Source organism: Trachurus japonicus, chromosome 8 (assembly GCF_045865225.1).
Source record: "Trachurus japonicus isolate A0001 chromosome 8, Traja_1.0".
Classification (NCBI taxonomy): Eukaryota; Metazoa; Chordata; class Actinopteri; order Carangiformes; family Carangidae; genus Trachurus; species Trachurus japonicus.
In genome coordinates this window covers 29,176,891-29,248,979 of record NC_140914.1, presented here as the reverse complement: position 1 = coordinate 29,248,979, position 72,089 = coordinate 29,176,891, and the positions used below count along the sequence as shown (strand labels likewise).

The following is a 72,089-nucleotide window of genomic DNA, read 5'->3' as shown; positions in this document are numbered from 1 at the left end:
TATGGCTTTTAAGACGTATCCTACGCTATCGTAAATATTAAACATGTTCAATATTTATGATGGTCGGCCCCGACGATCCTGGCCGTTTCAATCAAAAGTCATGTGTGAGATGGGAGATGTGAGAGAGAGAGAATGTATTACTGTATATTAACTCACCACTTTTAAATAAAATAAAAAAATGACAACAACAAAAAAATCATGTAGGCTACAGTAATTTTTTTTTTTTTTTTTTCATCAGAGAATCACCTTTCAAGTGTTGATATGTTCTTCATACTGGTTGTAACAGCATCATTGCTGCTTTCGAAAGCACCATGTAAAAAGGGTTAAGTACTTCTGCAGGCTGGTTGGCTTTACCAACAGTTTGAAATACATTTATTTTTCAATAATGACAAATAGACTATAATTCTTCTGTTTATTCTGTTTGGTCTCGGTCTTGGACTTGGTCTCGCCCCTCCACGGTCTTGATCTTGTCTTGGTCTCGCCCCCTCAAAGTCTTGGTCTTGTCTTGGTCTCGGTATACTCTGGTCTCGGCCTTGTCTTGGTCTCGGGTTAGGAGGTCTTGACTACAACACTACATCACGCATCAATCCACGTAGACTAGATCACTCAGGAAACAGGAAATGAAACGCACCGAGCATCCGGCAAATTTTCAGAATAGCGGACCGTCGGAATGGCGGTCCTTCGGAATGGGGGTCGCCCCCCTTGCTATCCAAGAAGGACGATCTGGCTTGTTTGCCGACTGTCTACGGCAAAAGTTTTATCTATCAAGCTTGGCCCATAGTCTAAAGTGAGCTAGTGAGGCTGATCTGGTAATATTCTGTAAGTGCACCATTGCTGTGGCACTGCCCGCAACGATTGTGATTGGTTGAAAGAAATCCAAACACAGCACAGCACACAACATTAAAAAGGTTACACCCCGCCTTTCGGAAAATACACTTCCATTCATTGTAATAGCGGGGTTTTCTATTAGACCTCGCTATTCTGAAAAGGCTATTGGGGAAAACCCTCCATTCCGAACCCCCCCCACTCCGAACGGACAGACGGACGCAATCAGAAAGGAAACTGAGGCTGCACATTGATCCTTTTTTTCCTTTTTGGGATCATGTGCATAATTAACAGCAAAACAAGCACTTCATATTATGACATATAACACTCATTATGCTTCTGGCCTTCGGATCAGCGGTGTTTCGGGGGGACGTTCGGAACAGTGGGGTTTCGGAGTGGGGGGGTTTTGGAACAGCGGTGTGTCGGAATGGAGGTGTTTCGGAATGGAGAGCCGTCCCCCATAAAAAAAAAAATTATGCGTAATGGGGATGAAATCCCGAAGCAGCTATGCGTAAAGGACGCATCGCCAAGCTCCGTGGCCTGGCCTTTGTCGGCGAGCATCTTTCTTTTTCTCTTTTCTTATGAGTTTTCTGAGATGAGATATGCTGAATATATACTCATTATCTGATGCCTAGGCTGTTTGTGGTTGACTGAGAGAGATGTGAACTCCACTCGTCCAATATCGATCTGGCTACGCTGAAAGTAGACCAGGTTGGAGTTGGCGAGCTTTCAGCACTTTTCACTTTGCATGGTCTCAGCCACCGAAAATGAGCCAAGTGCAGACCCTATCTGCATACTGCAGTTGTGTAGTGGGTACCAAACTAAAACTGACACGGGGAATCTGTTGCACTCTCTGTCATACAACTCACATTCTATCCACTGACACTGAAGGAAAAAGACATAATTTCAAACTTATGTCTGTGGGGAAATAAACAAACCTGGAAGGGTTTCCATCTCAGTGAGGAAAAGGAGGAGGAAAAACGATGTCATCTGCCGTGTTGCTATGGTTTCATCTGTGAGTCTCAACAGGCTCATCCTCATCTATTTTTGTCTTTTGTCATCTCTTTTTCTTTTCTGCCTTCCTTGAACATTATCCTAAAGATGCTGAAAGCCATTCTAGTGAATCAGCTGAAAGTGTAGTATCTGTCTGAAAAATGATTCTCCATGCTGCCTCAGGGAAGAAGCATGAAGATGGATGTATGGAGCGACAGGAGAGGAGGGAGGGAGGAAGAAGAAATGAAATCTGTAGAGGACGAAAGCAAGGAGGGGAAATGGGGAACAGGATTCGAGAGGATGGGTGAGAGATGGAGATCATTACAAACAGAGGAGAGAAAGACTAAAAGGCACTGAAATTTGAGGGGTAAAAGAGAGAAACCTGGAATGAAGGGAGTAATGTAGAGAGTGAAAGGAGGCAAGAGAAAACAAAGCTGCCAATAGACACCTCAGTGGGGACGAGAAAACAAACACACACAGGAGGGAACAAGTGTTTCACGGAGCCCCCTGGTTGTTTTCTGCCCAGGTGGAAAGCGATGATAAGGGAGGAAGCCCCATACTCTGTGTGTGTGTGTGTGTGTGTGTGTGTGTGTGTGTGTGTGTGTGTGTGCGTGTGTCTGAAGGCTTGATAAGGAAGCTCATATTCATACACAACACCGCCTGGTGCATTACATTGGGAAAGCGCGCGCGCGCACACATAAACACACACACACATACACACACACTATGTCCCCCTTCACTCTTCTCACTACAAAATTTTAACTCACATTTGTGCTTCCCATAAATATAGTTAGAATATGTAACATTTTTGTTCTGTTAAGTTGTTGATTTACCTTCTGACATTCTCCCAAATGTTTTCATTAGATCTCAAACCTGAGAACTTTGTATGAATCTGGTCAGAGGTTGTTTCTTTTGCTACTGGAGATATCCGCAGCTGATTGGCCACTACAATCGAGTCTTGATGAAAACAGTAGTCGTGTGGTTATTTGATGGTCCATCGGGATGGACCTTTTCTTGATTACCTGTTCTCCTCCTTTTGCTTGTTAAGGTGCGTTCACACTGGTTACACCCCGCCTTTCCGAAGCCCCGCCTTTCCGACAATAGACTTCCATTCATCGTAATAGCGGGGTTTTCTATTTTTAAGACCCCGCTACTCCGAAAATGCTATTGGGGAAACCCCCAGTGCGCAGTGCGCATTGATCCTTTTTTCCTTTTTGGGATCAAACGGATCATGTGCATAATTAACTGCAAAACATGCAAATACTTCATATTAATGACATATAATGTTCATTATGCTTCTAGCCTGTCTAGCCTCTACCTGGTCTTTTTTACTAAACTTAACCAACTCCTTTCTTCATTGCCTAAGCCCAACCAAAGCATCTCCCTCAGTCAGCTGTCAGCATGAGCGGCGGCTGCAGCAGCCTCGCGCCCGTGTGAGCTCAAGCCGGGTTCAGCCGCGCTCGAGAGGAGCAGGGGGGGAGAAAAAAAAGTGTATTTCTATTACTGTGTGGGAGATCTCTAACAACGAAGTCGGGGAGAAAGCAAGTGGGACAGATCTGCCCAGTCTCGCCGCGCACGTTTCACAGACAAGCCACAAAGCAGAATGTAAACAACGTCACGCGGTTCAGCACCTTGGACATTGGACAGCTGCGGGGGAGGAGGGTGTCGGAACAGCGGTTTTTCGAAGTGGGGGTATTTCGGAACAGCGGGGTGTCGAAATGGAGGTGTGTCGGAATGGAGAGCTGTCCCCGTTCACACTGGACCTTTTATTTTTGTTGCTGGCGACAAGTTTACATATTAAAGAGATGCGCCAACATTTTTTTCATGTCTTGCCTCACTCCCGAGTCCATGACCAGCAGATAGACACCATCCTTTCGACGCGCAGTAACAAGGGAGAGCCCGTATCGCCCGTAATTAGCTTAGCTCAAACACTGGAAGTGTATAGGTAGTGTTAGCCTGCCTCCACCTAAAGTCATCAGAAGCTGGGTTTCCATCCAAGTCGTATCGAATTTAAAAGCGGATTTTGTGAAAATGCGCAAAAAGCAAATGCGAATTTATGACCGTTTCCATTCATTATTGTTTTGCGATTATTGGGAGAGGAGGAGTGCGCCGTGAGATTACGTCATAAGAGAGCGTGAATGTATCCAACAGTTGACACTCAGCTGACACTCAACATCATGGACAATTTACGTACTTTCCGGACTATAGACGCACCTGTATAAGCCGCACCAGCTACATTTTAAAAGAAAATACATATATAGGCCGCACTTGAATATAAGCTGCAGGTTTTCATGTTGTAACATGAGATATTTACACAGTAAGACAGTCGGGAACTAGGGGTGTAACGGTACACAAAAGTCACGGTTCGGTACGTACCTCGGTTCAGGGGTCACGGTTCGGTACGGTTTCGGTACAACAGACACTAATTGAATGTAAAACTAAAATCTGTCTTGTGTTATAAAAGTTAAAAGAAAAAAGAATACAAAATAAAACAAGTGCATTAGGAGTGTTATAATGCCATTCATTAATTCTAGAGGGAAAAAAACGTGCACTTGACAACTGGCAACTATTATTCGAATTATTAAATTATTATTATTAAAAACATATTATTAAAAAAACAAAACAATAAACTGACATCAATGTTGGTTTACACAGTTAAATTAGACTAGCAGTTACTTTGGTGATGTTTCTGGTCCTGCCTGTGTTCATAAAACATATTAGGCAGCTACACGCACAACAATCGCACATCCCCCCAAAAACTGAAGACTAGGTGCTGGATCACCAAGAAAGACACAGGTAAGGAAAAAAGGAGACCGCACACTAGTTAAAAGCTCCCGTGACAGTTTAATGTCACTCACACGTTTCGGGCGTCAGCCCTTCATCAGACAAAATGTGTCTGATTATATATAGTGTGCGGTCTCCTTTTCTCCTCACCTGTCTGTGTTCATGTCAAGAGGCTTAAAAGCTGCGGGATAAGTTGTTGCACACAACTTGTCTTTTTACTTGCACCAGTGATTGACATATCGGGTTGAACATGCGCTACGTGTTTGATGCGTTTCTAGCGACTCACCGCGCATCCGTGAAACATCGCCGACGGACTTTGTCCGGTGGACCAGTCGCGAGCATGGATGTATTATGGTCGCGAGCCGCCGCCGCCGCCGTTTGTTTCATTGAGAAGCCACAGTGACATGAATGAAGCAGACAGCTAACTTCACTCTCTCATCACTTCTCTTCTTCGTCTGCTATGACGGCTGCAGGCAGCTTCGAGGCTCATTACCGCCACCTGGATTCGAGTGAGGACTCGACTTTTTTTTTTTTTTTTAAATATTCATTCAGACGTATTCGTCGTGTGACTGTGTGCACCGAACCGTGACCCCCGTACCATGACGGAACGGGACGAATACATATACCGTTACACCCCTATCGGGAACTGTGACAGTCTGCTCGCTTTTCCGCTGTTTTGGTTATGCTCCTCTCCTCCATGTGCATCTGTTTACATGCGAAGCCGGTGAAAAATCAATAAGTTACATAACGATGTTACTGCGTGTGTTTGTGTAGTCTTAACCGTCATAAACAAAAGATTATGGGTTACGGAGCGCGTTTGTGTCACGGGGTGCAGAGACGAGAGCTGGGAGACCGGGGCGTCGTTCTCCATTTGTTTGAACGTGGCTGGGTGAAGTCCAGCAGCACTTCACCCACAAACTCTGCCTCAATTCGCATAATCTATTTCCATCACAAAAACTCGCATTTCCTTTAATCGATACGCTGACAAATCCACCCCCTCCAAGTGTATAAACTTTTATGCACATTTACTGCCTTTATTCGAATTTCTGGCGTTTCCATTCAAGTATTTATTCGCAATTTTTGAAAATGCGAATAAAAAAAGGTGGATGGAAACCAAGGGGGCAGTTGTCGGTCTGAGAAGTGAAGCTCACTTCCGCGTTCAAAAAACTGCAATCCCCTCGGATTCCTCTGGGGGTTGGTGTCAGAAGGGAGCATTCTCCATAGACCCCATGTTAAAATTGCCGATTTTACATCCTTAGTAAACATGTTAAAAGCCTGGTGTCAGAATGTTTTTTCGTCTCAATCGATAGTTTCTACCCCCGCACACACTCTGAGGGGGGTGAATTTTTTTTTAACTCTACCGTTTTACTGTTATTAGGTTAAAACTCTGGCCAATTAGGGCGCGGAAACGTTGAGTGACAGGTCCGAGCAGCTCCGTGGACAGCTGCTTCGAGGCCAGTGGGCGGGTTCTCGGCCGGCCAATCCAACATGGCGCTGTTCAGGCCGCCATATTTGAGTCACAAACACGACTCCCCAAAACCAATGGGTGACGTCACGGACGCTACGTCCATTCTTTTTACAGTCTATGATGGAAACGCAACTAGAGAAACTCTTCAGCAACTCTAAACGGAAACCGGCGGGCTGATCTTTGTCTCAGAGCTGACAAAACTCTCCGGTAAGGCATCTTGAGCGGTTTGTGAAAGTAACAGGAAGTGCGTTGGTCACAACGGCTAGCTTGAGTAACGCCAAATTTGTCCGAACAAAATTGTAAACAACTGGTATTTAGACAAATTAACGACACAAATGTCGACAAAGTGATATATTTACAGAGTTTAGAGCTAAAATGAAATCAGCTTCTGACTGCTGATTTCGGCTCGGGTAGGAGGCAGGCTAACACTACCTATACACTTCCAGTGTTTGAGCTAAGCTAATTACGGGCGATACGGCTCTATCTCCCTTGTTACTGCACGCACAGTCGAAAGGATGGTGTCTATCTGCTTGTCATGGACTCGGGAGTGAGGCAAGAGATGAAAAAAAATGTTGGCGTATCCCTTTAAGTCAATGCAAACAAGCGAATTGCTCAGGCGAAAAAATGCTGGAAGGGTGAGGACTCAAACTTTTTTTTTTTTAATATGCACTCAAACATATTCGTGTGACTGTGTGTACGAAACCATGACCCCGTACAATGATGGCACAGGACGAATACAAATACTGTTACACGTCAACTAATAATACATCTTACAATAAATAATGGAATGCTACAAGACAGAGTTGTGACAAGAGTCAGAACTCACTTTTTTTTTTTTTTTTTACAGTGGCCTCAATCCACTTCCATAGATATCTAAACCCAGAGTCTTGTCCAGTTTTCAGGACCGTTCACAGACTGAAGATAACTCAGCTCTACAGGTTGTTACACACTGTAAGTTAAATAGGTACAACACATCCCTAGTACCTCTGCTATCATGAACACATGGTTTTCTTATTTTTGGTGTTTTATTCAAACCAGCTGCAAGAATGAATAAATTGATATTCAGCACACAGCTTTATATTCAGCATGTGAGCGGAAAAAAAGGAATTAAATCATTAAGATCCTGTCACTCTGATGGTGCACTGTGGAGGAAGCACTCTCTCTTTCTAGTTACATTCAATGGAGGGACTGAGATGAAAACGTATGAAAGGAGGAGAAGGTGAATTACTGTCACACTGATGAGGATGATGATGATCATTGATTCAGCCATTTCAACAGCACAGTCAGTTTTAAAATCCATCAGCAACCTGAGAACAGACACTCTCTCTCTCTCTGGTCTGCACATTAATAAATAAATTCTAAGAAGGCTGATATTGAAATGTACAGGTCCTCGATGATAGTGTTTGTCTGCGTAGGTTCGGCTCCAGCACTGCTGCACATTCTCCGACTGACCTATGACCTCATAAATCCTCACAGACAGCACAGCTCCAGCTCGACACATCAGCCACATGATCGCAACTGCACATCAACCCGAGTCAACTCCAACATTCCCCTGATGAATTATGAACAGCTATTAGCTGCTCAGGCTCCATGCATGTTTGATAGCACTGCTGATCAAACAAACCACAGAGTCACAAACATCAACATCAAGAGCAGCTTTAAAATGCCTCTGAATTGAATGTGATGTTTTCACTTGCTGCTAACCTTAAACGCCTCCCTCCCCAGCTCAGCTCAGCTCAGACAAGAAGCACTGAACTGGAATAACTCAATGTCAAAACACATTGACGAGACAGAGGAGAGCTGAGGAGAGGAGAGGGGACAGGTGGGGACAGACGGGAGGAGAAGTTCAGGGAAGACAGGAAGGAGAAAGAAGAGGTTGTGCGTGTGTGCGTGTGTGCATGCACTGTGTAAGAGAGAGAATTACGCACGAGTTTTTAAAGGGGACATATTATGGAAATATCACTTTTTGAAGGCTCTTTAACATATTTAGGTGTTTGTTTGTTTGTCTTGCCTTCCGGCCCACAAAATGTGAGAATTGACAAATAAATTTGTAATTTTCAGGCTCCCTAGGTTGAAATCCATGTGGTTTTAGGAGCTGTTGCCTCTGTTGTCTTCCAGTGATGTAACTAGTTTTCTAATTTGCATAATCCCACCCCTACCTGGTAGCAGTAGAAGGGGCGGGGCAAGCAGTGGTTAATTTGCATTTAAAGGGACAGGCACTGAAACCAGCCGTTCTGAACAGGGCTGTTTTGAGAGGATGAACAGAGCTGTGATGTTTGATCCTTGGAGGATTTTGACCAAAGACATGTCTTTAAGACTGGGAACTATTTTAATTTGTGGAAAGGGGACATAATATGTCTCCTTTAAGTTCCTCTCTAGACATGTTTTAAATTTAAAATCCTCTTACTATACACCTACTATTACACCTACTATTATTTCTCTTACTTTGAGATTGAGAAATCTAGACCAGGCGGTAAGCCCCGCCCACCACCTGCTTGCCCCAGGTTGACAGGTGAAAGAGCAGAGAGCATCAAGGTGGCCAGAGGAGAGAGACTCAGCCACATGTTTGAGCCTCAGCTAGTGGGCACGGACGTGTTAACAAGGTTAAATACCTAGTTTTCATTGGAGTGACTCTTTAAAACATCATACAGCAGCAAGCAACTATTTTTATTGTAAAGTTGCAGTGCTGTCATGGCACAAGGATGTCACTCTGTTCTTTGTTTTTGCATGTGCATGTAAATGAGTGTGAGTATACTGTTTAACCATTGACTATATTGAGACAAAATGTGCTTGACCAGTGTATTTTCCTATTCAAACAATATGGGAACATGTGTTGGTGTCTGAAGCTGGCAAAGTCAGTAGATGTAAGAGAGTTCTCAGTGTGTCTCTGAACTAGAATAACCTCTGATGGCTCATTCCAGGGGTTAAGTAGGTTTTTGCAATGCAGCAGTTTAATTATCCACTACCCATTATCCATTATCCTTCTCTCCTCTTTATAATAAACACAGCAGGGGATTAAACCGGCAGAAAAATCCAAAAAGCAGTTTCACTTCAAAAAATCAGAGATTCACTGATGCTCTTCAGTGGACACAGGACAGGACGTATCCAACAGCTAGGAGCAGAGATTTAGAAATTCTTCATCTGGTCCAAATATAGTTGAAAACAAAGGTGTACAATGTGTCTGTGGCTTAAAACTTGTAGATCAAAATCAAAGTTGAGCTTTTGTCAGACAAATACACTGACATATGATCATAGAGGCTATAATGTCATGGACAGGCATTAGACATTTTAATGTGAAAAACTAAAATACACAACTTATTTGTGGGGTAATGTACATTTGAAGTTGAACTGGTGATTGTTAGCACTGACTGTTACTGTCATTTATCATTTCTGCTGGGACCCGAGTATGAAATGTATTCTCTTCATGTGAAAGCATGTTTAGAATTACACAGTGAACCTTACAATAAATCAGATAGTTGTGTAATATTAAATAGTATATAGTTTATAAAAAATAGTTTATTTGTTATGATAAAGCCACAAAAGTTCTGCAGTCCCCCCGAGCTCACCAGAGCATCTCAGCGTCTTTTTGCTCATGGTTTTGCAGTTGGTGTCAGATGGTTTATCTCTTATTTCCTGTTTGTCATGTTTTCTTGTGAAATTCCCTGTGCCTTGTCTTCCTGTGCTCTCCCTCCTGTGATTACCTCATGGGTCTCACCTATGTTTGTTTTTCCCACATGAATTGAACCTCCATGCACGTCTGTTTGGCCTCTTGGCCAACTTCCAGACTCTTTGTGCCCTTCTATGCAGCATGTTGGCCGGCCCCCAGAGTTATCGCGCGTCTGAGCCCAGCCTCACGGCCGGCCCCCAGGGCCTTGGTGCCTGTCAGCCCAGCCTCCTGGCCACTCTCCAGACTCCTGGGCTGTCTTTACACTGCAGGCCCTGATGCCCAATCCTGATGTGTTGCCTATATCTGATCTTTTTGACTGTCTATTTACATGAGAAGTGACCCATATCTGATATCTGCATTTGCTTTGCTTGCATGAAACAACTTGCTGGAAATAAACTAGTGATTTTTTTTTTTTAATGAGTCCATAATAATTATAAACGAAGATGAGTCTGGTGAGTTTATATCCAACACGTCAATTACAAAGTGAACGTCTGTCCTTACAAAATAAAGTTAGTGAAGTGCCTGCGTGAAGCCGACCTGTTGTGAGATGAGCAGCTGACAGTGACGGTTGTGCCACCGTCTCATCCTCTGTCACGTAGTGAGGACGGGACAAAGCCTCTTGGACACATTTGTGTACATTGTTTGTTTTTCCTCTCTTGATTTCTTATCGGCTCGGTTCAGTTTTTGCCGGTAGGAAAACGTGAAATCTGGTTTTTATCTTGCGCACTCTCTTTTTTCACACTCCCTTGCGTGCCCTCGATCTGCACAGAAATTAATGTTACTTGGGGCTGTGTTTAGCTGAGTTAGTAGAGCACCCGCCCCATGTGTTGAGGCTATAGTCCTCACTGCAGTTGACCCCGGTTGGAATGCCGCGCCGAGCGGCCCTATCCTGCATGTCATTCCCCCTCTGTGCCTCCCATTTCCTGTCACTCTCTCAACTGTCCCGTCAATTAAAGGCAAAAAATCCCCCAAAACTATATATGTATATATATTACTTACTTATCCCCATTACGCCGGGTGGCGCATAGGGCAGCAACAAAGTCCCTCCACTTCTGTCTGTCTTTGGCCATCTTCTCGATGGTTCCCCAGCTCTGGTGGTGCTGTTGTAGTTCCTTCTCTATATAGTCCTACGCCATGTCATTTTAGGCCTCCCTTTCTTTCTTTTGCCCTCTGGGGTCCAATGTAGAGTGACTCTTGGGATAGCGTTGGTGTCCATCCTGAGGACATGGCCAATCCAGGACCATCTTCGCCTTGTGATTATATTGTACATGTGGTCTTGTTGGGTAATGTTGAGAAGTTTATTGTTTGAGATGGTCTTGGGCCAGAATATATGTAGGACTTTGCGCAGGCATGATGTGTGAAAAGTGGATAGTTTGTGTATGTCACTTTCTGTAGTCTTCCAGCATTCCGCACCATACAGTAGTGTCGACAGTACGCAGCTTTGGTATATCCTTAGTTTTGTTTTTGTTTTGTATTGGCTTGATTTCCAGATTTGCTTAAGTTTTATGAAGGCTGTACGTGCTTTGTTGATCCGGTTTTTAATATCCTGGCTTGTTCCTCCATCGTGATGGATGATACTTCCAAGGTAAGTGAAGTGATCTGTATTTTCCAAGATCTGCTCCTCTATTTTTGTATGTGTTGGTGTATTAATGTTGATAGCCATGATTTTAGTTTTATTGATGTTTATGATTAATCCAACCTGTTGACCATAATGTTGCAGTCTGTCTGTCTTTTCCTGCAGATGCGTGTGCGTATGTGATAGAAGGGCTAGATCATCCGCAAAGTCAAGGTCTTCAATGTTAGAGTGGAGGGTCCATCGAATCCCTCTTGACTTGTCTTCTGTTGTTTTCCTCATGACCCAATCTATAGCAAGATTAAAGAGTAATGCTGACATCACACATCCTTGGCGGACTCCGGATTCTACCAGAAAGCTGGTGGTGTTAGTTCCTACTGTGCATGAGAAGCCGTTATAGAATTGTTGGATAATATTGACTATGTGGGAGGGGATGCCATAACTTCTCATGATCTTCCAGAGACTATCGCGATGGATGCTGTCAAAAGCCTTTTGGAAGTCAATGAAGTTGATGTAAAGCTGCCGTTGCCACTCACTGCACTGCTCAATGATGTTTCTGAGAGTGAAGATCTGGTCAACACATCCCTTTCCTTTCCTAAAACTTGAGAGGAAAAAATCGGAATTGGGCCACTGGAACCATGCAGTGTAAAGCCTTGATGACCATAAGCCTGGCAACCAACTTCCAGATTCTCCATGCCAATCTTTTGCTTTTGGTGTTTTCCCCTTTTTGGTTTAGATTTTTGTCCTATTTTTAGAATGTTCTTCTGGTGTTGTTTGGCCCTCGTGTCCCTCCTCCAGACCCCCACCACCCTCTTGAGGTGATGTCCTTGTTTGCTTCCTGTGACCTTGTGTCCTGCTCTTCCAGCTCCACCAAAACGTGACAGAAATGAGTTCACGTTCATGTTCATTCATTCATCTCTGCTGGTTGTTTAAATGGACTAACTGTTTGTTAATTGTTTCAGCATATGTCAGTGGGGTGTTCCTGCTTGGCCCACCATCTGAGTTTGTTCTTTAAAAAAGAATTTCAATGAAAGAAAAAGCAATCTCATTCTGTGATCAAAAATACTTTTGGTGCTGAAGCAGAAATTAAAAGCTTTAGTTCTGGGTAGAATATTTGCTCCAGACAAAAAGGAGGAGGAATTCTCATTACTACCAATAATTTCTGGTTTTTAGAGAAAGCTGGAGGAGGGATTCACATTTTAGTTTGAACTATTTAACTCAGCCATTTATCCAGAGTAGCTAAAACTGAGTAGGCTACAGGTTTAATTCATACGACCCCAAAGGTGTGAGGAGAAACACAGAGGAACTGGAACTGGAGTTAGAAAGAATAGAAGATGAAACAACTCAGAGGATGATGTGAGATCAATACATTTAACAGTTCATAGTTTGGAAAGGAGAAATGGAAGCTGCAGATGCTTTGCAACCTTTCATCTAACATCCTGTGTGTGTGTGTGTGTGTGTGTGTGTGTGTGTGTGTGTGTGTGTGTGTGTGTGTGTGTGCGTGTGTGCGTGTGTGCGTGTGTGTGTGTGTGTGTGTATCTTTGGTGTAAATACGCACATCACTGGTAACTAACCTATTCCACCTGCTTTATGATCACGTATGATGAAAGGCTCAAATTCACAAAGATATTTACTTTCACCACATTAAAAGCCAGTTAATGCAGCTTTCATTCTACCAAAGTGATAAAAGAGAAAGGATGAAACACATAATGACAGTAAGTTTAATTTTTAATCCTGTTCTTCCTCTGGGTTTAAAGAACTTCTGTAAATGTAAAAGCCATAAAACCTTTTTCAAACGATAAAGGTCACATTAGCATTTAGTCTGGGCAACTTACAGCAGTCTGATACAAAGTGATGAATCCTCCAGAAACAGCAGCTGTGAGGCTTCAATTATACATAAAACCTATTAGAAAGTGGACCAGTTTCACATTGAAACATGATGTCAGTTGCATGCATGTAGGCCTGTATAATAATACTGATCTTAAACTGAATAATGCTGCATTGCCTGTGATTTAATTTTTATTTGTCAAAGAACGGATATGTGTTATGTCTCCTCTTACTTTGCCACACATAATATGTATTCATGAACGGCTGTTTTAAAGGGATACGCCAACATTCTTTTTCTTTTCGTGTCTTGCCTCACTCCCAAGTCCATGACCAGCAGATAGACACCATCCTTTCGACAGTGCGTGCAGTAACAAGGGAGATAGAGCCGTATCGCCCGTAATTAGCTTAGCTCAAACACTGGAAGTGTATCGGTAGTGTTAGCCTGCCTCCACCTAAAGTCATCAGAGAAACTCTTCAGCAACTCTAAATGGAAACTGGCGGTCAAAACGGAGGGTTCAAGCAAAGACGGTTTATTTTGGTTCAAGCTAGCTACATCGAGGGTAGGTTAGCTTCCTATTTCAAAGTAAAAGCACAAATTCTATCGTCATGGTTTTCTGTATGTAAAGGGCAACGGGTGTTTTATTTTGTGAAAGTAATCGGAAGTGCCTTGGTCATAACGGCTAGCTTGAGTAGCACCAAATTCATCCAAACAAAATTGTAAACAGCTGGTATATAGCAGGGTTGCCAACTCTCACGCATCTGGCGTGTGTCACACGCTTTTAGGTCCTGTCTCACGCTCTCACGCCACTCAAACAATTCTCACGCCAAAATCAAGCGATTTGGCAAAAAAAAAAAAAAAATTTAAAGCAAGCTTTGGCACTCATCAATAGGCTCTCTGATTGGTGTGCGCGATGCTTATCCGCGTGTCGATTGGACGGCTGCTCAAGCCTGTGATCACAGCACAGTAGGACGGGGAGTTGTCGATCCGCGACCCACCCCCCCTCCACCAACAGCGGCACGGTGCTGAAGCCTGGACCCGACTTGGTCCGAATCCGATGGCCAAAAAAAAGAGGGAGAGAGCGAAGCCCGAGACACAACCTGACCTGACTGAGTTATGTTTTCAGACTGAACGCGGCTCGAACTGACGCCTGCGGTCGGGCTGGTTGGGCCAGTCCGTTGAAAACTATAAAATCAAGACGCAGACTGGGTAGCACAAAAGTACAGCCAGGCAGCTCAGTCCAGAGAGCAGAGGAGAGAGAGACAGCGCAGCAACAGGTGTGTGTGTGTGTGTGTGTGTGTGTGTGTGTGTGTGTGTGTGTGTGTGTGTGTGTACGTCTGTGTGTACGTGTGTGCGCAACTGCGCATGCATGCACGTGTGCCATACCTGCAAACTCTGAATGGGTATGTAGAATGTTTATTACAGAAGAGAAACACACATTTCAGGACCTGACTTGTATCATCAGGCTGTAGTAGAAGACTGAAAATCACTGGACATGTCTGTTCTGTCCTTTCATATATTAATAGGCTCAATAGGCTGGTCCAGGCCAAAAGCCACAGCTCCCCACTAGACCAGTTTCATACACTCCAGCCATACAATGATAGGAACCACAGATCTGCTTTTTTCCCTCTTATCTGAAGCAAATGTTGTGTTTTCCCTTTATTTTCTTCTCAGAGTACACCAGAATGCTTCAAATACATGTTAAAATCACAATTTTTTCCTGGGGGGGGTGCCCCCAGACCCCCCTAGAGGGATGTATTTTGTCACCTATTACACCTCTAGCCTACTCAGTTTGCAGGTATAATGTGTGTGTGTGTGTGTGTGTGTGTGTGTGTGTGTGTGTGTGTGTGTGTGTGTGTGTGTGTGTGTGTGTGTGTGTGTGTGTGCGTGTGTGTGTGTGTGTGTGTGTGAGTGTGAGAGAGAGACAGAGAGAGAGAAAAACTACAATAAACATAACTATTATTATTATTATTATTATTATAGACAACCCCCCCCCGCCAACAGAATCTCACTCCAGCCCAGGACCAAAAGTTGGCAACCCTGTATATAGACAAATTAACGACACACTGCTGATCTAAACAGCTACTTTAAACATGTCTGAAATGTTGATAAAGTGATATATTTACAGAGTTTAGAGCTAAAATGACATCAGCTTCTGACTGCTGATTTCGGCTCGGGTAGGAGAACAGGAGACAGGCTAACACTACCTATACACTTCCAGCGTTTGAGCTAAGCTAATTACGGGCGATACGGCTCTATCTCCCTTGTTACTGCTCACACAGTGGAAAGGATGGTGTCTATCTGCTTGTCATGGACTCGGGAGTGAGGCAAGACACACAAAAAATGTTGGCATATCCCTTTAATTAACAGCTACCGTGCTCTCTTTAGGAGGACAGTGTCTTTCAGGGAAATAGAAACTGAATCACAACATGTTTCCTGGCACATCATCTTAGCACCAAAACAATAATAAGGTCTTGTCCTGAAAATGAGTAAAGAGATGTGTGTGTGAGGCTCCAGTTACATATATGAAGGAGGGAGGGCATGAAGACAGTTCCCCTCAAACCTTCCCACCAATCCTCCTCTGAAGAAGAAAGGGCATGAAATTTAATTTGTTTTCTCTGAGTATAAAAATTCCAGCAGTTCCATTCTCACTGTCAGGGTAATGGCTTCCTTATCTGGGCTCTCTGTTGTCCAGAATGTATAAATAGTGAAATGCCTGCATGCAAAAACATACAACCTCTGGACATGTGCGCATAGCACACAGACACGCACACACATATCATTTGAATGAAAGCCCAGACAGATATCACAATGACAAACTCACACACAGAAAAACACCGTCCATAGCTACGGCACACAAACTGAATGTCCATTCCCCACTTCACATACACACACCACTGACGACAACAACAACAACAAGATAAAGCCCGTTAATGGGAGGCTAATTATTTGTGAAGCAGCAGTCGGGTGCCCTGCCATTCCAACCTGAGGCATTCTCCATCCAACAAGCCATGTCCAGACTTATTAACAAGACTTCCCTAGCTGCTGTGAACCATGTGATTATGTCTAAGTATTTGTCCTGCCAGACTGCACCACAATAAGTAATTAAAAAAGAAGTGCTTATTTACACATGGTGCACACAGGCTTCAACTAAAATAATAGCATTAAATGTGTGTCGTTACTCTCTTATTCCAGCACTCTAGTCAGTGGTAACCATATCCTCACCTGGCTGTCACTCAAAGAGGCCACACGGCATGCAGATCTTTAGAGGTGCCATACGGCATAAACGCAGATGTTCATCAGCTCTAGATTCTATAGTAACATTGTGAAGGTGTTAAAGCCTCAGCTGCTCACAGAGAAATGCACACAGCCTGTATTCACAGACTGAGCTTCAACATGAATGTCAGGCTCTCTGTATCTGTGATGTCACGGCAGAGCAGTCACCCATAGGCCCCATGCATCCACATCCATCCTTCAGGATATGGTTCCTCTGAGTGTTCTCATGAATTCTGTGAGAAATTAAACAACCTGCCTCTAATAAAAGTCTGTTGCTTTCTGGAGTGGAATTTAAAAAAAGAAAAGAGTTAAGAGCTAATTGAAATGTTATTTTTGAATTTGATGCCAACTTACTGTCAGAGTCAGACTTGGACCCACAGAGCAGATTGGAGGCAAACGGATCCAATACAAAGTATTTTACTTTTCATAATGCAGCAAACATTTTCAAGTGGGGACTAACGGCAGTACAGAGTCATGACCCTTTAATACTGCAAAAGGTGCTTTGGCATCGTCTTGCTAAAATAAAAACAATCCTCCCTGAAGAAGACATCTTCAACTTGGCAGCATAGGTTACGTATCCCATGTGCACTAATGCTGATAAGGCTTCTTCTTTACCAAAATAAGCTTTCCAATTAAAGCTTACAAACAGAGAACTGAGGCACTCGTGAACTTATTACAATCTGGTAAATTTGACATATATACATTTATTAATTGCAATACCTCTTATGTTGTTTACAGATTTGAGTGCCCATGTGGACATTTTCTACATTGGGAGAACAAAGCGAAAATTGAAGGCAAGATTGGCAGAGCATAAGCATGCAATTAGAACTGGTAATCCACAGTACCCCATGGCTGTCCATTATAAAGATGTAAATCACGGTAGTTGTGACTCTTTAAATATATCAGGCATAGAACATATTGAAAACTCAATCAGGGGTGGAGATAGACTCAAAAGACTCCTGCAAAGAGAGTCATTCTGGATATATACATTAAAGGCTACCTATTACCCAGGGTTGAATGGAGAACTGGATCTTTCTCCCTTTTTGTGAATGTACTCCAGTAAGCTACTACTGGTATGTTTTGTTGTCTTTTAGAGAAGAACTAAGCAGGATTTCTCTCATGGCTATCCTACATTTTTACCTTCATTAAAAAGCTCCGGAGTAATTGTGATCGTTATCTACATGACTTGTGACTTGTTACGAGTGAGAACAGAGGCTCTCTGCCTTCATCTGGCGTCTCATGGCTGAAAACCAACCTTGCAACATCAGTGTAAGTTACTCGGTCGCCGCCCCGGTTTCCCAGCTCTCCTCACTGCATACTGCGACACAAACACGCTCTGTAACTCGTAATCTTTTGTTTATGACGGTTAAGACCACACAAACACACGCGCCGTAACATCGTTTATGTTATGTAAAATTTCAATTTATTGATTTTTCGCCGGCTTTGTTGTAAACAAATGCACATGGCTGAGAGCAGCGTAACCAGAACAGCGGGAAAGCGAGCTGACTTGCATAGTTCCCCTTTAAGACTGATCTTTGGAGAGTGATGGTGGTTCCTCAGTCTCTTGTTAAGCTCAACATTCATATAGTATGTATATTTTTTGCTTTTATTTTTTATTTTTCTCTTTGATTATTTGTTGAATTAATTGTGTATTGCTGATTCTTCTCCTGTTGTACAGAGTCACTCACCCTGGTCCTGCTGATCAGGTCATGTGACCGCCTACCTGCTCATAGCTTTCCAATTAGTTCAAACTTGCCAAAAAAGAGAACAATTAATATGCCATTCAAATCATTCAATCCCATGGCCCATAATAGATGACTCTTAAACTGATCCGATCCTTAAATGTACTGTCACTGTCAAAGGAAAACTGTAAGGATGGATGAGATTTAAAGAGATTGACTGTGAAAAGACAGGAAGACAGACAAACACAAGGAAACAGGAGGGGATGATGTCATGCCAGCTTCTGTCAAATACTTTCAACATCACAACTAAAGAAAGACTGACTCACAGCAGATATGACAGAGGGAAAGAACGGAGAATCAGGAAAACAGGAGGAAAGTGTAAAACCCACCATAATGATGTTGAACAATAGACTAAAGAGACAAGCAGCGTCAGTCAAAGTGAGTAATGTGTCTGACTCTGTCTTAAACACCACCAGAGTGACTCACTGCTTTGTTATTTCCAAGTAATAACTGTCAACCATGACTGCTGGAGTTTGGGTCTCATAGCAGAACAATACCAAATGTATTTCAGCTCTTAATAGAAATAACATTTTTGTTAAGTTAAGCATGGGATAAAACATTTATATCTCATTCCCTATGAAGTTCATCATAGTCGTTGGTGCAAAGTGACTTGTGCTGTCCAGACTGTTGCAATCCAGCCATATTGATTCTTTATAAGTGAACCAGAAACAGCACTGAGACAATCAGACCTAAACATGAAGTGAATAGCACTTTGGACAACTTGACACAGACCTGCAATTTTAAAGTTTTGAATCTGGCTTAGTCAACGATGCCATCTTGGTTTTTTGGAGACAGAAGAGAAAAAAAATCCACTTTAACCTGTGTTGTGCTGCTGCATTTGTATTCATGGGGAGCTCAGGTTGAACTTGGAAGTGCCAGGCCAAATGATACCAGAAAGGTGGGAATCAATTTCCTTTATTTTCAAATCCTAGTGTTGACAGCGGATATTGTTACTGCAATCTTTACTTGTATTTATCAGTGTCATTGCTGCAAAGACTCCATTCATTTTGTTTAATAAACTATTTGTCAGTACAGAAATAAATGGTTAAAAAAAATGGTAAAGATATCTATCACAATAGACACATGAATGATCACTGTCAAAAGAAAATATGTTGGATAGAATGTTCGATTATTTCACTGAACTCTGTTAGAAAAAACAGGAAGAAAACCCTGATGGCATTCTGGAGGATCGAGGTCTCTCCCGGCCCAGCGAAGCAAGGGTGGTGGCATGAACAAACTCAATCGGGGACAGACTTCCACTCTGAAACACCGCTGTTCTGAACCCCCCCCCCCCTGTTCTGTTTAAAATAAAAGTATTTAAATTAATTTTTTTTATCCTTGTCCTCATGTGGGAGGTATTAGCCCATCCAGGCCCATTACTGGCCTGCTTTATCGTGATACATTTTTCAGGGTTACATGCCGTCATTCCGACATCCCACCATTCCGACATACCGCTATTCAGACATCCCATCGTCCCACCATTCCGACAAGGCTTTTAATATAAGGAAATGTGTGTTACTCAACAGGTGACTCCCTCCTACTTACAGTATCTGGACTCTCTCTATCTATCTGGCCTGCCTAGCCTCTACCTAGTCTTTTACTAAACTTAACCAACTCCTTTCATCATTGCCTAAGCCCAACCAGGGCAAAATCTTTTGGGGAAAAAATACGCTATTAAAGGAATTGTCAGAAAGGCTGGATGTTTAAAAAAAAAAAAGAAATACCGTCATTCCGACCATAGGAGGCAAGAATTGTTGGAATGATATAGCCATATTGCCCAGCCCTACTAGTAAAAGAATATTTTTTGAAAACCTATTAGCATCATATTAATTATATTGTGGATCGTGTTTACATATATTTACAGTGGAGGATATATGTTTATGCACGTTCTTTAAAGCCAGCCCTAGGTTTAAGCCAAGAGTTGGGACCCTCCATGAAAAAATAAACACAGAAAATTGCCCTTGGGGATAATAAAGATTGATTGAACACTAAAATTCCACTAATCTTTTTTATGCTACATATTGTAAAAGGCCATATAAGGAGGTCAATACAAGGAGTGCTTTCCAGTGTTGATTGGGACACACATTCCTGCAGAAGACAATTTATAAAACAGTGAGTAAATATGATTCATTATGACCTTCGACTAAATTATTTAATAATGAAATAATATTTATTTTTACACTCTGATCTGTATTACACCTGCACTTGGAAAAGAATGAAACTCAGAATTTAGATTTTTTATGAGACCATGCCTGCCTGTGTCCTTCTGTGTTTCTGTGTCTTGCCTTTTTCTCATTATGAACCCTCCCTGCTGCCAGGCTTTCAGAGGCTAGGGCAATTATTAATCTGTGTGTGTATGTGGCCCATACACTGTGTGAAGCAGTTATCAATCTGTCCATGTTCGAGTGAGTCCCTGAATGATATGAAAATGAATGCTCCTCCGCTAAATAGTCATTATTACCTTCTCGCTTCACCAGGCTCGGACTGGAGACATCACCAGAAACAAAGCTCTGCTACAGATAAATGAAAGATCAGCAGTGAGCTCCGCAGCCTAAGAAAGACAATTTCAAAAAACGTCCTTATCTCATCTTTCCTGGTGTTTCTAAAAATCCAAGCAGCCCCCCCTCCCATCCCAGAGAGGCGTTTTACAACTCACTGCATGGTGAGCATAATTTTGAAAAATGTCTCATATCTATGTGAGGGAGGAAAAATTTCATCGTGCAGCCTCTGTAAATCTGCGGAGGAAGAGGAGCTGTCATTGTCTCCGATCCTGACTGAAATCACCTGCAGGCCTTGAAAATAAACTAAGATGTCTTTACATTTTTTCATCAATCATTCTGTAAATGCAGATGTCAGATCTCATGATGGAAGGGTTTTTAATGAATTGTCGATTGATGTGATGATGAGTTTTAGAGCTCTACCTCTCCGTGGGTGCGGATCCTGACAATCCATTCTCCACCACTGCTTTGCATTTCCACACTTTATAAGCTCCTCTTTGGTGTCCCTCAGGCACTGCTTAGCTTATTCTGGGAGTAGTTTGTCTGGCGTGATAGTGTTAGCAGAGTCATAGATGGGGTCAGAGATGGATGGCCGTGAACTGGACTGACCACCTGCCCTGCTTTGGGAGTAAGGTCTCGCTGCAGCCTGTAGGACACGGCCAGAGGGCCAAACGGCCAGGTGCTGTCACGTGACAACGTAGCTGCCACGTGACGACATAAAGATGGCGGACACCGTAGATTTAGGTGATTTAGATGATAGAGAGAGTAAGTAATGAATGAATGAATTACTATTGAATATTTATTGAATGAACAATTATTGGAACTTCGGTAAACGTTCGGGTACATTTTGACGACGTAACTTGCCATCGTAATTCTTCGGTATTAAAAAAGGTGCCATACTGTTGGCTGTGAAACACAGGCTGTCAGTTGTGATAAGTGCCTATCTACCTGGACTCTCTCTACTTATCTGGCCTGTCTACACTCTACCTGGTCTTTTTACTAAACTTAACCAACTCCTTTCTTCATTGCCTAAACCTAACCAATGGCACAATTACACTTCTCATTCAAACTCAAAATGTAAACTTGGAATATAAATTAAAAAACTAAATTTTACGGAATATGAAACCAGCAGGGATTGAACTCGGATTCACCACACCGCAGGCGAAAATGCAAACCACTTTGCCATGGCGTCAGAACACAATAGCAATTTGAGCTTGTGGGTGTGGCAAGTGGAGGGATAAGGTCACATGACAGCACCTGGCCGTTTGGCCCTCTGGCCGTGTCCTACGGGCTGCAGCGAGACATTATAGTGCTGGAACCAAAGGGTTTGTGGAGCAGAGGGAAGGAGGAACTGCATCAACCTACATCAGGGTCATAAGACACAAGTACGGCTAGGTCATCTGTGTATTTGTGTAACGGAGGTCCGCGGGTATAGTCACAGTCACGAGGTACCAGTAAGTGACAGTTAGCAGCGGTTAGCGGTACTGAAGTTAAACTCGTGCTAATCCATTTGCCAAGTGGTCATTGACCTCTTGGCGAAACGGTTTGCATATTTATTTGTCAACAGGAATATGGAAAAACTACTGAACCCATTTGCACTGAACTTGGTGGAATGACGTGTCATCAGGCAGGGAAACCCCCTTTCAGTTCCTCTGTTACGTACTGTGTTTTTGTGTCTCTGTGTGGGCGCGTCACCTCATCGTGCACCTGTGCCCATTTTCCCAATCAGGAGCTGTAACCCCCCTGCAGCTGTCCATGGTGCTGAACCTGCGTTCTTGTAGCTTGTTTGCAAATCGCTGCTCAGGGACTGAGCAGATCTGTCCCACTTGCTTTCTTCCCCACTCTCCAACATGGCCATTTGCTTAGAGGATTCAGCTGAAGCATAATGAGCATCACATGTCATTAATATGAAGTATTTGCTTGTTTTGTGGTTAATTATGCATTATACGCATCGCCGGCGGTGTGAAAAATGGGAAACCCCGCTTTTACGAAGAATGGAAGTCTATTTTCGGAACAGTGGGGTTTCAGAATGGCGGGGTGTAACCCTCCTCGGGTCCATAATGGAAAAATGGGGAGAATATTTCAATTCTTTTTTTTAAATGTATTTTTATTTGGAAAGGCACATTTCTATTACATACAATAATTGTAGAATTGTAGAAGTATTTCTAACCTCAATGATTTTCCATTGTCTTTTGTCACTTCGTTCTGTCAGAGTTTGGGAAGCACTGGACCCGGATGCAGACATAGACACAAAAACTGGTGTGGTGAAACGAAAAATGTTTGATAACTGACAGGGGTGCAAAGGAACATGCAAGACAAGGAGCACTGAACACAGGAACACCTACAGTAAGTAGCAGAAACTCACAGGTGATCTCAGGATGAACCAAGGGGGCAGTTGTGGGTCTGAGAAGTGAAGCTCACTTCCGCGTTCAAAAAACTGCAATCCCCTCGGATTCCTCTGGGGGCTGGTGTCAGAAGGGAGCATTCCCCATAGACCCCCATGTTAAAATCGACGATTTTACATCCTCAATAAACATGTTAAAAGCCTGGTGTCAGAACGTTTTTTTGTCTCAACCGATAGTTTCTACCCCCGCACACACTCTGAGGGGGGTGAATTTTTTTTTAACTCTACCGTTTTACTGTTATTAGGTTAAAACTCTAGCCAATCAGGGCGCGGAAACGCTGAGTGACAGGTCCGAGCAGCTCCGTGGACAGCTGCTTCGAGGCCAGTGGGCGGGTTCTCGGCCGGCCAATCCAACATGGCGCTGTTCAGGCCGCCATATTTGAGTCACAAACACGACTCCCCAAAACCAATGGGTGACGTCACGGACGCTACGTCCATTCTTTTTACAGTCTATGGGATGAACACAGGGTATCTACACAGGTGAACCGACATGAGACAATTGGAAAACAGGTTAAATACACAAGGAAACCAAACACAGGACACACCACTCGGCGCCTAGCCTAAATAAAAGAGAAAACACAGTGTTCAGGGTTTGTCCTACCAGAATTTTTTGTTTCATATTTAATGTTTTTCCAAAAAGTAACAGCATTGAGTGTCTCAGTGCACTTGCAGTAAAACCTAAGCAGGGAAAACTAAAAAAAAAACAAAAAAATTCATTCACACCATTGTACTGGGTCAGGCCACTTCATCCACATCAGAGACTATTCTCCCCTGCCAGACGACAGGAGAAAAAAAACAGGTGTGCTGGGAGGACGCAGCACTTGGCAAGAAGGATTGCAGAGAAATAATATTCAACTGGGTTAAGGAATGGGGAGCATGAGTATGAGTATTCCCTCTTTCTCCTCTCAAACCTCCTGGCTCTGTTGGAAGTCTCTTCCTGTTAACGACCCCCTCCGATGAAAATCGTGTTTTTCGTGCTTTTCCCATGTTCCTGTGGCATTTTTCTGATGCTAGAGGATATATCAGCAGAAAAGTAAATGCAAAATTGCATTTCTGAGTATTTCTGCCTTCAAATTGCTGTGAACCAACATCTACGCAAACTGTGCATTGCTAAAGAGAAGGAGAGCCCTGAGAAATGGCACAGGTTTTGTGATTTTGGCTAAAAAAAATTTCATAATCACAATTTAAAGACCACAGCTTGCTTTAAAGGATTGTTGGAGGGGGACTTTAAAGGAGGTTTTTCCTCTTCTCTGTCGCCAAGTGCTGAACTATGTGGGAATAGTTGGTGATGATTTCACAGTCTTTACTTTTGGGTGATCATAAACTAATACGAACATGAAATTAAATACAGGAATTCTGTATTTAATTTCTAACCATCTTCCACGTTGGAATGAACAGCCAGAATAAACTGCTGTGCTGGTATCTATGATCACAGCTCAGGCAAGCTGTCAGCTCATCCTCCTCATTAACCAGGGAGTAGACATTCTCCACTACAACAGATGGTAGAACAGTCCTGTTGGTTTTTCTGACAGCAACAACGTTGAAATGTTACATCGCACTAGATAAGACTTAAAGGTGTTCAGAAATGGCAGTTTGTCCTGTTTGTCGCGGCTCTTTCTACGAGTTTCCACGAGTTGCCGCACGAGTTTACCCGAGTAAGGAAAACAAATTTAATTGGTCGTTATATTCAATGTTTGGGGCGAGACTGAGCTCGGTGTGTGTGTGTGTGTCTCAGATGTTTGATTGATGGATGACAGATCCAATATCATTGGCTGATTAATCGTGAGCAGCGTGACGCATAATTTGTGCGTCTGCATTATCCAATGTGAAAAAAAACTACCCCACTTTCATCCAGGATTTACTCTAAATAGAATTTTGCACAAAGTTTGCACATCGTCTGATGGATGAGTGATTACACTAATTTTATGACCCAGAGTGGAATCAAATTCATATTTCTTTTCTGTACAGCTTTAAGGCCCTTACACACCGGGGATGTGACAAGTAAACAACATGAAATTGCGAAATATTTTGCATCAAAACTATTCACACCGGCGGCGACACGAATATGCGACAGATAAGACAATTACAAACCAAAGTTTCGCTTTAACACAACTACTCGTTAATTATTCCTCACGTATTCAACACCTGCTGTGCCACTGTCGTCTTACCAACTTTACTATATCCAACACAGCAGCTCACTATCTGATCACTGTCTGATCAATATCTGATCACTGTCCTTCTTTTCCTTTTCTTTGTAAAGTTTGTATCCCTTGTCAAACAAGACAAGGAGGTGGTGATGGCAAAGATACTCTGTTGCTATTTCTAAACCGTCTTTGGTGAGAGACACAGGTTGTTGACATTGTTGTCATGGTGTTGTAACGTACATCCTTTTCATGCTACATGATTGGTTGATGTGTTTATTCGCTGGGCAAAAGCTCAGAAAAATTGACCTCAGAAAAAAAAAGGTTCCATTTTCGCCAAGTAACATTCGCAGTTTCAGTGTCTCCAGAACACAAATGTGGTCAGATGGTCTCTGGAAGGAGAACTGTAGAGAACTGCCATGAGGTAGAACATAGGTAGAACATAGCAAATTTCATTTCATTTCATTTCATAACCTTTATTTAAACTCAGAGATATATTGAGGAGTAACCTCATTTACAATATAGCCGAGATGAAACACAAAACATATAAGGACAGAAGACAAGACATTTGAAACATACAAAAACATAACAGAATACCAGAATTTAAAGGTGACTAGGGTAAATTGAAACATAGTTAAAAGCACGAGCAGTTAGAGGTAAAATAAGATGTAGCTATGGTTTTAAATTGTCCTATTGATAAAAGTGAGGTAAGTTTCAAATGATTTTGCAGAGTGTTCCAGGTTGTAGGTGCACAGTAAGAGAAGCTGGTCTTTCCAAGTTGGGTGTTAACAGAGGGAACCTGAAGTGTGAGCCAGTCTTTTGAGCGTGTATGATAGAGACCTGCATTGAAAGATACTAGTGAGTTAATATAAGATGGTAAGAGACCAGTAAGAGCTTTAAAAATAAATAAAATCCAGTGTTGATCACGCCTGTTAGATAGTGAGGGCCATCCAACTTTGGAATACAGGTCACAGTGATGAGTGTTGTAGCTGTCGCCAGGAATGAACCTCAGGGCTGAATGATAAACGGTGTCAAGTGGATGTAGAGTTGTAGCTGATGCATGCCTGTATACGATGTCAACAAAATAAATGTAGCTAGAGCCTAAAAGTAAGTAAGTGCATTTTTTTTATAGCACCCTAGAGTAGAGTACACAGAGTGGTACTGACCTGGTCTGATGATCTCAAGGACCGGCTGGGGGTGTGGTGGTGATTAAAGCAGAAGTAAGCGATCCGGTGGTTTTGGCTAACTTCCTGTCAGCAGATGGAGTTAGCAGTCCCCGCCCTCGTCCCTACGTCACCACATTCACGCGCATCCCTTGGCTGCACACACAGAGAGGACCGCCCCTTTATGCCATTCTCTCTCCTCATTGGATAAAGGTTGTAGGATACAAGGAAGTGACTGACAGACCCGTGTTTCAGACCAAACACTCTATATAAGTGATTGTTGTCGGAAGATAGAACTATTTAAGACTTATATTAACACAAACATTCTGCTTACTTCTGCTTTAAAGGGATAGTTCAACATTTTGGCAAATTGGCCCATTGCCATAATCGCTATAGTCATAGCAGTAGGTTCATTACCTTTAATTGTAGGTGTAAGCTATTTTCAGTACGGCGGAGCGCAGCAGCTGGCTGCTCAGAGCTACGCTATGGAGGCTAAGGGAATTTCTTGGTTTCCCTCATTAAACTCATCAAATTCAACATCCCAAAACTCCACAGCGCTTTTGTAGACAAGTTGTGACCTGCACAACCACCACGCTATGAGATAATGACGGAACGATACGAAACGGAGCCGTTTTCGAGGTAAATACAGGGTAAATACGGAGACTGCTTGCTGAAAAACTGTCCCTGAAAGCAACGCGCATCAGCGGTTTTGTATGAATTTACCTCGAAAACGGCTCCGTTTCGTATCGTTCCGTCATTATCTCATAGCGTGGTGGTTGTGCAGCTCACAACTTGTCTACAAAAGCGCTGTGGAGTTTTGGGATTTTGTATTTGATGAGTTTAATGAGGGAAACCAAGAAATTCCCTTAGCCTCCATAGCGTAGCTCTGAGCAGCCTGCTGCTGCGCTCCGCTGTACTAAAAATAGCTTACACCTACAATTAAAGGTAACGAACCTACTGCTATGACTATAGCAATTATGGCAATGGGCCAATTTGCCAAAATGTTGAACTATCCCTTTAAGGTTGCATATGTCACTGGGAGTTTAGCCGTGAAATGGTTTGTAAGTGAGCAGCAGCACCTTGTACTGAATTCTGAACGGGACGGGTAACCAGTGCAGAGTGGTGAGTATGGGTGTAATGGGGCAAGACTGTTGTGACCTTGTGAGTAGTCTGGAAGCTTCATTTTGTACAAGTTAGCGGTCGATGGATGATAAGACATGTGAAAAGTGAGTTACAATATAGTCCAGCCTGGATGATATGAAAGTATGTATTGAAATTTCTAGTTCTAAATGGGACACTATGGAATGACGCTGGATCTGTTTCTCAGATGGAAACATGTGGAAACAGTTTTGAGATAGGGTTTTCACATGTTTCTCTAGGTGCATAGATTTGTCGAATTGTACTCCAAGGTTCCTGATGTTTGTGTGGATGTGGTTTTTGAGTGGCCCAAGATGTTCTTGTACTGTGGCTGTGACACTGTCGGAAGCGTCTTTGCAGTGTTTAACTGCAGGAGGCTGTTTGCCATCCAACCCTCGGTAGCTGCCAGGCATCCAAGGAGAGTGCTGAGACTCTGCATTTTTTCCGGTTTAAATGAAAAATGAATACAGCCTAGTCCTGAAAAGTCAGCTGAATGTGAAGAATGATTCAGGCTATCAACTCGTACCTGTCGTCAGATACTCTGACTCATTTGCTTTTCCACAAGGGATAGGTATCTAGTAGTTTTTTTGTTAACACCTCGGCTGAGGCTGCGCAGATAAAGGATAAACTTCTTGGGTCACTACTCACTACAATGTAGCCTACTGTTGACACTTGATGATGTTTGACTGGTCCAGGGGAGACCTGAGAGGGGAGGTAGGGTGGGTGGTGAGTTGTACAGATGTTGCTGTATGTCTCACTCAATAAAAAACATTCTTCACAAAAAAAAGTAATGTAAACAAAATGCAGGTCAATCTCGTCCCTCATAGTTTCTGTTGAAAATATACATGTTCTAAAAAAAAACCCTAATTGTTTGTAGTAAGATTAAACACATTTTATTTGAACATTTAGTTTTCCCTCTGTGGTTGTACTGCTGCGTCAGTGTGCTGTGTTGCTTTTACTGTTGTAATAGCTTTGTGCTCTGCTTGTCTGTTTCAAAACTGTTACATTCTGTCCACATGTCTTTTTTTTTAACTGTCTCCTGCTGCTCTGTGATGTTCATTGTGATGTTTTTTTTTTTTAAGGAGGTCTTTTGCCTCCTACCAGGCTGTTCCCTTCAATAAGAATGTTTCCTCAGCAGTTTTGTCTAGTTAAATAAAGATTGAGGATGATGATGATGATGATGATGATGATGATGATGATGATGATGATGATGATGATGATGATGATGATGATGATGATGATAATGAAACACAGACACACCCTTCCAGGCGTGCAATCTAGGAACTGTCTCTATACAGTTCCTAGATCTAGGACTCACCTCCAGCTCAGATTACTAAAACACACAATATAGCAAGTTTCAAAAGACAAGTGAAACAACAAATAATATGACTGTAGTTATATGATGTAAAGATCCTCTTCTTTTATGTATAGGAAAATTATCAGCTGAAGAAATATGATGCAAGACTCAGGCCGTTGTGAATATTTGTTTGAAACAAGTGAAAATTATCTAAAAACAAGTACATTTTTAGATGATGAGTCTTATTTTATAGTTTTGACTAGAAATTAGACATTTTAACAAGAAAAAGGACAAATATTCTTGGAATGATTTTGAGTTTTTGCAGTGTAAGAAAAAGTGGAAAAGTCAGGGGGCAGGGGCCCACTTTAGCCCAGAATTCCTAGCAACGGCCCTGGCTATAATGCTCATGAACTTGACACATTAGCATGCATGTATGTACATACACATACTGTATGTGTTTGTATGTGCTTTTTTTTTACTCCTCTCTTCTTACTCCATCTAAATATTAGCCGACGAGGATCCACATGAAGAATAAAGACAGAATACAGAAAGAAAGAGACCTCAGAGCCACTATTCAGGATAAAAAACAACAAAGATCCACGAAGCTGGCCCCAACTGATGAGCTACTTAGTGAACACCTCAGGCAGGAGACGCCTGAAGAAGAAGAACGGACAGAACCATCATGGGAGGACAAACCCCTGCATGGGAGATAGAAGGAGAGGCTGATATCAGAAAACCTAGACCAGTGGCTAAAGGCTGCTCTTTAGGACACCACAGGAGCACTGGTGACAGCAGCACAGGGACAGGCTCAGAGTACAAGACCAGTAGAGGCTGAGGTTTACCACACCAGGTAGGACCCAAGATGCAGACTGTGCAGAAAGCCTCCTGAGATGAGGTGTAAGATGTAAGCAGGCAGGGCGTATACATGGAACGCCACAGGAACATCTGGGCTGAGTATAGGCTAGAAGTCCCAAGGTGGAAATGGCACACATCTCTGAAGGTGGTCAGAAATGACCGAGCCAAGATCCTGTGGGATTTCCTAAGCAACAGCAACATTAGTGGTCACTGTGGTAACCGGAACACTCAGGACTGGGAGAGGGGCTCCTGCAGACTTCTGTGTGTGTGTGTGTGTGTGTGTGTGTGTGTGTGTATACAGTACACATATATATTTGTGACCGATGGTGTTCTGACCTGCCCTGAGCGGGTGTCGAACCTGGGTCTCCCGCACCGTGGGCGACGATGCTAACGGTTTCGCCAAGAGGTCAATGACCACTTGGCAAGTGGGTTAGCATGTCTTCTATGGGTGAGTGAGTTTAACTTCAGTACCACTAACCACCACATGCTGTCACTCTCCTTACTGGTACCTCATTACTGTGACTATACCCGGGGACCTCTGTTACATATGATGTATGCAGTATCTCACAAAAGTGAGTACACCCCTCACATTTTTGTAAATATTGTATTATACCTTTTAATGGGACAACACTGAAGATGTGACTCTTTGATACAATGTAAAGTAGTCAGTCTACAGCTTGTATAACAGTGTAAATTTGCTGTCCCCTCAAAATGACTCAACACAGCCATTAATGTCTGAACCACTGGCAACAAAAGTGAGTACACCCCTAAGTGAAATTGTCCAAATTGTGCCCAAAGTGTCAATTTTTCGTGTGGCTACCATTTTTTTTTCCAGCACTGCCTTAACTGTCTTGGGCATGGAGTTCACTAGAGCTTCACAGGTTGCCACTGGAAACCTCTTCCACTCCTCCATGATGACATCACGGAGCTGGTGGATGTTAATCCATGTCCCCAGTCGGCTTAGAAAAAATAAAATAAAATAAAATTTCCCCTTTTTTGCTTGTCTTCAGCAAAGTTTGCGGCCTTTCTTGTGCATCATCTTTAGAAGAGGCTTCCTTCTGGGACGACAGCCATGTGGAGCATCCTCAAATGGAAAATGGAGGAGTACAAGGTGTCTAACCTCCACCAGCTCCATGATGTCATCATAGAGGAGTGGAAGAGGTTTAGAGAGAGAGAGAGAGAGAGAGAGAGAGAGAGATTGGATGAATTATGAACTATTTCAGTTCCACTTTACACATCCCCTGATGGTGTGTGTAATAGAACCACAAAGTTATCTACTTTTCTTTGGGCTTATCTCAGATTGTGTCCCATCACCTTTACACCCCCACATCAGACAGTTTCAGATGCACTGACAAATATTTTTATACATCACTAGAATCATTTTGCTGCTCCAGACCTTCCATGTGACCTCTTCAATTTTAAAGCTGAGCATCTAACAAACAGAGTTCACCACAACAAACACTAATGATGATAATAATAGCTGCATTTTTGTTAAGCCGACAGGACTCCTGACAGCGCCTCTTTAATTCTCTCTGCAGCCTGATGCAGCTTTGTGATGATAATTGGCCTGTGTTTCTTTTATTAGAAAAATAATCCACGCACTGACCTCCATCAGTATTTTTACTTCATTTTTCGGCTGGCCTTTTATTTCAGCTTAGTTTTCGTAAATTGAACAAGTGGTTAAGCAATTTTAGTATAGTTTTAATTTGAGGAATTGCCTAGTTTTGGTTCAGTTTTACTTAGTTTTAGTTTTTCAGATATGAGGAGGAAAGCCTTGATTTGTAGAAGCTGAGTCCCATATTGTCCTGTGGTGTTTTCTTCCTGCAACGTTAGCCATCTCTAGCACATCACAAAAGTACAGACAAAGATTTGCTTTTGACTCCACAAGCATGTCTACTCAAATTTCTTTTATTCTATTTGGAAAATGTGACATTGCACTGTGTTCATCACATAGTGACTTGGTGATTCTCCCACATCCCAATAGACAAAACACAAATTCAGTATCCAGCACACCCAATTCTGCACTGTGGTCTGATTATCTGCAGCACATGGATCATCAAATAAAGTCTACACAGTAAGACCTACAAAGAGTCAGACAATATAGACTATAATTCACTGTAATGCTGAAGTAACTATTACACAGCTGCACACTTATAACTTTCTACCTTCCTGCAGTTTCCATTTTCTCAAGTCACTCAGTCATATTTGTCTTTGCATGTTTAATGTGTGAACAAGGTTTTGATGGTTGTAGGGGTTTTTGGAACAGGTGAGTCAGCGTTCTGAGAGATGACAAATGTTCTGAGAGCTGCAATGAGAGTGACGTCTCTGATGTGTGAACTGCCTCAAAGCCACCGAGTAAAACTGCCAATGTGGAATGTGTCTGCTGGAGCCAGTGATTGGTCACAGAGACGCCACTCATCTTCACACATGCACGGTCCTGCCCTGTGACAAGTGTGCCACCCAGAGATGGAAAGCTGTAATACATTCAGTCGCATCATCACCAGTAGGTGGCTGTAGATTATTTTCTATGCAGCGACAGAGGAGAGAAGACAGACACCATGAGCTGGTGAAATGAGTTGACAGTACCAGATGGAAACTTCAAACTGTATGATAAACTGACCTTCATATATAACACATGTGACCATAGGAGCAGACCTGAGCGACCCTAGCTATCAAGCTTCCTTATCATTATAATCTGTACCATAAATTAATTTATAAATTTATCTAGCTGGATTTATTCTAATATATTATCACTAATCTTTATCTCTCTAATAAATAGGCATATATAAACACATATATAAATACATATACAAAGACAAACTGAAGGGTAACACCAACAGAGCAACAAATAGTGGGTAAATACCCAAATAAATAATAAGAAGAACCTTGTGGTTGTCAAACACCCTCATTCCTGTACATATTGAAAATAATTTCTTTGTACTTCTTTTTGAACTGGATTATGTTTGGACATTCTTTTAACCCACATTCATACTGTTCCATAGTTTAATTATAAAAAACACTTGTCATGTTATTGATTAGCTTGGAGAATGGAAATCAGAGCAGCCAGATGTCTGTAGGTCTGTAGCCTGTGAAAGCACATTCTTCTTTCAACATGTGACTGCATTGTGATTTCATGAGCCTGAAACAGATATTTTAACAAAATGTCCAACACTTTTCTTTGTAATGGATTGTAAATCATATCATTATTCAATGAAGTTTGTAGGAATAACAAAACTGACATTAAACTATACATTTTCAGACTGTAGAAACAATTAATCAAATGTTTCTGATATAATAAAGTAAGTATATTAGTACATATCATTATATAATATTTCTCAAAGGAAACCCTTTTCATTTTTACCCAGTGAAAGTCCGCTGTGCCTAAAAGGTTACAGGGGAGTTTTTCTATAGACGTGTTTTTTTTCTTTATTAATCTCTGTCCAATCCCTCTGCTATGATTCATATTTTGTTGGAATGGGTGTTCACACATGCAACTGGGTCTGAAGTTCACCTCCTCTGATTTACTGATTGAGAATTCAGACCTTATGCCCCACCTACTGCCTGCTTGTTCCAGACAGGTAAAAGAGCAGAGATCATCAGGATGGTTAGAGGAGGAAACATGGGAGACTCATGTTTGAGCCTCAGTCAGACCCAGACTCAGAGGAGGAGTCTGTCTGAGAGAGCCAGGGGCGGGTCCAGAGTATTCAAATTTTGTGTTATATAAAAACATGGACATGTTAACACTTCGGTTAAACACATCATGTTATTGGAGAGAGTCTTAAAACAATAATACAGCAGCAGCAAAATATATTTCCTATGTAAAGATAGTGTAGTCATGGCATCCTGAGCAGAGAACCAAGTCACACCCATGTTTCTCTGTTCTTTTGGTTTTCAATCAATTGATCAATAAGTCAAAATGCAATTCAAAGTGATTTACATGTAATTGTACTGTAAATACAAACTGAAATGGATTCAGAGATTAAAATGTAATGTCTGAAAGGCCATGAATAAAATGAAGTAAAGGGAGCTGAGGTCAAAACAAGAAGAGAAGAGGAAAATCTCAGAAAGCTTCAGATCAGTGTGCAGGTCTGCATGGGACTGCAGATGAGCTGCACAAGGTTTGACTGACAGGGATGATGGTGCTTCCAAACACTCTGTTTTGCAGTGTTGTACCTCCACAAGCATGCAACACTGATCAGAGGGAAAACTTAATCTCCTCACAATCCCTGAAGCCTCCAAAACAACACCAGGAACAGCCAGAGTCAGACTGAGAACAGGTGCTGTGGACCAAAGGTGTGTGATGAAAAAGAAGCAGTATTTTTTCTTTGTTTTGTCAGATTCTTATAATTATTTTGCACATTGTACTGTAGGTTGGAAAAAAAAACAGAAAAAAAAAACAGAAAAAGAAACATCTCTTGTGTGCCTCCATTATATTATATTTATGATTGGATTCAAATAACATCCCGTTCAAATTTCTTATCAGTGGCCTGTGAAGGTGTTTTGATTAACTCACCCTCACTTCTTCTCTCTGGATGCCACCAGGTGAAACAATCCAGAATAATAAATACATTATATATAAAACTCAACTGTGACTGTAAAGCAACATAAAACATGTCTTGAAGGTAAAATGAACACTGTATAGCTATACTCTCAGCCATTATTCCTTAATCTGCATTGTAAACCCTCCATTGAACTCTTTCCTCTGCCTTGGACAGGGTGTTTTATTTCTTTATCAAGCATTAGAATACTAATGATGTTTGATGGTCAGATAATCCATTGGGACACCTGACATGAGCTCTTTTTTGATGTGTTTGAATATGTAGCACTAATCATCATTTAGAACTAAAACATCAGCAGAGCTAGAAATACAAGTTCACATCCCATCTGATAATGCTCTTGTCTAAAAATGCTTCACATCAGGCTGGACCCACAACAAATGTGGATTAGTTTAGTGATATAGTGTATTTGGCAGAGGGGCAGAGTCAAGAATAGAATCGTTAATGCATTTGTAATTGAACTAAAATGTCAGAATGTACCACATTTTCCAACTTCTCTTTCAGTAAATGACATCTACTCCATATTTAATTTGTTATTTCTAATTTTTGGTTGTTATTTTTCTTTATATTGATTTGGGGGTTTCTTTATTCAGCAGTTATGACACATTTTCATACAAATGTATCATGTTTTTTATGACTCTGGACAAAGAGATGTAACCTGAAGCTGGTGGAGGCACTAATTCTAGTAGTTTTATTGTTCATTTATAACCCTGCATATGCTGTGATTTCATACTCACATTTCTCTGGAGACAGGACATTCAAGCATCAGAGTCAGGAGCTGTAACTCAGTGGAAAAAGACATCAGCAGCACTGGAGTTATATATGTTATATAACAGTGTGTGAGTGTCTGTCACAGACTGTAAGTGATTCATCATTCACATGATGAATGTGAGGTGATTCTCTCTGAAATACCTGATGCTCCCTCAGTGTAAAGAAGAGTGAACCAGTGGATAGTCATTAATATTTTAAGGAAAGAGTTGATATGTGATTCAACATATAAATCTAGACACTTTTTGTATCATGACTTTGAGGTGAAACAATCACAACCACAGTAAATGAATCCAGATGTATCTGATGCAAACACATCATGGAATAGTGAGATACTATAGCAGCAGGGTTTCCTGTAATGATGCTCTGTCACTACTCCCCACACTACACGCATGTGAGGATCCTCACGTAGGCCTACAGCTGCACTGACTAGGCGTTGACTTAGCCCTCAGCTTTACCTTACAGGGAAACACCTCTTCTTTTGTAACATGGGGCTGTTGCGCAAAAACCTAAAGAGCAGATTAAACTGTGATTTTCTGTTCTTCCTGGTTGAGTTTAGCTTGGACTTATTTGCAACTGTTATTTATATCTATTACATGTAATAGTCATAGTAAAGCTATATCTATGAAAACTGCTGTTGACATTGCTGTTATAGGCTACTTATTATTGCAGGTCTTGGGATTATTAGAAATGGTTAATGACATTGCAAAAGTGGTTCATCATCTTGGACTGCAGAAGTAGGCTACCTGTTTTTATCTTTGACCTTCATTTGTTGTCAGGCCCTCTTTTTTGTCCAGGCGTGTTTGTTCTGTATGAGCATCAATTAATTGTGATGATTATTTTTTGACTGCACATTTTTCATCAATTTACACTACTCACAGTAAAGTGTATTGGAAAAACTTAGACTAACTAACTGCCTCCTTGAATTGTGATTATAACATTTCAGCGTGGCAGTGGTTAGAAAGTGTTGCTAGCCTAAATATATATTTCTGACATCTTAACATGGTTTCCTATTGACCACCAGGCTTTTTTCTCTGATCCTAGCAGTGACAAACTTCAGCAATTCTCTTTCTTTTTTAATTATTCGTGGGGGGTTTTTGCACTAATTCCCACTTTAAAAATTGACTTTAACCACAGTCTCTGTTATCTTTCCCACAATTGTTGATAGACTGGGCTATAGAGGGCTTAACTCTCTGTTCTCAGTTACAGCCAGATAGAGTTCGATAAGAATCTCGAGAAGACTATTTGAGGTGTTACTAGTTATCTGTAAGACAAGCTGCGGGGTTTATTTCACCCTGAAGCTGCAGCATCATCGCTCAGGTCGTCGAAGGCCGACGACACAACCCGACATCCTCCTACTGGAGGAAACCTTGCGTCATCCTGATGAACGCGGCGCTCTGATTGGACGACGCCCGTCGCGACCACGCCCTTCGCCTCTGCCCTCTTCGCCCTTCTCACCGTCTCCATCTCTGTTCTGTTACAACAGCAGCTTCCTGCATCTGAGACAGACTTTCTCTGTGACTGCGCAGCCAAAACCCGGTGAGTTTTATTCTCTCAAGAATCATTCAGAGCAGCAGGCGAGGGGAGGAAACATAACATAATACCACTACTCATCTCACACACTGTTTATTAACCAGCATGTTGCGTCCGAATTACTGCATTTATCCATCACTTTGTAATGCCTCTGTTTTGATAAAGATAATAACGACTATATTGTGTACAAAGCTATGATATTCTAACGTAGTCTAGTCGAACTAAACCCTGGAGTTTTTCTGGGGCCGTGGTAGGCTACTAGTCAAAGTCATCCAGACTGCACGAGGACGCGGAAGTGCGGTCACGAGAGCTGCACTCTAATAACTGTTAGTGTAGCCTATTTTATGAGTGAAGTAGAAGCTGTTGTTGTCTCAAGTGTTTCAGTGGTTAAACCCGCTGACAGGAGACAGGAGACAGGAGTCTTCCACGGTAAACCAAGTGGTCAGAGCCGGTGAAGTTTGACAGTTACTACGTTACTACGTTACTACTCCTCACGAGCCGTGACGCACGCTCTTCCAGGGGAGCTCGTGCGGTCCTCACGTCCCTGGGGATGGTACAGATAGTATGTGTCTATGGTACAGAATGTCAGATGACAGGAACCATGATGTGAAACAGCTTCATGTCAAGTAAAAGTCAAAGTAGTGTGGTATTAGTAGACAAGTACAGTCAGAGTTTCTATCTGACATCATAGGCTTGTTACTCAATTGCATGTATTTGACTTTGTTTCATGTTGTACCCCAGATTCATTTACATCCTGTCTGTCTCTACACCGCTCCATAGCCTGCTGTAAAGGCAAATAAAAAGATTGAAAAGGTCTAGTTAGAAAAAAAGGTTGCATGGTCTCTGTTACTCAAGAATATAATGGAGTTACTCAAGAGTAAGTCAACACTGGTATCTGTCCTTCTCCACAGTCACCAACCATGACTCACGCGTATCCCTTCCTGAGTGCGGAGCAGAAGAAGGAGCTGAGCGACATCGCTCAGAGGATCGTGGCTCCTGGGAAAGGCATCCTGGCAGCTGATGAATCCACAGGTACGACAGCCACACAGAGGGAGGAGTTACTGAAGAACGGCCCTGCAGTAGAATCACACACTTCCTGTTAACCACCGTGATCAACCACATTCCACTTCACTAATTCAATAGAAACGGAATATACAGCCAACGTTGGCTACATGTGTAGAGAAGACAGTAGAATAACTTCAACTTAAGCAAATATGTTCCTTCCTCACTAGCATGCACATCAGCCGTAAAGTTGTTTTAAAGGGATGGTTCAACATTTTGGCAAATTGGCCCATTGCCATAATCCCTAGAGTCATAGCAGTAGGTTTGTTACCTTTATTTGTCGGTGCAAGCTATTTTTCGAATGGCGGAGCAGAGCCGCAAGCTGCTCAGAGCTACGCTACGGAGGCTAATGGGATTTCTTGGTTTCCCTCATCACACTCATCAAATACACAATCCAACAACTCCAAAACGCTTTCGTGGACAAGTTATAACCTGCACACTATGAGATGATAACAGAACGTTACGAGACAGAGTTGTTTTAGAGGCAAATTCATGCAAAACTGCTGATGCGCGTTCCCTTCAGGGACAGTTTTTCAGCAAGCAGTCTCTGTAATTACCTCGAAAAACAACTCCGTCTCATAACGTTCCATTATTATCTCATAGCGTGATGAATGTGCAGGTCACAACTTGTCCACCAGAGCGTTGTGGTGTTGTTGGATTGTGTATTTGATGAGTTTGATGAGGGAAACCAAGAAATCACATTAGCCTCCGTAGCGTAGCTCTGAGCAGCTCGCCGCTCCGCTCCGCCGTTCTAAAAATAGCTTACACCGACAATTAAAGGTAACAAACCTACTCCTATGACTATAGCGATTATGGCAATGGGCCAATTTGCCAAAATGTTGAAATATCCCTTTAAAAGTCACAAGTCTTAAAGCAGAAGTAAGTGGTCCGGTCGTTTTCGCTAATGCTGCGTTCCAGGCAGGCTTTTGAAATCGTAAATTACAGCTTCAAGTCACAACTTACGACTTTGTAGCGTTCCAGGCAACCCACTCGTGTTTTTCCGACCTGTTTTACCGGTGAAAGTCACTATAACGGCCACTCGTAACTTCCGACCGGTGAACTCGTACCAGATCGAACTGGTACGACTTCACGGTCGGAAAAATACGAGTTTCCTTGAACGCACCATAACAGTCCTCGTCGCTACGTCGCCACATTCACGGCGTTCCTTGGCTGCACACACAGCCCTGCATGCCGTTCTCTCTCCTCATTGGATAAAAACTGTAGGATACGATAAATGTTTTCTCTTCGGCTCAGAGCAGAGCAGAGGGACTGAGAGACCCGTGTTTCAGTCCAAACACTCTATGTAAGTGATTGCTGTCGGAAGATATAACTATTTAAGATTTATATTAACACAAATATATCACTTACTTCTGCTTTAATATCAATTAAATATTATTTTGACTCTGGATAAAAATCATACACAGCAATACACAGATCATTTTAAGAGTATTACACATGATGGACTACGTATATAGTCTCATGCACTCTGTCAAAGTTCCATTCAACCAACATGTTTTTTATATTTGGTGGCCTGTCACACATTGGTAACAGTGTATAAAGTAGAGGTAGGACTGCAATGCACAGCACACAGTGTGTTCATCACAGTTTTTAATGTAATTGGTGACTAGAAACATACATCCTAATCTGGTCGATCATGTTGGGTGGCTGATCAGTCAGGTCATCATGAATTGTGCTGTATAAATAATGTTCATTACTATCATTATAATCTCTAGTAAAATGTAGGTTAGGTGAAATTGCATTTCCCTTCCAGAAATGTCTGCCATCTTGAAAATGGTAACAAGTTGTGAATTTTTGAGAGGCTAATAAGTAATAACACCCCAGGTTTATATCAATGAAAGATTTCTCCTTAAACTTGCAGCTATTTGCTGTTATTAGATGTATTTCTTCTTCAAATCATACTGTCATACTTCTGTTCTGTTCTGTGGAATAAAGGTTTGTTTTGTGAAACAAGGACAAAGTGACACAAACACCACAGAAAAGATGAAGACACTTAGAGAAGAACTCTGAACTGACAGTTTTAAGGTTTCATAATGTGTGTGTGTCTTCTTGCACTTCAGGATGTAGTTGTGTCACATATGATTGACACATCATCTCATAAGCTAATAATTTTTCATCCAGCAATGCCACCAGTATAACCACTGTGTGAACCTGCACTTCTTCTAACGACCACAAGGTGATCCATTGATCCATCCACAGGCCCCCCCCCCCCCCGCGTTTACAATCATCAGTGTTGTTTTTTTTGTTTTGTTTTTTTCTTTCTTTCCCACTAGCACTCGAGCGTGACGTCCATCACAAGAATCAAACCTGCTAATTTTAAAAATACACCGGCAACAGCGACCACTAATCTGTACTGAGACTGTTGTTATTCTGTCACCTGAGTTAAATGATGCTGCGGAAAAACACGCTGTAGTGTAGTCCGTCAACGAGGTGCAAAGAGTAGATACTGAGCAAGATAGTTATCTGTAGTTTACCTTAGTACTCAACACGAGTACCCGACCCAGTGCAGGACTCTGCTGTGAAGGTGGAGACATGCAGCGGTGGTGTATTTGCAACAATAAAAAACAAACGAAACACTGGTTTTTATTGAATTGTACCGCAATAGTTATTTTTCCTGGTAATTATTACTGTAGTTACTTTTATAATGTAGTAATTCAGTTACTATCTCAGTTACTTTATGGGGAAAGTAACTAATAACTATAACTACTTTTTAAAAGTTACGTGCCCAACGCTGCCCACCTGTCACACATTTTACCATGGGAGTCTATGGGGACCGAGTCACTGTTGGAAAAAGAGAAAAAGCATGCACATCCCAAAATCTAAACGCTGGGTGCCAGACAAAAGAAGTCAATGATAAGAAAAATAAAAGTCTGCACACCAACAAAAGCTCCAGAGCAATAATATCTGGGTGATAATGAATTATTGCTCTGGAGCTTTTGTTGGTGTGCGGACTTTTCTTTTTCTTATCATGAGTCACTGTTGGAGCCACACTCTAGTGGTCATTAAAGGAACTGCAGCTTTAACCTGTAGGTTCAGTCCATTCAGAAACTCCCAGCTTCTCTTTCACTACACTGTAATTACCAATGAGTATGATGTGATCTGACCATTTTAATATCATAATGAATTATTCCCAACCTGGTGTCAGGTCTTCTTTGATAGGATTGGGGAGAACTATCACGACAGTCGTATGTCTCCTGCTTCATCGGTGTGGCTGTTGAACGGCCTCATGCCTTTGAAGTAACAGTTTGTAAAGTGGCATTTATCATTTCTTGCCTTGTCCCTGTGTCTCCGCTCCAGGCAGCATGGCCAAGCGCTTCCAGGGCATCAACACTGAGAACACAGAGGAGAACCGGCGCCTCTACCGCCAGCTCCTCTTCACCTCCGACGATCGGGTCAAACCCTGCATCGGCGGCGTCATCTTCTTCCACGAGACGCTCTACCAGAAGACAGACGATGGCAAGCTCTTCCCCCAGCTGGTGAAAGAGAAGGGCATGGTGGTGGGCATTAAAGTGGACAAGGGTGTGGTTCCCCTCGCCGGCACCAATGGAGAGACCACCACTCAAGGTACACACTTGCTCTTTTCTCTGTCGCTCTTTCCTCAGGAAACACAGTGAAAGGTATGGTTAGAGATCAGATCTACTGTCACTGTGGGTGCTGCAGTAGACACAGACAAAACCCAGTCAATACATGTTATACAAACCTGAGCAACAAAATGAAGACTGGTAATAAATCATTACATCAGTGAGTGTTTAACCTTCCTGTTGTCCTCCTGGGTCAAGGAAGGAAGGAAGGAAGGACAAAGGGAAAGATGGGAGGAAAGAAGGAAGGGGAAAAGGAAGGAACGATAGTGGGAGGGAGGGAACAGATTGGGCCAATTGGGTCAAAAAGGAAGGAAGAAGTAAGGACGAAGGGAAGAAAGGAAGGAAAGGAGGGAAAAAGGATTGTGGAAAGAAAGATGGAGGGAGGGAACAGATTCATTCAAGGAAGGAAGAAGAAGGAAGAAGGGAAAGAAGGAAGGGGAAAAGGGAGGAAAGAAAGGTGGAGGGAGGGAACAGTTCAGGTCAATTGGGTCAAAAGAGGAAGGAAGAAGAAGTAAGGAAGGAAAGAAGGAAGGGAAAAAGGATTGTGGAAAGAAGGAAGGGAGAAAGGAAAGAAGGAAGGATGGAGGGAGGGAACAGATTGAAGGACAACAGGAGGGTTAAATACACAACAAACTGTGCTGCACTGTGTGTTCTGACAGCTTTCTATCAGAAGCAGCATGAACTTGTTCAGCAGTGTGAGCAACAGTAGCTGGTCTGTTGTCTGTTGTGTATCAATGAGCCTGTAACCGCTTCACCACTGTAAGGAACAGTGGTCTGGACTTGACTCTTGGACTACTTTTTTTTTTATAGACATGTATTTTTAGTTTTAACTGTTTACAAAAATGCATTTTAATAAATTTAACAAGGCATATAAAGGGTCAAACTATAAAATAATCCACCCTCCCCACCCCAAAGGAAATATAAATAAAGAAAAAACAAAAGAAAACTGGGTAACAACATTATGTAATCATACACAGCTTAGCATCACATGGCTAAGGTATCGACACTTGAGGACATTCCACCTTCAAGTCACCAGAGCTTCTTCAACTTCACAGTTCTCTAAGAATACAAGAAAGGGATTCCAGATCTCTTTGAATTTGGCTGATTTATTTTTCATTGTGTATGTTGACTTTTCAAGGACAAGGCATGCTGGTAGTTCTTTCAGCCAGCAACCAATCGAAAGGCTCTTGACATCTTTCCAGCAAAGAGAAATCAAGCATCTAGCTTGTACTAAACATAAGTCAGTCATTTTCTTCTCTTTGCTGTTTAGCCTACAGTCCTTTGGACACAAATTAAGAATACAAAGTATTAGAGGTCGACCGATTAATCGTTTTGGCCGATTAATCGGCGCCGATAGGACGTTTTACAAACTATCGGAATCAGCGGAACTTGGCTCCGATAGTGGCCGATGGCTGCAGTTTTTTCCACAGCGCCATAAACTGCTTCTTCCCTGCCGCTCTCTGTCTCTCTGATCACTGAGGGGCGGGGCTGCTCTTCACACACACACACAGAGCATGGGAGAGAGAGAGAGACAGGGCGTGTGCAGCGGCAGCAGCAGAGAAGTGACCCAGGTGAGGGTACTGTAGGTGCGGTGCGACCGCACTAAGAGAGAGGCGGCAGGTGGAGGTGCTGACTGGAACGAAACTCTCTTGTTATTTAATGAGAAACACTGTAGTATTTTCTCTTAATCATAAGGGTTCCTGCATAGATAATGTGGTGGCGGCTGCCACGCTAAATATCTCACCGCCACCAGCTCACGAGTCAGTGTTTTTTTTTTTTTTTTTCCTCTCCGGCTTTTTGTGCTTTTATTTTGAAAGGACAGCTAGAGAGAGACGGGAAGGAGGAAGAGTGCCGCAGAGTTGGGGCAGACGCACAATAATGGCTCTTTACACTACAAAGTTGGGCTCTATGGGTCTACTCGACTTGGTTTAGGTCCTGTTCCATAACAGCAGAGTTCCTCCTCAGCGGGGACGGGGTCGTCATATCGCGGCCGCTACGTGCGTCTCGCTCTCTTTTTTCTCTCCTCCCGTCAGCTCCAAACACACTTGTCTGCAACTCGATCACGATCATTACAGCGTGGTTTTTCTTTTTACAGGCTATGGGTTTTCCACACAGTAGGCTAATTGTAGTGAAACAGTCACCTGTTAATGTACGGCGTAACCACACCACGAGCTAACGTCCTGTTTAGTTACAGTCTCCTCTCCTGCAGCGTCACGTCCTCATTACAGCTGTTCTGATGTAAACAAACTCACGCGTGGAGTTTGGCTGTTCGTCACTCACAGGGTCCAGGGATGATTCAGTGTCCCACATCCTTTAGTTTTACAGTAGCTAATAGCTATATATTATTATTAAAAAAAAAATAATTAATTAATTATTTATTTTTTTTCGTGGGGGGGGGGTATCGGCCGATTAATCGGCTATCGGCTTTTTCCTGCTCCAAACTATCGTTATTATATCGGAATTTAAAAATCCACTATCGGTCGACCTCTACAAAGTATAGGGACAGTCGGGTACTGGATTCAAGGTCATCTGAGAAATGTATTTTATAACTTCATTCCAGAACTTTCATATCTCAGGACAGTCACACAGACAGTGAAATAAGGTGCCCTTTTCCACATTGCATTTAACACAGATATCAGGAATATTTGGATTCATCTTATTCAGTCTATCCGGAGTAATATGAGTTCTCATAATCCAATTATATTGCATCTGTCTGAGACCTTGGACCACTTCTGATAGATCCTGACCACTGCAGACCAGGAACAGCCCACAAGAACTGCAGCTTTTCACATGAGAGAGAGACCCAGTCTTCCTTGTCGAACTGGATCAGATCCTCACTCTGAACATTTTTCCTGCTTCTAACACATTAACTCTTGAGGACAACATGTTCAGCTGCTGCCTAATATATCCCACCCACTAACAGGTGCCATGATGAAGTGTTATTCACTGTTATTCACTTCACCTGTCAGCTGCTCATGATGTTACGTCTAATTGGTGTATATAGGACAGGAAGTGTAGGGCTGAGCTTCTCACAATCACAGTGGTTGGGACCAGTTCCTGTGAGGGAGGGGCTTCTGCAGCCACAGAGAAGCCACAGACTGTTTGGGTTAATCGTGCCATTTACGCTCTAATTTCTACTCGTGAGTGTTTTTAGTCCTGTAATCTCACTGAAGAGATATATTATGAGGAGAAAATGTTTTTTTTATTGTGAGATAATATTCATGTTATCTAGAGATGACAAAACTTGTTTTTACATCGTAACATCATAACTTTGTTAATCAGGGATCAGATGTGACAAGCCGGCATGCAGATTACATCAGTGTGCAGATTACGCAGTGATCAATGCATGAGGGAATATTTCAGTCAAGTGCAGAAACCATGTTGTCTTTTATACAATAGTCAGTCCTCATCAGCTGCCAGCCCATAACATCCGCCTGAAGCGTCAGTTTGAGAGCAGCAGTAAATACAAACTGCATTGACATATTGATTGAAGGCTGTTTCCATGAAGCTCTGACAGTGGCCTTCTCTGATTGGCTGAAGGGCAGTATTAGTGCTCTGGTGGTGAGCAGCACCTCTCCACATTCCGATTTTGTTTTCGATTTTTACCACAAAGCAGTGAAACAATGTAGCTTTAAGCTTCACCCACAGGTCAGGCGACATTTAAAGCAATAGTTCAACATTTTGGCAAATTGGCCTATTGCTATAACCCCTATAGTCAATTAAAGGTTTATTACCTTTAATTGTCGGTGCAAGCTGTTTTTAGATCGGCGGGGCAGAGACATGAGCTATACGGTATTTCCACGTTTCCCTCATCAAACTAAATACACAATCCAACAACTCCAAAACGCTCCGTTTTTACCACAAAGCAGTGAAACAATGTAGCTTTAAGCTTCACCCACAGGTCAGGCGACATTTAAAGCAATAGTTCAACATTTTGGCAAATTGGCCTATTGCTATAACCCCTATAGTCAATTAAAGGTTCATTACCTTTAATTGTCGGTGCAAGCTGTTTTTAGATCGGCGGGGCAGAGACATGAGCTATACGGTATTTCCACGTTTCCCTCATCAAACTAAATACACAATCCAACAACTCCAAAACGCTCCGTGGACAAGTTGTGACCTGCACATTCGCCACGCTATGAGATAATAACGTAAAATTATGTAACATTACGACACACGTAGTTCCAGCTATGCATTTGCATCGAAAACAACTCTATCTCGTAATGTTACATTATTATTTCATAGCCTGATAAATGTGCAGGTCACAATATCTCCATGGGAGTGTTTTGGAGTTGTTAGATTGTGTATTTGATGAGTTTGATGTGGGAAAGGGGAAAGTACAATGCGCCTTCGTTGTGTTAGCAGAGCAGCTCGCGTCTCTGCCCCACCGATCTAAAATCATTTTACACCGATAATTAAAGGTAATTAACCTAACCGCTATACAGTAACTATAGGGATTATGGCAATAGGCAAATTTGCCAAAATGTTGAACTATCCCTTTAACACTGAATTTACTATAGTGGAACTCAAGCATGGCTCGGACTGCAGCTGTGTGTTTGTGTTTAGGACATGTCACTGTGGCTGCACTTGGCCTCTTTTTCTTCCGCCTCATGAATGTCTGCAGCGTCTTTCATCTGTCCAACCTGCTGTCTGTCTGTCCCTGTCTGTCTGTGTGTCAGGTTTGGACGGGCTCTACGAGCGCTGTGCACAGTACAAGAAGGACGGCGCCGACTTTGCCAAGTGGCGCTGTGTGCTGAAGATCACCTCCACCACTCCATCCCAGCTGGCCATCATGGAGAATGCCAATGTGCTGGCCCGCTACGCCAGCATCTGTCAGATGGTTAGTCACACACAGACACACACACACACACTTATACACAACTCATATTCAGTCAGCTTCCTCAGTTTCCTCTTACAGCACACTGTTGGCCCATCTTCTTCCCTTCTAACTAACTGTTGGTACACCACACACAGCCTCAGGAGAGGAAGTGTCTCCTGGCTGTTGTCATGACGCTTGTCACCTAACGCTTCCCCTTCCCTGTCCCCCTCAGCACGGCATTGTGCCCATTGTGGAGCCTGAGATTCTCCCAGACGGTGACCATGACCTGGAGCGCTGCCAGTATGTGACTGAGAAGGTGAGTGATGCTGAGACAGAAGGAATAAATAAAAATGTAGCTAAGATACCAGTGAATTTCTATGGGGATACTTAGGTAAAGTAGAGCAGAGTGATGAAGATAAAATAATACAATACTCAAACAGAGCGTATTCAAGAGATAAACAATGTAAACAGATGTATGGTACATACTGGGATAGTTGAGTTTAGAATAACCGGCTGACATTGTGGTCTACCTTTAACACAACAGAGAGGATACAAGTGTCTTCCTAATGCAAAGCAGTGTCACACAGATCTGAAATCAGTGCAGGAATCTGATGAACAAACACTCACACCTCCCTGATTCACCACTGCCTGCACAGGGGCATGTAGGAACTTGTTGGGCATACTTTTGTTTAAATTCCATACAAAAGATAAGTTGAGAGCAGGGCAGAGCAGGGCAGAGAGGCAGCAGAACTGCCTGGACCTGCCTCGCTGAAGGCAAGGTTTGTATAGCACATTATCAGATACAGAGGTCATTCAATGTGCCAAACGGAAATAAAAGAAACTCAAGGTCAAACAATGAGAAGAGACCAGAACAAAAACACAGATTATAAAATAGATATTATCTTATTTAAACATAGGATTAGAGGATAGAATAATAAGGCAGAGAAGCATAGATCAGCTTTACCCCAATACTGTCAACATAGAACCAACTTATTCGTCAAACTCTAACTCTATGAAAAGTACAACTGGAGTCATCTGCTCTGTTTTTGAGTCAGAACTAGTTGTATCAGAGTAAGCAATGAGATCAGCTCTGGAGGATATGAATGAGTTTCTATGAGTCTTGGTTTAATGTGAGGTTTTTGACCCTAGATCTGTTTTTAAGATGCCAAAACCCAGATTTGTAGCTTTGGTCCCTGAAATTGAAAGACCCAATCCCCTAAACACACACATCAAATGCAATGTACATTTATTGTTACACACATACGCTACCTGGCTCTCAGTGCTTGTCAGTGTTGTGTCAAATCCCGGTTCCCTCTCCAGCTGTTCCTCTCCTACTGTTTCCCACAGAGCTCTGCCTCAAGATGTAGAACGTGTTTTATAGAAGAGAAACACGCATTTCAGGACCACTGACTTGTATAATCAGAACAGACATGTCCCTTGATTTTCAGCCTCCTTTCATATTTAATAGAGGGGGGACAATGCCAGTAATGATTTCAGCTACCAGGATGATAGAAGCTAAAAACAGATTATTTTCATGAAGAGTGGGAAACACAGTTTGTTTTACGACTGTAAAGAATGAAAGAGACAAAACATGAGTAAATGTCAGTCATTATATAAAAGTAGAATAGAATAGAATAGAAAGACTTTATTGTCCACCGTAGTGGAAATTTGTCTTTGGCCTCTCCAAGACAACCAAGCATAAAACAATCAAAGCACTCCACAGCATACACATAAAAGACATAGAGAGCCCTGCTCTAGGGAGTCTGAACGTCTAACTTTAATCTTAGCTGTGGCTCCTGGAGGTCAGTTCCTCTGCCCCCCCCCCCATGAAGGACAGATGGAAACAGCTGTCCCTGTGTGTCTCAGGTGCTGGCTGCTGTCTACAAGGCTCTGTCTGACCACCATGTCTACCTGGAGGGCACGCTGCTCAAACCCAACATGGTGACCGCTGGCCACTCCTGCCCCAAGAAATACAAGCCTCAGCAGATCGCCATGGCAACTGTCACTGCCCTGCGTCGCAGCGTACCCCCGGCGGTGCCAGGTGAGATCTGTGTGTGTGTGTGTGTGTACATATGTTATGCACATAAACATGAATATGGTTATCACCTGTATGCATTATCCCCCTCCCCCCAGGTGTGACCTTCCTGTCCGGAGGGCAGAGTGAGGAGGAGGCCACCCTCAACCTGAACGCTATGAACCAGTGCCACCTGCACCGGCCCTGGGCCCTCACCTTCTCCTACGGCCGGGCCCTGCAGGCCTCTGCGCTGAAGGCCTGGGGGGGCAAGAAGGAGAACGGGAAGGCCTGTCAGGAGCAGTACATCACGAGAGCTCTGGTAAGGAGGAGGACAGGAAAAAGACACAGGGTCTAAGGGTGACAAGAGACAAAACTGAACTGAAGTAAAAGTACTACAAATTAACAGAGGCCGTTAGAGCTCAAGAGCGTCATTCATATTCACATTAAGTTATGAGAATGATATTCCCAGTGATGGGAATAACGTCATATGAAATAACAGCGTTACTAACGGCGCTACTTTTTTCAGTAACAAGTAATCAAAAAAAGTTACTGTTTCTCTGTTACAACGCCATATAATGCCTTACTGTCACTGACAATAAAATGCGCCCTTGCCTGACTCAAGAAGTCCCGTCACAAAATAATACACCCATTAAAGTGTACGATACACTGTCTTTTATGTCGACCAACTAGTCGGAAAAGAAGCCGTTTATCTGAGTTGTTTAGTTCCAGATAAACAGGTTAGTGTTATGGTTAGGAGGTTGGGGGGAGCGAGTCCAAGTAATTTGACACATGAACATTTATAAAAAAGTAATGCAATAGTTACTTTTCCTGGTAATTAGTTACTTTTATAATGTAGTAATGCAGTTACTAACGCAGTTACTTTTTTGGGGAAAGTAATGACAAATTACTTAAAAGTAACATGCCTAACATTTAATTTTCCTGATACACTGAGGTCTAGTTTGATACCAGTTCTTAATTTTCAGCTTGCTTCATACAGGGTGTCTAAGAGGTTAACTACTGGCTTTGGTAATGTTTAGAAAATTTGTCATAAATGTCATATACAACAATGAAGACCAGTGAGAAACTCAGATGTGTAAATGTTATAACTGTTTGGGTAGGAGCTCTCAGCTTTAAGACAGCAGCTGCTACAGGAAACCAGCTCTTACTTTGAACTAACTTGATAAATGTGGCATTCATTCAGCTCCATGCAGCACTGAAGTAAGCTGAAATGATAAGACCCTGAAGGTGGCTGCTGCATATTTGCCTGATTGGATTAACGTCTTTAAATATCTTGATTATGATTTTTTATGTGTAGTCTGATGAATCATTTATATCCGTAAAGTAACTTCAGTATCTGTTCCTGAAGGAGCTCATGTAAATAATAGTGAGTCTGTATGAAATGGATACGCTGTGGATGAGTGTCTGACAGAGAAGCTGAGGCCTGCTGTGCTTTGTGTGTGTCCACAGAACAACAGCAAGGCAGCTGTGGGGAAGTACGTGTCCTCTGGAGATAAGGGAGCGGCGGCTCAGGAGTCTCTGTTTGTGGCAGACCACGCCTACTGAGCTCCGCCCCTCAGCCCACAGCAGCACCACCACCACCCCCACCCCCCACCCCCACCAACACCCTTCACTGTGCACTTCATCCGCATTCCAACAACAGGCACTCCACTGCTTCCTGTCTCAGGCAGCAGGGCTCCTCAGTCCCACAGTTTAATCCACATTAATTCCATCGAGTTCCTAAAAGAGAAACATGAGGACCTAAAAAAAAAAAAAAAAAAAGCCTCAGGCGTGTCGTGTCCTACCTTTGAGTTTGACTTGTGAAGTCAGTGTTACTGTACTGAACCAGTGTGTTGTCACTTTATTTTGTGTTTGTGCACTTAAACCCCAGTGAGACAGAGAGAGATATATATAAAGAGAGAAAAATAGATAATAAGAGAGAGAGTTGTCCTCTGCAGAGTCCCCCTTCTGTAGTCACACTGACACGTCTCTGACCTTGTCTTAATACATCCAATCATGTGCCTTGATCTATCAACCGAACCAGCTGTTGAAGGGAGACTCTGTAGAGAACGTTATGATGCACTAAACCTTTATTTAAATTTCTTTAAACAGAAAATACACAACAGTCAAAACTACGTAGATGTGTGCAGCACAAAGACCGAGCGCAATTTCCCCAAAATGAGTGTTTGCACTTGAATTGTGAAATGAGTTTGAGAGCAGTTTTAAAAGGAAGAAGAAGGAATATACAGTGACTCTTTAGGGCCTTATAGATACATGGAAACTAATGTCTGTCACTATATGTGTGTCACCAGGTGTGAGTGATGAACTGAATCTCAGTGTTTAAAGGTGATGTGTGCATCATGTTTCTCTCTGCTTCTACATTTGGTCTTGTTTATATATAGTCTTCTTTGAGTTCAGGGCTGATTTCAAATTTTTAAGTATTAGAATGTAAACACTGGAAAGACTTTCAAAATAAAAGAATCCACTAATAACTTTGTCCTGTGTTGTTTTCATTCATTGATATCAGTTAACAGTGAAGTATATGCCCCCTTCCTGAATTCTTTTCTTCTTCTTTTTTGCTGTTTATTTGTCACGCTTTAATGTTTAAGATCATCAACCAAAATTTTAGTATTAGACAAAGATGACCCAAGTACATAATATGGCTCTCACCGATTGGCTGGAGTCTCAAGGCTTTCCAGACTGACAGATGTCAATGATTTTGTTTTTCATCTGTTGTTGAATTTCTTCAGATCGCAGCATGAGTGTTGCTGTTTGAGATCTCTCAGTCTAGTTCACTTTGTCAGACAGGTTCTGTTAATTCATCACATCTGGCAGTGATCAGACCTGAGTCCAATTGAACTCAGCTTTCCTAAAAAATTGGTTTATCACAGTAAGTTCATGATTTAACAAGGTGGGGCAATTACTGTTACACATAGGGACAGGTAGGTCTGGATCGCTTTTCTCCCTTGATAAATGAAACCATCAATTATGTTTGATGAACTAAAATATTTAAGTGAGAAAAAAAAAAGAATACCTTAACATCCCATCTATGTTCTTCTGTTGTTGACACAATCTTAGCTTTAGCTCTGGTTTAAACCTGAACAACTAAACCAGTTTAAACTGACCCTATGCTGAGTTGGACCTGGTTTTAAGCCAGACTTAGACTGTGGCTTATAGAGAGCAGACAGTCGGACTGAGACTGAGAATAAAGCTGCTGTTGTCAGAATAAAAAATCAAGGAAGCACATCCAGCCGTTCAGCTCTGTTTGCTCCAGCAGGAAATGTCTGTATTTTGGAGCAAATCGAGAGTTTTCTCTATAAGATAAACATTTTCTCACGGATGTTTTACTTTAGAAACTCAACAAACAAGTAATATAACATATGGAAGATAAGAAGGAGAAAAACACTGCAGTCTATTGTCATTCTCTCTCCTTAGTGTTAGCAAACCACCATGCTCTCTTGTTGTTTGATTGGCGCTAACGGTCAGCAGCACTTAAATAAATTGATGGTTACCATGGTTACATTGGTCTGAGGTAGTGTGTGGGGGTGTTAAGTGTTTCTGGCTTAAAATGAGTCTGTCTTTATTTCTATTAAAACACTCTGACTAACATCAGCCTGCTGTCAGCTAAATCCAGACTGGAACACCACAGACCAGTTAGACACATGTCTGTGACTCCAGCCCTGATCTCTCACCAGGTCTGCATCACATGGGATCTACAGGAACCACAACAGCACTTCATATGGACTGAACATGACAGGTTCATTAAAATAGTGGCTGGGAATCGGTCAACAGGGCCGTTGCTAGGAATTCTGGGCCCCTGCCCCTTGACTTTTCCTCTTCTTTCTTAGACTATATATTATCATTTTTTATTTACTTTGTTTTGATGCTAATGCAGCATTACATATGAGTATTAGTCAGGGTCATATGCAGAATAATTCAGTCATACAAAGATTAGACTACTGGGTTTGTGTGTGGGCACTCCTGGTCGCTCGGTCCCAAGAATCATCACTTTTCTCCCCTATACAACGGCCCTGAGTGATCATATCATGTGTTAACTTCTGAAGAAACTCCACTGAAACACATGTGACATTGAGGATTGTTATTTCTAGTTTTGTAGTCGTAAATAATCCAATATAAATGTAAGTCATACAGCTACACCCATACATTAAGTCTTTGATACAGACTGCTGCTGTAACGGTGATGTAAATGTCAAACGTGTTAGCTCACCTGGTGTCAGTGGGATCTCTGGAAGCCTAATGTCTGTACATCGCTGAACAATTCAACTCCCACTTTATGGTACTGAAGCAATATGCACACAAGAGCTGTGGGTTGTTGAAGCATTCTGAAGTTTTGTAACGGAGGGTCCGGGTGCACTCACTCACCCATAAAGGACGTGCAAACCCGACTGAAAAGCGGTCATTGACCTCTTGGCACAACAGTTTGCATCATCGCCCGCCATGTGGGAGACCAGGGATCAAACCCCATTTGGGGCAGTCCTTATTGAAACACAATGCAGAGGGCAGTGGCTACACTAACACTGGTAAACCTCATCAGTCTAGTCTAGTTGTCTGTTGTCACACTCTTTAAACATTTTGATTTCAGGATTTCTTAATTTTTCTCATCAGATCCTCTTGAGACTCTCAGGTTGGATGTGGACAGATGTTTTCAGCTCTGCCCAGATGTTGTGATAGGCTCATTTCAGAATTATGTCATGTGTCATCTTGGTGAAGTGAGCTTTCAGCCGAGTCTCAGGTCCTGAGCTCTGCATCAGTCTTAACCAGTTTGTCTGGTCCACTGCGCTGCCCCCATCAGCCCTCATTGTTGGGATGGAGGTGAATGGTGTCTGGTTTCCTCCAGACATGACTTGATGAAGACAGTGGAGTGACAGGAAAGTCAAGAAAAGAGGGGTGACCACACAGCAAAGGCCAAAGGTCAGATTTCAAACTTAAAGCAGAAGTAAGTGATATATTTGTGTTAATATAAGTCTTAAATAGTTATATCTTCCGACAGCAATCACTTACATAGAGTGTTTGGACTGAAACACGGGTCTCTCAGTCCCTCTGCTCTGCTCTGAGCCGAAGAGAAAACATTTATCGTATCCTACAGTTTTTATCCAATGAGGAGAGAGAACGGCATGCAGGGCTGTGTGTGCAGCCAAGGAACGCCGTGAATGTGGCGACGTAGCGACGAGGACTGTTATGGTGCGTTCAAGGAAACTCGTATTTTTCCGACCGTGAAGTGGTACCAGTTCGATCTGGTACGAGTTCACCGGTCGGAAGTTACGAGTGGCCGTTATAGTGACTTTCACCGGTAAAACGGGTCGGAAAAACACGAGTGGGTTGCCTGAAACGCTACAAAGTCGTAAGTTGTGACTTGAAGCTGTAATTTACGATTTCAAAAGCCTGCCTGGAACGCAGCATTAGCGAAAACGACCGGACCACTTACTTCTGCTTTAAACTGTCACTGAGAATAATAAAGAATAAAACTCACAAAGCATTTGATATTACTACTACATGTTCTTAAGGCATAAAGCTGCTGAGACCAACTTTACATAGAAGATCTCAGAGACTCGGAGAGCTGGTTCATGGTCCACCTTCTGGGGTGGTCTGGTCAGTACAAACCTGAATCCAGGAGAGAAGCCGTGTTCAAGTTCAACCAGTTATTAAAGCCAAGGTTCACTGTTTCCAGCAGCACTGAATGTTTAATGGCCCAGTTCAATAAAGACACAGGAGATCATCATCATCATCATATCATTTGTGTGATATCACATCAAGCACATTGCAATTGTGTCTCTGGAATAGTGAATTGCATCACAGTTTATGAGCATTTCATGCAGAAAACATGACATCACTGTAGAGTGGAGACAACGGAGCTCCACCCTCCCTCTCATTTGGCCCAAAACAATCATTACCTGCTGTTCCGTTGTCATTGTTAACATACAAAAACAAGCAGTGGGTGTATGTTTTGGTAGGTGGTTTTATTTTAAAAGGTTGTTTCTCTTAATGAGGCCTCCATCATGTGTAAGCAAAACAAAGTGCATCTCCTACCGGTAACTTACAGCGTCAGAGCTGCGCTAGCTTCAAAAAACACTTCCATCCTGTTCAAACCATCAGACTAACAAAAGGTTTGGTTCCTCGCGTGGAGGACACAGGGATCATCAGAGAACACCAGAGTCTTTACATGGGAGGTGGGATGGTTGGGTTGGGTTGGTGCTGATGTGTGTCTGCAGAGACACGGAGGACGTCCTCCTCACATGTTGGTGCTCATCCTGGTCTGGCTGTTGGCTGGCGTCAGTTCCCCCTGGCTGCCTTCTCTGGGTGGAGACTGAGGAGAGGAAACAAAGTGTTTAATATCAAAAACACAGTGAAGATTTATTTATCTTTTCATTTTATCTTGATTGAGTATTTATATTTAGACTTTATTTTTTATTTTTTTTTCTACCAACATGATTCTTATAGTACACATGCTGTGATACTTTGTTTGGTGGGTATAACTGTCCATGGACACACAGATTATATTATTATACAATTAGGGCGCTTTCACACTGTCCTCGTTTGGTGTGCCGTGGACCAAATGTACGTAGTGCATGATGTAGTGCATGACGTAGTGCATGACGTAGTGCATGACGTAGTGACGATATACGCAGTGCATCTTGGGTAGAGGAAGAAAGATCATCATACAATGTGCACACGTCAAACTTCGTATGTCGTATCAATTAGATCCATGTTGCATAGTGTGTCATGCAATAGTCTTATAAGACTGCTAAAATCGCACAGTGCATAGAGGCCATTACTGTATCTGTACCACTATTTGGAGTGAAGTCTGAGCATGCAGCTCTTGTCAGTTCAACACTGAAGAACCTGAGCAGGAAGTGCGATGAGTAGAAAACACAGTGATTCACCTTGACGTGGATCTGGTTGCGCAGCACAGCAGCTCGGAGGATCATGGCTTTGGCTCGTCTCTGGAACTCTTTGCCCATGTGGAGCGACTTCTCGAACGTCGTGCTCCTCTGGTCGACGTCCCTGGCGTAGAGGATCTGTCAGAGTGTGAGAACAGAAGTTTGTTATCGTCTACGGCAAGATGCGGCTCGTTTGGTGGCTGCCGGCGTGTGCGTGTGGGTTTCTCACCTTGCTGTGGGAGTCGATCCGAGCGTTGATGAGCCCCTCCAGTATGAGCTGGGTGAGCTCGTCCTCCAGAGCTGCTACTGTGGTGTTGAAGGCCTGGGCCATTTTAGTCATGTCTGCTGACACGTAGGGGCTGAAATACTGAGCACACACACACACACACACACGCTCATATTCATGAAAAAGAACAACCATGGCTTAGGCAAGGCTGCTGCATGATGTCAGTATCAGTCTCTGTTTGCACTTTTTTTTTAACAGTTTTGCACGTAGGCTATTGTTTGCACTTAAAACAAAAGAAATATTTTATTTGTGGAAAGAAGTTCAACAGTTAAAAGTTCATGCTTAGGTCATGCATGCAAAGTTAGAAAACATTTCAAAATGCACCTGCATTGTTTTGTGAGTTAAATAAAAAGGTATGTTTGTCCAGTCATATATTTTGTCATTGTAGTTCTCCTAAAAGTAATGTTAAAATATCATCTTGTCTCGTGAACCCAATATGGTGCATCGTCTCGTCTTTTGAGCTGAGTGTATCGTCACACCCCTAGTCAACAGTGAATTAAAGGGGAATTGTCGTTTTTTTTACAATCTGGACCTTATTTCTAGCATAAAATACGATCATTTACTCACCCAGATAACTTTGGTGTCATTAGGCTACAAGTCGTTCCGATGAAATTAGATCCAGTCGAGAGCCGCGTATATCCATATAATGTGAGTCTACAGGGCAGCGGAATGCAGCCTCTAAATAACACATTATCTGCCGTGAAACTTGTTCATTTCACCAATATTTTGTTATGATACGCTAGTGCCATTCTCCTCTGAGTCCGGGGTTAGCTGTTATCAACATCCGGGGTCTGTAGGTTGACCTACTGACCTCTGACCTGGATGATGTCATCTCTGAGCGCTGCCCGGCTCATTCTGATAATAATCATTCTGCTTCGGCATTCGGGTCCATTTTTAGTGCAACTAGCCAGAGCTTTAGTAAGTCCAGGTTGCAGAGAGGAAGCCTGTGGAAGCTGAACAGCTAATAGCTAACAGCTAACTCAGAGGGGAATAGCACTAGCGTATCATGACAAAATATTGGTGAAATGAACGAGTTTCTCTGCAGATAATGTGTTATTTAGAGGCTGCATTCCGCTGCCCTGTAGACTCACATTATATGGATATAAACAGCTCTCGGCTGGATCTGATTTCATCGGAACGACTTGTAATGACACCAAAGTTATCTGTGTCAGTAAATGATCATATTTTATGCTAGAAATAAGGTCCAGATTGTAAAAAACGGCAATTCCCCTTTAAAGCGTTTTCTCCACAGGTAAGAAGGTGTGGAGGTGGTGTCCCCAGTCTGACTCACCTGAATGAGGGCTCTGTTCCTGATCTGGCTGTACAGAGTCTTGACATGAGGAGCCAAGTACATGTCCAACAGGAGGTTGTCCTGCAGGAGACACAACAACTCATGTCAATACATAGACTCTCACGCTGTGTCGACATCCCTCAGGGTGACTGACTGACTGCTTCACATTGGCACATTGAGACTGTCCTACCGTCTTTCACACTTTCCCAAGTGTCACAGAGTGCCAGTGGTGAGAAAAGAAATGTCAACAGATAGCCTAAAGATCACACTGATAAATAAAGTAGAATTATGTTTTAGCTCAGCTCTAATCTAATCTAATCTAAAACCCAGAACTTTAAACCTTAAGTGTTTGTGAAAACAAGTTGCTAGGGTGGAGGAAATGAGCTTTGCAGTAGCAACAGCAATAAAGGCCCACACCATCATCAGTCGCATCACACAAAGGATGTGGCCCTTGCATAGGGACACAGCCTCTATGAACTGACATGTCTCATGCTGCCAAAGTGACACATTATTCGGTCATAGCTTTACGAGTTCTGCTCCAACCTTCATCTCATCCAGCAGCTTGAGACAGGACGCGTACTTGGACTCATAGAACTTGAAGATGATGTCACGGATCTGAGGTTCCAACTCTAGAAATAATTTAAAGGAGCTTAGGAGAGAAAAAAAAAGGATCATGAACACACAATGCCCCACCATGTGTTTCAGTTCATCAGATTGTGAAAAGCTGGTAAAATAAATACAATGCAGGTCCTATTCAGTCAACCACTGCCTCCTACCTGCTTGAGATGACATTACGTTGGAGCTCCTGTCTGTCAAACGTGGCCAGAGCACACAAGCCTCCATACACGGCTACATTACTGGGCGACAGAAGCTGCAAGAGGACACACACACACATTTAATCAGGTTTTAACACAGCTAAACACTTGACAACTAGCAGCACACAGGCCCTTCAGCCAGTGGCTGATGCTACTGAGGCTACATCCATCTTCATTAGCAGGCTGTGGTGTGGACATGAGCTCACCTCTGGACAGTCACAGTGGTCAAAGGACGCTTGCAGGAAGCACTTGGCAGCTGGTTTGTATTTCCGGGAGGCCAACTCTGCAAGGCCTGAAAAACAAATAACCAAGAGGCTGTAAATCATTTAAACTAAACTAAACTAGAAAACAATACCAAGCACTTTGAGGTTTAACTGCTTGATATTCATCCATACTTGAAGAAAAGGTAAGCTTAAAGGAGAATTCCGGTCATTTTTGACCCCTAAATCGTTTTCCTGATGGTCACCCAGTGTTGGGAGGCGCAAAAAACTTGACTAAAATTGATGCAGGCAAACCGGAGTTACACCATGGCTAGATGGCGCTAGGAAAATAAACAGTCAGAGATATTATGGACATTACCACTGCACTGCTCGACTGTTTATTTTTGTAAAGAAATCATCACAACAAGGAAAAAGTGTTTGTTTCTGTGGCGGGGAGAGCAGGCGCTCTGCGATCAGATAGTAATGTCTTTCCAGGATGTTTCAGAGTTAGGCTATCTGAGGTGAGTGATTACATGCAAAAACACAAAGTTTATACTGTTTATACTGTACACTATATGAGTTCAGTGGTGTCTCGTAAGGATTCCAGTCATGTACCATAGATATTTGATTGTTTTTTGAGTGTTTGTTGTGGTTGAAAGAATTGCCCCCATAGGTTAGCGTTGGCTATCCCTAGCGCCGTCTAGCCATGGTGTAACTCTGGTTTGCCTGCATCAATTTTAGTCGCGTTTTTTGCTCCCCCAACTGGGTGACCATCAGGACAATGATTTAGGGGTCAAAAATGACCGGAATTCTCCTTTAAGCATTTCAGAGACAAAAGTGAAATCTTACCTGCAGCACACTTTAATTTGGTGAGGACAGCTTGATTTTGGCTATCTCGCTCTCCTCTTTGCTAAAAACAAACAAAAAGAAATCATTAGCCATCTCATTACATAACAAACTTTGACAAAGAAAAACTGGATATAAAAAGTTTCTCTTCCAAAGACATTAAAACCTGCACATATTAAACACAGAGTCACAGTGGGGAACTAGATGGAGGTGGTGACAGAGCGATGCTCACCTCTGCTATCTCTGGTGTGGATTCTGCCTTGTTGACGTAGCTCAGTACATGGGACCAGTTCTGTAGGTAAACACTAACCTGTGGGCAAAGAGAGACCATTCACTCACACACTCCATCTTAATTTCACACATAAAACCTCTACACACAGCCTGTGTACAACATGTTTACGTATAATATAGAAATGAAAGCCTCCAGTTTGATAAAGCAGAGCGTTGTGGTTCCATCATGTGGTACCTTGATGACATTCAGACACATGTTGATGACATGCTTAGCACTGGTGCAGTAGTCTCTGGCTCGGGAGTAGCACTTAAGGGCGTTACTGAGGTCACCACAGTCCAGGTAGTGGTCCCCCAGGTCATCATGGCCCCTCCTGAGCAGAATGGACAAAGAGGACAGAGGGTGAGGACATGAATAGTTGGTAACAGGCTAAAGGTCACACAAAAAAAGAGACTGACCAGTAATAAGCCAGAAAAACCAACTGTAAAAACATGAACACTCTTGTTATACACCATCCATCTGTACTTGTATTGTTTCTTTAAAGATCTGGACCACTTTGCTACCGGAGCTATTCTGAACAAACACAGTGCCTGTGCCATTTACTGAACCAACATTATTGGCTGTGCCATTATAAAAGGAGTATTAAAGGGGTTAGCTACAACTTTAATTCCTCCCGGCCTGTAGGTATCGCACTCACACTCGCCCAATCTCGCTCCAACCTTCAATTGTACTGGTTGCCAGGTACGCCAGCTAACGCTCGGCTAGTAGCTAAAGCTAAGCTAATGCTAATCGTATTTAACAAGCAGCAGCTCTGGTGTTGACAGTACCAGCTGACCTATAGTTAGCATTAGCACGATGCTAATGCTAATGACAGTACGATCTGGCTCCCCCTGAGCTCCGTGTCACGTGACATCAACGTACTAATGCTGTTGGTGCAGAGATCATTTCCCGTCAACGTTGCCAACGTAAGCAGAGGTAAATATATACTGTATATTTTGGACCCGTCAAAATAACAAAAAAAAACAATTATTTCTACGCTACACATTTTTTTCAGTAAAATTAATACTTTTTATTCTGCACTCCTCTAGATGCTGTGGATGTATTATTTTTGAAAAATGTATCATTTTAATGAAAAAGTTGTAGCTATAACCTTTAAGGCTGCAATCTGGGATAAAAATGAAATTTCATGAATAAAGTCCGAAAAAAAATGTAATTTTAGAAGATATGTTGTGTAAGGGGGGTTCATTAAAAGAGCAGCAACCAGAACCTGCTTTAAAATGAACAGCATGAAGCAGCTTTAGCACGGCTTTCACAAATAAGGAGATTCTTCGTCTTTTGGCTCATCTGCATCACAAAATCATCATCAGACTGTGTCTATTTTTCTAATATTACAATTTTTTCCTGGTAGTATGACTTTTTCTCAAATTAATATTATATTCAGATTTGATTCTCCTTTATCACACTATTAACCAATTTAAATAACTTTATCAAAGTCTTTCATCTCCATCACACCTGATGCTCTCCTTGATGGAGTTTCCCTTGTAGTTCTTGAGATCAGTGTCCAGTTTCTCCAGTTTGAGCAGAGCCTTTTTCCTGGTGGACTCGGCCCATGCTGAGTCCAGGGGAGGGGGAACAGCCCCACCTTCAGGCACTGTGTCTGGCACACCTTGTACTTCCCTAAAGGAAAAATTAAATACAAACAAAACAAACCAATCAAATTACATGTGGACTAATTCATTGAAAAATTGATGCATCTGCATTCAGATTCTGTTTCAATTGGGATTCACAAACATTAGGTCTGGGTTGGAAACCAGCCCAGGTTCTGCTTCAGCAAAAAAAAAAAAAAATCAATAGCCGTTGGTGCATCAAAAGTAAATCCACAGTCCTAGCAAGCTCTCTAGGGCTGAAGAACCCTTTGCACGTTGTAAAGATACCATGATACCGGGGGACGAGACAGCAGTCTGTGGCTACAGCTGCTGTCCAGCTAACATGCAGCTGCATAATGGTGACAGCTAACGCTACACCAACAAATTAAGTGTCTGTGGTAGGTCATTAAACCATACACAAACAGAACCTGCCTGCTGACTACATAGTCGAGGTTAGCTGTCATTTAAGAAAATGAGTCGATACAGACCTGTTAGCTCAGTTAGCTAATGTTAACCTCCACTGGAGCCATTCACTCCCCCAAACGCCCTGTAATTCTGATTGGCTGAAACAGTGTTGTGTATCTATTTAGTATCTAGTCCAAGTTATTTGTGTAGGGACACATTTTTTAAAGCACACAAACAGAACAGCTAATGAACTGTACACTGGATTAGAATCACTTACTTCACCAAAGGGTGTAGATGTTGATTTTAGTTAAACAGGGTGTTAACAAAACATACATCTCTACAACATCACTCCTCCTAACGTGACCTGCTTTCTCAAATCAATCCTACTCCCTCTGAAAGCCCTGAAGCCATGCAGCCATGCAGCCAGGCAGTAAGTGGAATACCGTGTGGCCTCGGTGAGTTTGCGGTGGATCTCTTCATAAGTGTCGACGTTGAAGGTTCTCTGGACGAAGGTGAGGGCCATCTTCAAGGCTTCCACTCGGAGCTGAGGACAATGCTCGGCAATGAACTGAAGCCTCTCTATGCGCATTAATCCACTGTAACTGGTGGCATACTGCTCCAGGTCCTGTAGAAGATGAGGAACATCGTTTTAAACTAATATAAAAGCTTTACTGTTGCTGTGACATGTTGCATGTGTCTGGGCTCTCAGAGCCAGACATGAGAACAGTGACACCCTGGCAAATGATGCCAACAGTTGCTTTTGTAGTTAGGTGCTGTTATCCTGCAGAGAGGCAGGGCTATTAATTACAAGGTTATTAAATAAAATAGCACCGATGTGATGTTAATGGTGCTACCGATTCAACTGATAAGAGATGAGTTGAATCTTACAGATGATTCAAGTCATCAGTGTTTAGGGGGCAGCATTAGAACTAAGGAACCAACACACCCTTTAACAACAGACTTTTGTCATGATGGGCTATATAAATAAAATTGCCTTGCCTTCACATCACAGCCACATGAGCATAAACAAATAAATATCTCAAAAGGGCAAACACTTATCTACTAAGTTTCAGATAACCTGCATATTTTCATTTTAAGTTTAATGTTAATGTGTTTCTGAAAGTGAACTGGATGAAGATTTTAAAAACAAGGTGCAATATGGAATCTTCACCCTTAACTGATGTCCAGCTTCCAAACACAAATGATTACTTCCCTTTATCCATTATTGTCAAATATTATGATTTAACTTGATGCTGTCCCTCAGAACATCTTACCCCAAAATTAGGACTTCGTGTTCCTTTTCATCCTGGGGATATTTCTACATGCATTTTCATTTTGCTATAATATCCGACCTTTTGTTTTGGAATAAATTAACAGTAAACCTTTGTCGATTATCCCAGTTAGTGAATATTTTTGGGTAGGTTTGCGTCAATCTTCCGATTTCAAAAGTTTTTTCCTTGTATGTTACGTAGTACCCTGGACATTAACTTCTGGAAATGTAATAAAAGGTGGAAAACAGAACTTTGTAGTAGTAAGCCACCATCATGGATCACAGTGTGAACAGTGTGTTAATGATGGAAATCTATAAGTTGTGTTGCGTTACCAGTGTTGGGTTCTCCACTATGTAGTTTGTGTCTGGAGCATTCTGCTGGTCTTCCTGGGGGTCTGCATCAATCTGCATCGGCTCCACAGACCCCTGAGGGGAAAAAACACCAGACACAGGTTTCAGCAAACACCACAACATTATTGCTTTATGACATAAACATAAAATGACAACAAATTATACTGTAATAAGAGGTATCAACCAGTGAACTCTAACAACCACGGCAAAGACGGTGGTTCCAGCAGAAGAGTGTCATGAACACTTTGAAGCTAAACTCTGTTGTTGAAGATGAAGCTGACTTCTGATGTAAACATGAGTTCAACTTTGTCTTTCTAAGTGTGGATTCACTGAACCTAAAACCACTCCCAGATAACCTACTAGGTTTTCAACTAACTCAATTGGCACAAGATGTTCCTCTCACATGAATCGGGAGGGATTATTTAACAGTGACATATAGCCTCAGGCTAATGTGGAACTGACTGCTTGTTTGTCTGATGATGAAAACACAAAAACAACCCACTGGAAATATGTATCTTATATCTATATGATTTCTTCTGGATATACAGTATGGCTGCCAAGTTCACCATTTTAACAATAAATACTCCCAGCATGTCTCAAATCTTCTTAAACAAGATGTAACGTTATGACACCAGAGAGTTTATTGTACAAGCTGGATACCTTCAGAGACGTTAGCCTGAGCTAGCTAAATGAGCTTCTTTACAGGCTAGTGTTTGTGCGGGACACTCACGCATGAATTACTGACGTTGAAATACTAAAAACTTTAGTAAGTGTAACTTCTTGCTAGTGTGGTATCAACTGCTGTACACATGGTAGCACTGCCCGCTGTTTAGAGGTGATATGACAGACTGCTAGTGACAAAACCTAGCTTGGCAATGCTAGCTGTTATTAGCTGCAGCAGGGTAGTACAGTAACTTAACTGACACACACCGTGCCTTAAATTACGGTGTAGTTTGTATTAACTTAGCCAAAGAACCTAAAGAACGACGTCTCTACCTGTGTGCGACCTGACCACTAGCGCCATTTGTTGTTTAGCCGGGTGTACGTTAACGTCACTGTTGATGTTATTAGCCGGTGGAGGCCTTCAACCAGTTGTTAGCCACAGTATGTCAGTTTAAAATGGGTTAGCTCGCTAACAAACATCTATGCATTTAGATTAATTAGTGACATTCTGGGCAGGATTCTTCAATTTGGCATAAACAAATGCTCCAACGAGTGATTATCCCATTTAATATAGCCATCTCAGGCTATTCCTTCGTTTCCTTGCACCAATATAGACTGTAACCAGGCTAGAGAGGTAGCATTAGCATATTAAAATGTCTACCAATCTTTAAACTGAAATTTAGAGGTCACTGTTTGCAAATGACTGTATGCTAAATATATTGGGAGGAACTAATAATGCCGAGTGCTCTTATGTTGTGATTTCTTATCACGATAACAGTAGTTCCTTTAGCTTAGCCTAACTTAGCTAACTAACATGCTATCTGCTGGCTCTGTGGATGCATGTTCAGTTTCCAGGAATCTTTGTTGACAAAATGACACAGAGAACAGCGGCTGACACTCACCTGGAAGTTAAACACTTGCACGGGTAAAGGCATCTTCTGCTCTCACTTGAACGTCGTTGTCGTTTTGGGGGAAATGTAGCATACAGATGTTTGACGTGTGGTGTGCAGCCCAGAAGCCGAGTCTGGGTGGGTTGGTCTGACCGGCTACCAGGTCTAGAGCAGAGAGAACCACCTCGCTACGGGTCGCTGGAGGGCGCAGTTTGACCGAGTTTGGTTTGACGCCTCTCTTCTTCTTCGCCTTCCCTCCTCTTCACCTTCTGATATTGCCATAGGATATTGTTGGATATTGGATATTAATATCTTTTTACAGTCTATGGATATTGCTGATATATTGGCGGTCGACAAACAGCATTTAAGTGCATTGCCGCCACCATTTGAAATGGAGTGTGGCTAAAAATGAGTATGGCATAGATCTCTGCACTAAATAAGACGCACAATACAACTGTGTTTATGTAGTTTTTAGATGCAATCAAAGCTACCGCAAGCTGTTCATTACACTGCAAAAGCAGAAAAGTAGGCTAGGGGTCCGTGTATCTTTTGGTCATTGGATTTTCTTTTGATGAATGGGAATTAAAAAACAAAAAATAATTGGTTTATTGGATTTTCATTTGGAAATATACAAAACACAATTGAAACATATTCTTTTTGAGTATCAAAGAACAATTAACTAAAATTTAAAAACAGTTTGATTTTCATGTTCTACAAAAATAAAATCACTAGACGACAGAAACAAACCCCCCCCCCCCCCCCCCCCCCCCCCCCCCAACTAAAGTAGGCCTATTACATTGCTATTTTTTTCCACAGATAGGCCAGTATTCCATAATTTAATGTGGGCCCCCTCCTGCCCTGTCCGTCTTCACATACGCACATACATAGAGTAGAAGAAGGAAAAGGGGGAGATATGGCACATTCATACTTTGGTTATAACTTTTGCCACCTCTGATGTACGTTCAGATTTCTGTAGATGTCCTCGTTATGCTATGTCTGAAATCCTATCTGAGTAGATTTTGTTCTACAGAACCACAGACACAGGTATTGGGTCACTATCTTTTGGTCATTGGATTTTCTTTTGATGAATGGGAATTAAAAACCAAAATTCATTGGTTTATTCTATTTTCGTTTTGAAATACAAAAAATAAAATTGAAACACAAAGTGTTCTTGTTTTTGAGTGTCAAAGAACAACTAACTAAATTTTAAAAACAGTTTGATTTTCGTGTTCTACGTCACATAACAAAAAATAAAATCAGCAGTCAACAGAAACAAATAAACAGACCAAAAACACTTATTTTTTTAAATATTTTGACACCAAATGTTGTCATTTTCAAGGCAAGATTGCCAATGAGCGCTACGGTAGCCTACCTGTGTGTCTGTGGTTCTGTGGGCCAAAATCTACTCGGATATGATTTCAGACAGCAAAACGAGGCCTGACATCTACAGAAATCTGTACGCATATCAGATGAAAGTGGGGGCAGAAAGGAGATTTTAAGATGAAAATGGCAGAAGCTTGAGTCCCCAACGTAGCCTACGTCTCATGTGGCTGTATGTTATGCGTGATTGTGTGTTGTGAGTGTGCATGTGTGCGTGTGAAGACTTTGTCCCCCACTGATAGGGGGGGAAACAGGTCTGTTGTCCCATCCAGGACATTAAATTATGGAATACTGTTTCACCAATAGCTATGTAATCTTTGTGTTTGAGGGGGTCCTAAGACTATCTCGTCCCATTCTAGGCCTTATCAACTGGCCTGATAGACCAGTCCGGCCAGCAGTCTTGCCTTGTAAATGACAACTTCCAGTGTCAGACAACCTTTGTTTTTTTTGTTTCTGTCGTCTAGGGATTTTATTTTTGTTATATGAAATTGAACATGAAAATCAAACTGTTTTTAAATTTTAGTTAATTGTTCTTCGATACTCAAAAAGAAGAATGCTTTGTGTTTCAATTTTATTTTGTGTATTTCAAAATGAAAATCCAATAAACAATCATTTTTTGTTTTTTGATTCCCATTCATCAAAAGAAAATCCAATGACCAAAAGATACACTGACCTCATTGGCGCTATTGCCTTGAAAATGACAACATCTGGTGTCAAAATATGAAAAAAGAAAAGAAAAGAAGTGTTTTTGGTTTATTTGTTTCTGTTGACTGCTGATTTTATTTTTTGTGATGTGAAATAGAACATGAAAATCAAACTGTTATTACATTTTAGTTAATTGTTCTTTGACACTCAAAAACATGAACCCTTTTGTTTAAATTTTACTTTTTGTATTTCAAAACTAGAATAAACCAATGATTTTTGTTTTTTAATTCCCATTCATCAAAAGAAAATCCAATGACCAAAAGATACACTGAACGGGCTAGGCTACTTATTGGTAGCTACACCAATCAAATCAAGAAGGTTAGATGGGGCAAGGCAATATCGTCCAGCTCCTGTTATAAGCCTAGAGTTAAATAGACAAGGGGGATATGTTACCTGTCTATTTTAATTTACGGATGGACTGTCACAGAAATGACAACATTACAAAAAAAATAGGCTCATCAATCATCTGATGTATGTAGATGACCTACAGGCTAGTGCTGGCCTACAGCAACATCATGACTGTGTGCTGAATATGGAGTGCAATATTCAATTTAATCCCAAGAAGAGTGTGGTTATGATAACCACCAGAACTAAGGAGGATCAAAAGTGAAAGTTTCCTCCTTTTTATCTATCTGAGCAAGAACTTTGTTGTCACCAAGGTTAATATAGGCTACCTGGGGCATTTTATTCAAGATAACCTCTGTGATAATGATGATGTGCAACGTCAATGCTGTAAGATGTAGGCCTATGCTCAAGCATGCTTGCACGCAAATTTCACAGAAGATGTTATTGTACGCCACTGTATACAGCACACCTCTGGTGCAACTGTAACAAAGGAAAGATGAATAAGATTAAGAATGCGTATAATGACGCCCTTTGAATCTTATTAAGGTAAAGTGGGAAAGTGCCAGTCATATGACCTGTAATGTGTGTGCTATCTATAAGTGTTCTTGGTTTTGTTTGATTGTTTGTTCATAACCTGTTGTCTGGTTTTTAGAGATTTTATGATTGTACTTGGAGTCTGTAAATATATATATATATATATAATATATATTCACACTGAATTATGATTCTTCGGTTTATTCCAGTCAAAAAAAAGAATTATATACCTACATCCCCTAAATTCATTTGTAATTTTTAATTTAAGGTTGATACGATTCTATTCAGCCCAATTTGTGAGAGTCCCCCTTTTAAAATTGCAACACTCATGCAAACCTGTGGTATGTTTAAGCAGGTCACACATGTCACATGTCATCAAAAGTACCTTAAAGTCTGATGTGATACAGGACAGGGGGGCAATGAAGGGAAACTTTGATGAAATATTATCAAATTCCCTGGACCTAATTCAGATTCAAGCTGCAGCATGCTGGACCATTTGGAGACTTTTAATTTGAGCACGTGGCAGACTTGAACAGTAGTCAAGTCTAGATGAAACAAATATGAAACTATGTTATGCAGGTGACAAAAGTGATCAAAAGAGATGGTAGATCAGGATCGACTGTCTGTAACACCTAAATTCAGACTAAGTAATCACACAGTTGTCAAGGGTCACTATACTTAAACAAATTTTTGTCTTTGGGTCAGGCCAGGTTACAAAATTTCCTCCAATAGCTTACTCTCTTTTAGCTGTTTTTATTGTAATCTTAAATTAACCCCTGCTCTTCTTTTATACTGCATCAAATTCTGAACATTATGTGTTTTCTTTATAATTTTAAATGCCAATAACTTCATTGTTTGATTTCAAATGTTACACATTTCTTTTAGGATTGGTTGTTTTTCTACATCATTCTGAAATCAGTTCAATTTCCTACTCAAGATTTACTTTTTCAATTTTTCATCACTTAATGCTCAATATTTTTCCCTTCTGTCTCTTACTCCTTTCTACTCCAAAATCCACACACACTGGGTAATGGTCATTCACTACCCATTTGTTCCAGTCAATAATTGTGACCATACTGAGATCAATTGCTGAATCTGTGCCCTTCAACAAAATTTACTATTGCTCCTATTTCATCATTCTCCATTTGTTAACTGCTCTATGATTCATCTATTCAAATCTTCTTGTTCATTCTACACTGCCACGGGAGATAATATAACTCCTTCAATGTGCCAGTATTGCTTCTAGCTTTTCTTTCTCTAGCTTTTTGCATCGGTTATGAGAATGACCTGAACTACAGTCTGGATTCTGTCTGGATTTGTATTTTATCTGCTCACCCCCAGTGGTTTAAGCCAATAGGACATCTCTCATCTCATCTCTGAAGTGCAATGCACACCGTTGGACCTGGCTGAACGGATACTGTCTTCGGAACCTTCACATCCATCACCTTTTTCTGAAACACTTCCATTGTGTTGTTGTGAGTTTCTATACGTAGGGGCAAAAAACAACAACCTAAGAACAAAGTGATAAAGAAACAGGGACACACTTGTTATTTAGTGCTTTTGACTTGGTCCTCAAAATTGCAAATTGGGCCCTGAAGTCTTGGCCAGGTTCATCACTTTTTATTGTGTCCTGGAAACACTTTTGCTGTGAGTATTTGCAGCAAGCCCATGTGACACACTGATTGAGATGTTATCTGTTTGCATTATGAGCTCTCAGGGCCACCATAGTTGTGTTACAGACCTAGGGTATGCTTATTATGTCAACACAGGGAAAATAGTCACCATGCATCCATGTGAGACTGGACTACCTTGAACAGGGACCAGACTCTGACCCCTGCTCTTTGTCAGGTCATTGGCAGCTTAGTAAACTAATTTATGGGTGAGGTCTTTGACACCAATAAGGATCTGTGTGAAACACTGACCGTTATAATCTCTCTCTCGCCGGTCTCTATCCTGTGAATGCTGACCAGACACTTCACTATCCTCTGCTGCACGTCACAGCTCACAATCCTCATTATTAATGCTATTAATAGCCAATAAGCTATCATAGGTTCAATTTACTCACACAGTGCTGCAGGACTGCCAACTATAATACAACATTAATGTTCAGCTCTTTATGGTGTAGGTGTTATCTCTGCAACATGGACAGAAAATGTATGCTTTTGTCTCATACACTACATTAACAAAGGAGTGAATGTTCACCATGCAGTCTGGGTAAACTGTTATACACTGGGCTGAGAAGTTACTTTGTGAGTTAGGATTATAAAATAAAACTTGATATTGAATTGTTTTTATTCAACACAAAGAACCTATCAAATTGTTGTGCAAATGTGTAAATTAAGTAAAAACTATATTATCTTGATAAGTGTTACACCTGATCCATGTTAAAACCATCCCCAGTCTCCCCTGGCTCAGTCTGGTATTGTTAATTGTTGTCTTCTGGTTCATTTGTCAACAATATTCTGCATTCAATGTGTTCTACTATTATAAATAAATTGCAGTCCAAAAATAAACAAAGCAGTAAAATAAGGGTCAGTGTAGACAGCAGGATGGAGACTGCAAAATATAATTTTCTGAATTTTATGTATGGTGGGAAATATTGTCTCATTTATTGGTTTTCTTCTGATGAGGGCCACCAGACCTTATGCTGGAATAAAACACAATTCAGATGTTTGCTTAACACTGTTAGTCTGAGACACATTGATGTGTTCCCACAAGGCTTGAAGAATCAGAGAATCCCTGATCTGTCTTTGTCCAATAACAGAATATGACATGTGTGTGCAAGTCAAAAACAAGTGAATAAAAATAGCTATAATTACATTTTTCTCCAACATCATCCACCTCCCTGTTCTTAAAGACAAGCTCAAAGAATTGCAGATGAGGCCCTGCTTCACAATAAATGAATATACAAGATAAAATCAAATTGTTTGGTTAGTTCATGATGCAAGCTCACTATAGCAAGGAGCCCATACTGTGTAAGAAACACATCAAAATGTATTGTTACTATAGCCTAATCGGAAATTACGAGTCTTTCAGTAATTCAACTGAACACTTTACAATGAATCTTTTTTTACATTTACAAATGTTCTCATAACAGGCCACAAATGTGTGAATAGTGTGAAAAAGAACAGCCCCAGCTGTTGTAGCTACACTATCAGTCGAAAAAAACAAAAAAAAAACCATAGCTGCACATGATCCATTGAGTGTTTACGAGCCAATTAATAAATTTGTTGTAAATCATTCATAAATCCTTTACAAGGGTAGTCTCATTGGTAACTCAGTTAGTTTCCTCTACTTCTCCCTCTCTCCCTGTGCCGGTGGTGAGCTGCCGTGAGCGCGCGCGCTGCCTGGAGATGCCGTGGACTCGTGTGATGCAGCAGAGCTGAGCACCGTCACAGACAGAGGTGCACTCACCGACTCTGCCCCCTTCACATTCTGGTTGTAGCCTAGACTTCTCAACTGACCGGGTACCGACGGTAAAATAGGCTACAGACAGGGAGCGGGCCTCACGTGAGTCAGTGTGAGCGCGTGGACAGATGTTGTTTGAGAGACTGCGGTAAAAAAAAAAAAAAAAAAGAAAAAAACCGGCTGTTCGTCATCCGCGCGCTCCCTCTGTGACGGAAACATCTGAGACAGCTGAGGGATTTGGAGCAGAGTAACTGACACGAGGATTAATCTCACGCGAGCTCGTCTAAAGCCGCATCCATCCCTCCATCCATCCTCCCGCGAGGCACGTTCGCCGGCAGAGGACGCGGCGGGAAGCGCGCGGTGCTCCGGTCTCTCCTGGAACAGGGAGATAGGATACCTCAGTTCGGTTGCCAGTGTTAAATGCTCGGCTGTGACATCGACAGTCGACCAGTACCGAACACCGGCTTCCTCTCTTTCACATGGGCGAAGACGAGGAGGGGTTCAACGTCCGGGCCCGCCGCGGAGGAACCGAAGAGAACAGAGGCAGCAGCGAGGGGTCTCTGGACCCGGACAGAGAGAGGAGATATGCCGAGCTGTTCGAGCAGCTGGACCTGAATAAAGATGGCAGGGTAGACATTAACGAGCTGAGGACCGGACTGGCCGCTCTTGGTTTGCACCAGGGAGAGGCAGAGGAGGTGAGGAGACGGGACAGGTGCACACACACACACACACACACACTTAAGTCTTATTAATAAGAGGCTTTATTATCCTGCAGGAAAATGACTGGTACCAGTAGGCTATTAACACGAAGAATATAGCAAGAAATGTAGACTACATCTGTTATATAGACGGCTAAATGAGAGATAACAATATGTTACACCAACTCATTTCTATAAAGAAGTGCTAATGAAGAAGAGTAGGCTAGCTAGGCTAGTCCCCCCAGGCAGGAACATGAAGCTAGCACTGAAGAACTAAAAACTGCAGTTCCTCTAATGACCACTAGAGTGTGGCTGCGACAGGGAGTCAGTCCCCATTGACTCCCATGTTGATATGGCAAACTTTACAGCAGAATTAAACATGTTTACGTAGATTTTATGTACAGCCTGATGGACAGTGATGCGTTATAAAATAAAATGGCGCTACTTTTTTTCCCCAGTAGCCTAACTGAAATAATAATTGAAAAGTTACTGTTTCCCCCTTATAATGCCGTTGCTGTTATTGACAGTAAAATGCGCCGTTACTCGAATTACTTGACTCAAGAAGTCCCGTCACAATACATACGTTAAAGTGTACAATACTTTTTTTTTCAGTCTGGTGGGTTAGAGGGGCGAGTCCAAGTAATTTGACATATTTGAGCATTTTTTAAATAAGTAAAGCAACAGTTACTTTTCCTGGTAATTAGCTACTTATAGCCTAATTTAGGTTAGGTTATTTTTTGGGGAAAGTAACTAGTAACTATAACTAATTACTTTGTAAAAAGTAATGTGCCCAAGACTGCTGATGGAACAATAGTTTTGGTGTCTATTGTACAGCTGATTTGCTCCTTCATTACAGCTGTATGGAGGATGAATATTATACTCATTTAAAGTTTGGTAAAAATGAATGGCATCGAGCCTGAGAGTGACACACAGCCCTTGGCTCCAGAGGTGCCTCTCGTGCTGTCTGTCTTTGTGGCTTAGGCCTTAGCAGAGAGACGGCAGTGGAGGCACAGGCAAGCTGGTGACAGTTAACAGCCCACTTTGCCCTCAAAAAACCTCTCGAAATCTATAGATGACATCACAGAGGCTACATCTATGTATACTTACAGTCCATGGTTCATAGTTTCATTAGCTACTCAAATATACTGAGCCTCATGTGAAATGAACCTTTGACTGCATTCCAGTTTTTAGATTTAAATGTCACAGCATTATGTTAGGTTTCTTGGATTTATA

At 42.0% G+C, this 72,089-nt stretch overlaps 3 protein-coding genes across 3 annotated transcripts in view; 2 read left to right on the top strand and 1 right to left on the bottom strand.

Annotated features, from left to right (window-relative positions):
* Positions 1 to 37,366: 37,366 nt before the first annotated feature.
* LOC146983525 (fructose-bisphosphate aldolase A-like) lies at positions 37,367 to 49,742 on the top strand. Its single transcript, XM_085785141.1, has 7 exons — positions 37,367 to 37,537; positions 40,883 to 41,149; positions 45,846 to 46,006; positions 46,218 to 46,301; positions 47,852 to 48,026; positions 48,119 to 48,318; positions 49,467 to 49,742. Exons 1-7 carry the CDS (start codon positions 37,426 to 37,428, stop codon positions 49,560 to 49,562), a joined length of 1,095 nt encoding a protein of 364 aa, XP_085641267.1. The 5' UTR covers positions 37,367 to 37,425; the 3' UTR covers positions 49,563 to 49,742.
* Positions 49,743 to 53,954: 4,212 nt separating this feature from the next.
* gps1 (G protein pathway suppressor 1) lies at positions 53,955 to 63,936 on the bottom strand. Its single transcript, XM_085785140.1, has 14 exons — positions 63,799 to 63,936; positions 62,216 to 62,308; positions 61,056 to 61,237; positions 60,074 to 60,238; positions 58,799 to 58,934; positions 58,565 to 58,642; positions 58,336 to 58,396; positions 57,493 to 57,578; positions 57,248 to 57,342; positions 57,015 to 57,120; positions 56,472 to 56,552; positions 55,124 to 55,261; positions 54,898 to 55,032; positions 53,955 to 54,320 (listed from the first exon to the last, which is right to left on the bottom strand). Exons 1-14 carry the CDS (start codon positions 63,829 to 63,831, stop codon positions 54,246 to 54,248), a joined length of 1,464 nt encoding a protein of 487 aa, XP_085641266.1. The 5' UTR covers positions 63,832 to 63,936; the 3' UTR covers positions 53,955 to 54,245.
* Positions 63,937 to 70,097: 6,161 nt separating this feature from the next.
* slc25a23b (solute carrier family 25 member 23b) overlaps positions 70,098 to 72,089 on the top strand; it is a 17,186-nt gene continuing 15,194 nt past the window's right edge. The window contains exon 1 of the mRNA XM_085785142.1: positions 70,098 to 70,853. Coding sequence (XP_085641268.1) covers positions 70,638 to 70,853 — 216 coding nt within the window. The 5' untranslated portion in view covers positions 70,098 to 70,637. The remainder of the gene's footprint in view (positions 70,854 to 72,089) is intronic.

Excerpts from the sequence above, each read along its gene's own strand:
- LOC146983525 (XM_085785141.1), top strand. The coding sequence starts at position 37,426 with ATGACTCACGCGTATCCCTTCCTGAGTGCGGAGCAGAAGAAGGAGCTG. Across the intron at positions 46,302-47,851 it reads GCCAGTATGTGACTGAGAAG|GTGCTGGCTGCTGTCTACAA; the intron begins GTGAGTGATGCT and ends TGTGTGTCTCAG. Across the intron at positions 48,027-48,118 it reads CGTACCCCCGGCGGTGCCAG|GTGTGACCTTCCTGTCCGGA; the intron begins GTGAGATCTGTG and ends CCCTCCCCCCAG.
- gps1 (XM_085785140.1), bottom strand. The coding sequence starts at position 63,831 with ATGCCTTTACCCGTGCAAGTGTTTAACTTCCAG. Across the intron at positions 62,309-63,798 it reads TGCAAGTGTTTAACTTCCAG|GGGTCTGTGGAGCCGATGCA; the intron begins GTGAGTGTCAGC and ends TTTTCCCCTCAG. Across the intron at positions 55,262-56,471 it reads GGAACAGAGCCCTCATTCAG|TATTTCAGCCCCTACGTGTC; the intron begins GTGAGTCAGACT and ends GTGTGTGCTCAG.